This window comes from Salvelinus fontinalis, chromosome 24 (assembly GCF_029448725.1).
Source record: "Salvelinus fontinalis isolate EN_2023a chromosome 24, ASM2944872v1, whole genome shotgun sequence".
Taxonomy (NCBI): Eukaryota; Metazoa; Chordata; class Actinopteri; order Salmoniformes; family Salmonidae; genus Salvelinus; species Salvelinus fontinalis.
Window position 1 is genome coordinate 3,612,563 of NC_074688.1, and position 72,089 is coordinate 3,684,651.

A 72,089-nucleotide genomic window follows, 5' to 3' on the forward strand; every position below is an offset into this window, starting at 1 on the left:
AACCCCCCTGCACAGGTAGGACGTGTGTGTGTGTGTGTGTGTGTGTGTGTGTGTGTGTGTGTGTGTGTGTGTGTGTGTGTGTGTGTGTGTGTGTGTGTGTGTGTGTGTGTGTGTGTGTGTGTGTGTGTGTGTGTGTGTGTGTGTGGAGAGAGAGAGGGAATGTCCCCACAAGAAAAGTAATTTTAGTAACAGTAACATATTGTTAGTCCCCACAAAGTGAAATGCTTATTTCTAGGGGGTTTAAGGTTAAGGTTAGAATTAGTGTTAGAGGCCTTCCAAGTGGCGCAGCGGTGTAAGGCACTGCAGTGCTTGAGGCGTTACTACAGACCGGGTTCGAGAGGGTTCGCCGGGGGGGGGGCTTTATTTGGTTCATCACGCTGTAGAGACTGCTTGTGGCGGGCCAGGCGCCTGCAGGCTGACTTCTGTTGTCAGTTGAATGGTGTTTCGTCCGACACATTGGTGCAGCTGGCTTCCGGGTTTAGCGAGCAGGTGTTAAGAAGCGCGGTTTCGGAGGATGTTTGACTCGACCTTCGCCCCTCCCGAGCCCATTTAGGAGTTTGGGGAGTTGCAGCGATGAAACAAGATCATAACTGGATCGCAACTGGATATCACGAAATTGGGGGGAAAAGGGGCTTAAAAATGTGAATAATATTTTTTTACAAAAATGTGTGTTAGGGTTAGAATGAGGTTTAAGGTTAGGAGCTAAGGTTAGTATTAGGGTTAGGAGCTAGGGTTAGGGTTAGGGTTAGGATTAGGGTTGGGGTAAGGGTAAGGGTTAGGTTTAGGGTTAGGGTTAGGGGTTAGGGAAAATAGGATTTTGAATGGGACTGAATTGTGTGTCCCCACAAGGTTAGTTACAAGACTGTGTGTGTGTGTGTGTGTGTGTGTGTGTGTGTGTGTGTGTGTGTGTGTGTGTGTGTGTGTGTGTGTGTGTGTGTGTGTGTGTGTGTGTGTGTGTGTGTGTGTGTGTGTGTGTGTGTGTGTGTAACAGTTTTTCTTCCGTCCCTCTCCTCGCTCCTACCTGGGCTCAAACCAAGGACCCTCTGCACACATCAACAACTGACAGCCTCAAAGCATCGTTACCTATCGCTCCACAAAAGCTGAGGCCCTGACAGAGCAAGGGAACAACTACTTCAAGGTCTCAGAGCAAGTGACGTCACCGATTGAATTACCCCACTAACTAGCTAGCTGTTTTGGACTCTCTCGCTACCGCACCTGCTGTCTCTAACTCTGAATGATCGGCTATGGAAAGTCAACTGATATTTACTCCTTAGGTGCTGACCCGTGGCACCCTCTACAACCACTGTGATTATTATTATCTGACCCTGCTGGTCATCTATGAACGTTTGAACATCTTGGCCATGTTCTGTTATAATCTCCACCAGGCACAGCCAGAAGAGGACTGGCACCCCTCAGAGCCTGGTTCCTCTCTAGGTTTCTTCCTAGGTTCTGGCGTTTCTAGGGAGTTTTTCCAAGTCACTGTGCTTCTACACCTGCATTGCTTGCTGTTTGGGGCTTTAGGCTGGGTTTCTGTACAGCACTTTGTGACATTGGCTGATGTAAAAAGGGCTTTATAAATGAATCTGATTGATTGATTGATTGATTGATTTCACACCGGTTACATGTGCGCGCATGTGTGTGTGAGCCTTGCGGTATAATTCATTCTCAACCTCTCTAATCAGCAGTGCAGAGCCGGGACTGGTCTTGCCTCAGATGGTTCAGATTGCTCAATCCAAGTGTGCTCCAACCACTGTTATGTGGAATAAAGACAGACGAGGGCAGAGTGATGTTTCCAAACATCATCATTTCTCCCCTCCTCCGTGTGTAATGGCGCCGAGGAAACGAAACGCTTTTGAAAGATTGAGATGTCAAACAGTCAAAGCTCAGTACGCTTTATCAGGCTGTTAACTATCTGATCATATTCTTCACCATTATTCAAATCCAATATGCATACAATTACTGAGACTGAGATGCTCTTAAAGGGGACTGTCAACAGCATCCACAGGCTGAGAGAGGGAAGTCAGAGGAATTTGTAATGGGACGTTTGCTGTCTACGTTTGACAAAATTATCCAATATCTACATTTCAGATTGCATTTGTAGCAGCAGTATTTCCATGCTCATCTGTTTTCCAAAATAATAAATTAGTTTGCCTGTAAAGACGTTTTCAGCAGGAAGAGATCCTTTTGAGCCAATCAGACGGGGTATGACGGGTAGGCTATGCACCTCACACAAGGGGTCACATTGGGAAAGGGTGGAGTTCTATCACCTTAGATTGAGAGACATAGAACGGAAGTTGAGTAGAATCCTTAAAAATATGTCTATATCATGCAAAAGAAATAGGCCTACATCTTAGAGACAGTTTCTCCACCTACAAGATCCCAATTCTAGGACCGTGTCCCTTTTAAAACCTACTTTCTCTGAATGACACTTTTTTGTTTTTCTTTTCCATGTTTTAGCTAGCAGGTCATTCATCAGTAGGGCTAGGAGTTTTCCCAAGCACCTGACCCAACCAGGATAAACTCCTGGCCCTAGTCATCGCTGGGTAATGCTCTGATGTCCTTGTATCTCAGCAGCTGTTGTCTGCTGCCGTGACTGCGGTCTCTCTTTTCTGTTGTAACTGTACGAGAGTATTTATGAGGCCTATTCACAACACACCCAGAGGCCATGTGTACCAGACAGGGACGAGAGCCTTAAGAGGGAAACAGACATCCTCTATTGGCTTTAAAGGTTACTGCTTTTCCAGTTGGTCCCAGTCTGGCAGCGTCACTTGCATTATGACTTCATCACCCCGGAGAGGAGGAAGAAAGGAAAGAAAAACAGTTTGCAGCCAATCTGTCAATGTCCGTCTCAAATTACCGCTCAACCAATCACGGACCGGGATCAATAGGGACCGGCCGGCCGGGAGGGGAGGAGAGCTGGAGGTGGCCACTGAAAGACGGAAGAATAACTGATCAATAACTAAGGATAGATTTTGTCATTTTGAAAACCGCTGTCATTGGCCGCCGACCCCTACATGCGCAGAGCTATATCCGAACCCCTCCCGGAGCGGACGTGTCAGTCGATCGGAGTTCTGCCTTCTTTCCCTTTGTCAGCCCGTCCGTCAGTCTGTCCATCCGTCCGTCCGCCAGTCAGTCAGTGAGTCCTCGCTACTCAAGACCCCAGCTCAGATCATAAGGGCTTGTCACACCACTGAGCCGAACTAGAACCGAGCTGTACTGAGCTGGCCTGGTGACGCATTCGCCTAGTTGCTGCAGCCGTGCTGAGAAGGACAAAGTGACAAAGTGAAAAGAAAATATTAGAGCAAGTACAGTTTGTCTGCACGGTGCATTTTAAACAAGGACTGTGTCCCAATTATCTCTCCTTCCTCCCAAAGTGTGGACTTGTTCTCTTCCCTTCACTGATTTGAAAGGAAATGACTGGTAAAAAGAAACATGGTGGAAACTCCCACTAGCCCATGCCTCCACCAACGCAATGCTTTTAGATTTGTGGGAAGTAGTGAGCGAGTGTACACTTCAGGAGAACGTAGATATTATTGGGACGCACTATGGAGCCTGTCCTGAACTAGTCCCCCACAGTGAAGACCATGACAATCCCGATGTGAAAGGGGTGCCGCCCTGATTAACTCAATAAGATACAAAGATCTAGTTTATCGAGATGCTCTTCACTCTAATGGCGATTTGATTGGAGCCAGTGGATTTATTGACATGTGAAGTGGACTGATTAATGAGGCTTTAAGTCAGTAAGGATAATAGTCGTTCACAAGGCTTATTTAAGGCTCAAACAGTGACTGGTGCTGAAGCACGCAGAAGTCTTTTAAATCACACTTTGCACCTCCCTCGATGGGCATCTATTGGTACATTTCTACTATCAAGTTTAGCTCTAGCGCTTGGCCCAGGCACCAGTGCTCCTATGGAAAAACACAATATAGGGTTGGTTAAGGTGGCAATGCAACTATAGGCCAATAGGTGGGCAGTAGGCCCTATTGATTTCAATAGTGACTGCTGGCTGTGTCTATAAACACATTTTTAATTTAAAGCTAATTATAATTTGATAGTGAAATCTCCGGGAGGGTTTAAATGTAACGTTGAGAAAACGTTAGGGTCAACGCCAGTGGTGGTGTTTGATTCTGATGCGTGATGATGCGTCAATGGAAATGCCTGACTGCCAGTTCCGGTTGTGAACACAAATATGCTTTGAGCAAACAGCTTGTAATTACTTGATGGTGCCAACTAAGAATCTTAATGGGAATCCTGAGGTCAAGCATTGATTGTTTTTGAAAATGTACCGTTCAGACCATTGGCCCTCACATTGTCCAGGTCGCAGTTGTAAATGAGAACTTGTTCTCAACTGGCCTACCTGGTTAAATAAAGGTGAAATAAAAATGAGAAGAAATGAACTATAACTCCTCATACACCATGTACGCGAATTTTGTTATTTGAGATGATAACTGATTTTATATCTTATTATAGGTTTACTGTAATATCCAGAGTTCTAAACTGGCATGGAAATGTACTGTACATCTATCTGTATGTAATGTAAAAACTCTGAGAATTAATTTGATACATCTAGAATATATATCACAAAAATTTTCTAAAATGGAGAAATATGTTTTTTCATTGCAAGGATTCAGAGCGGTAACAGTATCTACTGTACAATAGCAAACTGAAGAGATGCTAACATACTGTCTATCATACTTAGATTGCAGAGTGTTATGTTAATGACTGAAGAGGAAGATCTTGTACAGTGGGTAAGTAAGGTTGCAAGTTGCACCAAATGGGAAAGGCCTCATCGCGGTGGTTCTAGACAGAACAATGTCAACATCAAAAGGAACAAACTCCATCCTATAGTTCAGTAGTGTATCTGTCAGTGGGGGTTAAAGGTGACTTGGTAAGGCCATGGTTGTAGCTCAAGTCTCAAATCATCGGATCAGAATTGCTCAAATTGACAGCGAGACCTGTATGCCCACTGAATTAATCTCCATTTAGTTTTCATTTTGTGGTTGTTTCTTTATTAGCTTCCTCCATTTATTTATTCATTCGGTTTGCTTTTAAAGGGGAAGAAGTGACATGTCCCGGGGCGTATTTTATTTTTTTAAATCCAATGATTTAAAGTGTAACATTTTCAGACTCGAGGGTCACCGCTGTGTTTTTTTACACGCTCCCCCTGAAATCGATCGTTTGTGAAGAACTCAAACGGAGAGGGTGGACTCAGGGGTGCTCTAGCAACACGGGCGGAATGAAAGCGCTGCTGGGGACGCAAGCTTGCGGGTGGAGAGAGAAAAACTCCCTGCTCCTCTCCCCATCAGAGCATCAGCGGGGTGACCTTGGAGTCAGAGAGAGCGGGCGGAACGGCCCCGGTTCCGGTGTAGGCTCTGTTCCATTCACAGGCGGAGGAATTTGGCAGTCGGAGCCGAGTTGCAGTGCAAGCTCTTGCCCTGGCTTAAGTGAGTGCAAATTGTCTGAAATAAAACTTTTAAAGGTCGATGTTAATTGGATTGGGTTCATGCATACTAAGTCCCAATTACTTGAGTTCCTCTGTCTTTAAAAGGCTTGTTATGTTTTGTTAATGTGGTGGAATGTTGAGTTTGTACATCCAGAAACAGGTAAGGGACGTGCTGTGTGTATGTGGCCCGGTGGTTAATAAAAAGTGCAACACGGACAAACAAACACAGACGATGCTAGACAGTGGCTATCAAACAAACAACATATAAAGGATGTCTGCTGAGAAACTGCCTCCGGTGAGAAAACGAGAATGAAAAAGGTGACGGATGGATAGATAGATAGAGAGAATGACAGAATGAGACACGGGGGAGGGCAGCGGTCTTTGTGTGTCTGTGTGTGTGTGCGTATGTGTGTGTGTGCGTCCGTAGGTCTATAGGTGATTGCGTGTGTGCATGGAAGCGTGTGTGCGTGTGTGTGTGGACGTACATAGCCTACATAAATCTGTGCGTGTGTAGGTGCCTATGTGTATGCCACTGTATCTGTTTTCTCAGTCAAGGTGCGATTCATCTCTCCCTCTTGTGGTGTAGCTTAGCGGCGGCGACGGCCCTTGTGCTGCAGCCCCACGGGGGTCAACCGTGTAAGGAACATAAAAGGCCAATTTAATTTAGCGCGTCCGCGGTTACAAAGTATTTTAATTCAGACAGCTGTGACTGAGGAGTTAATATTTTACTTGTCAGAAGTGGGGCCGAGGCCAGTGAATCATTGTAATTCTCATTAAGAGGCTCTCCCCTAGCAGCGGCCTAATGCAGAATAATGAAAGTCAAGACTGAGTGAGATTCTAATGCCAGTTGAGCCCTATCTTTTAATATTCCCCCCTTGATGGATTAGGGAAGCAGGAAATTCATCTTGGATCATAGGGCCTAATTTAATAAGGGGATCATTCCAGGAGTATTGCATTTTATAATAATGTCATTTAAAGTGTCGTCTTCCATTTTTACCTTCCCATATGTATGCTTATATAATGGCACCGGAGGGATCAATTTTTACAGTAGGGGAATCTCCTTGTGGCTCCTGTCCGCTCCTCTTTTTGACCACACCGTCTATCTCTCTCAGGTCTACAGGTTGTGCGACAGTTTAAATTTCACATTTTGGTGATGAAGGCAATTGGGTGGTTATATAGGACAATAAGTCCCTCTGGAGTTAATCTAGCATGTTGATATTAAATATTTTCTCCAATTATATTCTAATGAATAGTATTTAGGAAAATCACTGTGTATGAAAAGTGTTAGCAGCGTCACCCGAAGAAAGCAGATATGATGATTACATTTGCGACATTGCGTACCGCGTCTGTTTAATAAATTACAGTGCTATATTTACCCGTAGGATTTTTTTCATCTGGGGAATAAAAATGGTTGTTCTTCAAATATATTAGGAACTGTCATTGTTTGCTGCAGCACAGAGGTGAACACACACGTACTGCACCATACAGCCGTGAGTACATAGGCTCCTCTGTGTGGAATTGTTTCATGTTAATGTAATTCCATGAAACTGTATGTGTATCAGTAACACTTGAGGCCAACAGGTATAATGCTTGTCATAACCATATATGAGACATGAATATGTTGAAAATCCCTAATTGTTTGCATAGTCAATTTACACACAGCACTGTCACACACACTTACCCCACCAGACATGCCACCAGGGGTCTTTTCACAGTCCCCAAATCCAGAACAAATTCAAGAAAGCGTATAGTATTATATAGAGAGTTCTTATTGCATGAAACTCTGTTCCATCTCATATTGCTCAAATAAACAGTTTCTGGTTTCAAAAAACGTATAAAGCAACATCTCACAGCACAACGCTTCTCCCCTATTTAGCCTAGATAGTCTGTGTGTGTGTATTGATATGTAGGTTATGTGTGCCTTAATATATATATATGTAGTTCTGTCCTTGAACTGTTCTTGTCTATTAATGTTCTGTATTATGTCATGTTTCATGTTCTGTGTGGACCTCAGGAAGAATAGAGTTTTGAAACAGCTAGTGGAGATCATAATAAAATACGAAATATGAACTTCTTTAATAAAATACGAAATATGAACCTCTTTAATAAAATACGAAATATGAACCTCTTTAATATCTTACTGTCACCTCAAAATGATCCTGATCTGGGATGGAACTTACAGGGAAACTTCACAAATGTTCAACTTCATAATTCATCATCTCCAGCACCACCTCAACATCAACATATGTGAAAATGGTGTGTTTCTATGTTTTGTAGTAAAAAAAAAGATAGAGAAAGACAAGTGTTTCCAACAACATCGTCGGTGTGCATCGTGCGGTTTTGACCAATTGTGAGTAGGCATTGCCTACTAGACGCCTTCTAATTGTCTACTAATCACTTATCTTTTTCACTTATCTTTTTTACTACAAAACAGAAACGCGGCATTTTCACATGTGTGGATGTTGGGTTGGTGCTGGAGATGATGAATATGAAGTAGAATTGTTGTCATTTTTTTCCTTTTAAGCATTTTGGGTTAGAGAGTGTATATATAGAAAGGTATAAGATATTATAAGGCTTCTAATAAGACTTTAGAAAGGCTCATACTGTAACGGCTGTCGTCGGGAGAAGGAGAAGAGGACCAAGGTGCAGCGTGGTAAGTGTTCATATTAGTTTGAATAAAATACGAAAAACACTTGACGAAACAATAAAACGCCAAACGAACAGTCATATAAGGTGAACAAACAAAACAGAAAATAACCAGCCACAAACACAGGTGGGAACAGGCTACCTAAGTATGATTCTCAATCAGAGACAACAATAGACAGCTGCCTCTGATTGGGAACCATACCAGGCCAAACACATAGAAATACAAAACAAGGACAACGTAGAACACCAGACATAGAATGCCCACCCAAACTCACGCCCTGACCAACCAAAATAGAGACATAAAAAGGATCTCTACGGTCAGGGCGTGACACATACACGCTTATAACAAGCAATAAAGCATTATGCCAGCTTTAAAAGTAAAATGTTACCACATTGTGTGTGTATGAAGTCGTGCTTTAAAGGGGAGTTCTGGGATTGATAAAAAAAAATACTTTCAAATTCATTATATATGGTCTGTTGTTGCTAGCGATATTAATAAAAACACTGGGGGGGAAAAAACGATTTTATACATTTTCACGGGCCCGTGCAGTACATCTATGGACCCCTCGGTTGAATATTCCTGATATTGCCTTTGATTCTTGAGGAATATAACTTATATTTTCTCATGAGCTTAGTTTAACTGTCTTTCTTCATCACAACCCAACATAAAAGCTTGTTTTATAAACTTGTTCTCCCAGATTGTTTTACTCCCAGATTGCAGTATATAGCCTCTCTAAGATGGTCCGGCCAGCATTGCAAAGAGATGTGCTACGTGTGACCTTTTAAAGGGGTCGCGGTACTCATTAAGAAAACAAGCTGTCTTTAAACACTTTCTTCAAAATGACAAAGTGCTTCCTCTTTGCCCCTCTCATGTCTTTGGCACCTATATCCACCTACTCTATTTCTCCCCTTCTCCCTCCCTCTCTAACTCTCTCCACTATCTTTTCACCTCTTATCACCCTCTTCCTGCTTTAGCTCGTCTCAACCCCCAACATTCTGCTGGCCTTGGCCCTCTTGGTTAAAGAACTTGAGGGTTCAATGTACCGCATTCAGTTCAGTCCATGTCAACCTTTTGGTTAAAATTACACGTAGTTGGGGAATTTGATGCTATCTTTCATTTGGTTACCTTAACCAATGATGCCTTTAGGGACACAGTTTACAGTCAAGACAACGTGTCTGTTATTTTTTTGCATTCTATTGATATTCGTTCCCCAGTCATGTGTCACTTCCTTGAGTTATTTTGATGGAAAAATTTAAGTTGAGAAAAGTGCCACCCAGTGTTCTGGTGGTGAACTAAAAAAAACATTCACTTTCACATACTTTCACAAATGCGTTGGACTGACATTCCCTTCTACCAGACTCAAGTTTTTGTTGATTGTTTTATCAATTTCAAGGGCAAATCTCAAATCCTTTGAATAAACATTGGCCGTGTTCATGATGTTCTTCTTAACATGTAAGCAACATGTGTACAATGGGTTTTATAGTGTTCTGGTAGAAATACTACAGTGTGTGCTTAGCTGAGACAGAGACAATTGTGTGTGTGCGTGTGTGCGTGCGTAAGTAGATGCTTGCGTGCATGCATGTCTGTGTGTGTGTGTGTGTTTGGTTTTACTATCCTTGTGGGGACCGAAAGTCCTCACAAGGATAGTAAAACAAGGAAATGTGTAGACAAGAAAAAAGGTTTAGGGGTTAGGCTTAGGGTTAGAAGGTTTAGGTTTAGGGGTTTGGTGTTAAGGTTATGGGTTAAGGATAAGGTTAGAGTTAGGTTAAGAGTTAGAGTTAGGGTTAATGCGTTAACATGCTTCAGTTTGGCTGGCACCTAGCCGATCTCAGCTAGGCAAACGTAATGAGTGTGCTTGCGTACTTCCTTAAAACTTCTTATGGCTGGGGGCAGCATTGAGTAGCTTGGATGAATAAGGTGCCCAGAGTAAACTGCCTGGTACTCAGGCCCAGAAGCTAAGATATGCATATTATTAGTAGATTTGGATAGAAAACACTCTGACGTTTCTAAAACTGTTTGAATGATGTCTGTGAGTATAACAGAACTCATATGGCAGGCAAAAACCTGAGAAAAAATCCAACCAGGAAGTGGGAAATCTGAGGTTTGTAGGTTTTCAAGTCTTTGTCTGTCCAATATACAGTGTCTATGGGGTCATATTACACTTCCTAGGGCTTCCACTAGATGTCAACAGTCTTTATAACCTTGTTTCAGGCTTCTACTGTGAAGGGGGAGAGAATAAGAGCTGTTTGACTAAGGGGTCTGGCAGAAGGCCATGAGCTCAGTCAGGCGTGCGCCCATAAGAGGTAGCTGCGTTCCTTTTCATTTCTAAAGACAAAGGAATTGTTATTGAATATTATTGAAGATTTATGATAAAAACATCCTAAAGATTGATTCTATATATCGTTTGACATGTTTCTACGAACTGTAATGGAACCTTTTGACTTTTCGTCTGGCCTGCGCCTCGTGAATTTGGATTTGTGAACTAAATGTGCGAACAAAAAGGAGGTATTTGGACATAAATTATGGACTTTATCAAACAAAACAAACATTTATTGGGGAACTGGGATTCCTGGGAGTGCATTCTGATGAAGATCGTCAAAGGTAAGTGAATATTAATAAATGCTATTTCTGACTTCTGTTGACTCAACATGGCGGGTATCTGTATGGCTTGTTTTGGTCTCTGAGCGCTGTACTCAGATTATTGCATGGTGTGTTTTTTACGTAAAGGTTTTTTTGAAATCAGACACAGCGGTTGCATTAAGGAGAAGTTTTTCTATGATTCCATGCATAACATTTATATCTTTTATCAATGTTTATTATGAGTATTTCTGTAAATTGATGTGGCTCTCTGCAAAATCACTGGATGTTTGGGAAGCAAAACATTACTGAACATAACACGCCAATGTAAACTTAGATTTTTTTATATAAATATGAACTTTATCGAACAAAATATACATGTATTGTGTAACATGAAGTCCTATGAGTGTCATCTGATGAAGATCATCAAAGGTTAGTGATTAATTTTATCTCTATTTCTGGTTTTTGTGACTCCTCTCTTTGGCTGGAAAAATGGCTGTTGTTTTTCTGTGACTAGGTGCTGACCTAACATAATTGCATGGTATGCTTTCGTCGTAAAGCCTTTTTGAAATCGGACACTGTGGTGGGATTAACAACAAGTTTATCTTTAAAATGGTGTATAATACTTTTAATTATGAGATTTCAGTTGTTTGAATTTGGGGCTCTGCACTTTCACTGGGTGTTGTCATATCGATCTCGTTAACGGGATTTTAGCTGTAAGAAGTTTTAAAAGACCTTCGCTTGAAAAGCGAGAAAAAAGCGGCAAAAGTACTATTTGTTCATTTTGAGACACCGTAGCCAGCATACACTTCCTCAAAATAGTCAGAATTAATCTAAGATAACTCAAGAAATCAGTCATTCATTTTGACATTTTTGCCAAGGAAATCTTAGTCGCACAATTTTTCATCGAAGATGTTTTGTGCTGTATTTCTCAATGAAGAAATGTGCATGAAAATGAGCCATCTCTCATTGAATGACAAATATGATTCCAAGAACACAGGATGATATCTTACTATCCTTTGTGCAAGTACTTCCAAGAGTTCATGAACAGTGAGACTGGCGAAATTTGGGGAGCGCATCGTCAGTAGTGTACCTTTGGTTCCTAGGGTGTTTCGGCCTTTCACACTATACACCCTCCCCAAAGGCGGCCAGGGACAGGGTGATCAATCCTACGCTTGCGTCCCATTCCCAATTAGTCATAGGAGTTGCCTTGTTGTTGATAGCCAACATCCCATGGGACTATGCATGGCAGGGGCGTCTTCCTCCCTGAGTCAAGCATTGTTGACCGCATACCTCCTGGCCCTCTCACTTCGGGGCCCAGCTGGTGTCTTTCCTCTTCATCCAGAGCCATTGACTGCTGCCTTCTGCCGCCTCTGATACAGCTTTGATTGCCGAACGCTGGCTCTGGCCCTTAATTCCCAGGTCTCTAAGCAGTCTGGTTGTAGATGTTGCCACAAAACCTCTGCAGCCCACCTCCACTGGTCGGACTTCTGTGTTCCAGCCATGATGCCGTGCTTCGGCAGCTAGATCGGCATAGCGCAGATGTTTTCGCTCATAAGCCTCATCTACTGAGTCCTCCCAGGGTACTGTGAGCTCAATGATGAAGACCTTCTTGAGCGAACGGGACCAGAGCACCATGTCAGGTCTTAGGGTGGTGGTTGCGATCTCCAGGGGAAACACAAGTTTCCGGCCAATGTCAGCTAGTATTTTCCAGTCGCGGACCAAGTTCAGCTGGTCTCGCTCTAATGGTGTAGAGCCGCTCTTCGGTGGTTTAGCCTCTTCGCGGACAAAGGTCGTCCGTAAGGGGTGTGATGCTGCTGGGGGTGGTAGGGAGTTGGTGGCAGCTCGCTTGTCCTCTAGGGCGGACGCAAGGTTTTTAAGGACTTGGTTGTGACGCCAAGTGTAGCGTCCTTGGGTGAGGCTTGTTTTACACCCTGTGAGAATGTGCCTGAGGTTGGCTGGCATGGAACAGAGTGCACAGTCCGGATCTTCACCATACCATTGGTGAAGATTAACTGGTGTTGGAAGGACGTCATATGTTGCTCTGATGGAAAAGCTCAACCGCCTCGCTTCCATGGCCCACAGATCCTTCCAGCTGATCTTCCTCTTCTCCACACTGTCCCATCGAGTCCACTGTCTCTGTTTGGCAAGAGAGACTGCCTTGGCCCACCTTGCAGCCTCCTCCTGATGGCGTACTTCCTGCACTACAATCTTCCGCTGCTCTGGTGCAGTGGCCTTACTCCAAGCAGTATGGCTAGTTAGCCCAAGGCCTCCTCTCCCTTGCTGAACATGACCCACAATGTCAGCATGTCTGAGGGCTGCTGTTGCCTCCTGGACTGCTTTTCCTGGCCTCCATTTGCGCCCAGTTGCCAAGGTCGATGCGTTGTTGCTCACCACTGGGTCTCGAGATTCATTCAGTGTCATCTGGAGCCTGGTTTTTGCACACTTGAATTCCACTTTTAGACTGGTGAGGGGCAGCTTGAGGACACCATCTCCATAGAGGCCTATGGTGGTAAGGCATCGTGGAACTCCGAGCCACTTCTTTAAGTAGCCTGTGACTCCTCTTTCCATCTTCTCCACTGTTGAGATTGGAACCTCATACACTGCTAGGGGCCACAACACCCGGGGTAGGAGACCAAACTGCAGACACCAGGCCTTTAACTTTCCAGGTAGCTGGGTGTTGTCGATGGACTGTAGGCTACTACTGATGTCTTTGCGCAGCTGTTGCACCTGGTCTGGCTGCTCTGACACTGTTGGGATTTGGTCATCTCCGATGAAGAATTTCAGGTCAGAGAGTACTCCCTTCACAATCGAGATGCTGCGTGACTTGGATGGTTTAATCTTCATACGGGCCCAGCTGATGTTCTCCTCAAGTTTTCTGAGCAGTCTCCTTGTGCATGGGACAGTGGTGGTCAATGTTGTAATGTTGTCCATGTAGGCTCTGAGTGGAGGAAGGCGGAAACCAGAGTCGACTCGCTGTCCACCAGCAACCCATTTTGAGGATCTGATGATAACCTCCATTGCCATTATGAATGCCAACGGAGAAATGGTACATCCCGCCATTATACCTACATTCAGGCACTGCCATGAGGTGGTGAACTCTGAGGTGGTGAAGCAGAACTGCAGATCCTGGAAGTACGACTTCACCAGGGTTGTGATGGTGTCCGGTATGTGGAAAAATCTGAAGGCAGACCACAGGAGTTCATGGGGCACAGAGCCAAATGCATTGGCAAGGTTGAGGAAGACTACATGGAGGTCCCTTTTCTCCACCTTGGCCATTTGGATCTGGTGCCAGATCATGCTGGAATGTTCCAAGCAGCCAGAGAACCCTGATATTCCTGCGTTCTGTACAGATTTATCGACGTACGCATTCCTTTGCAGGTACTCGGCCATCCTCTGGGCAATGACCCTAAAGAAGATTTTACCCTCGACATTCAGTAAGGAAATTGGGCGGAATTGGCTGATATTCACTGCATCCTTCTCCTTAGGGATCAGGACCCCGCCTGCCCTACGCCACACTTTGGGTATTATCTTAGTTTGCCAAGCTGTTCTCATAAACCTCCAGAGGACCCTCAGGACATCTGGTGCGTTCTTATACACTTTGTACGGGACTCCATTTGGCCCCGGAGCTGATGCTGTTCTTGCCCGTCGAACTGTGTTTTCCACCTCTTTCCATGTCGGAGCGCTGGTCTCAATATGATGTTCCGGGGGTTCAATGGGTGGGATATCTGATGGGATGGCCAGATGTTCATGTCGCTTTGAGTCAAAGTTTGTTGTTATCAGGTGCTCCTCTAGGTCTTTCTTTGTTGTTTTTAGAGCTCCACTTTTTTCCTTCGTGAAGAGACTTTTAAGGAACTTGAAGGGCTCTTTATAGAATCGAGTTCTAGTTTGTTCTTTCTTCCTTCTGCGTTTCCGTAGGTTCTCTGCTCTACGGAGGGATGCCAACCGGGTTTTAATGTCAGCCTGAAGTGCCTCTATGCCCTCCTTTTCCACTTCCGAGGCCTTCTTACACTGTTTCTTAAGCTGTCTCCTTTCTTGAACGAGGCGCTTGATTTCTTGTTGCCTCCTGGAAACTGGTGGGGTTGGAACCTTTCTCCAGCCTTTTGCCTCTTGCACTCCAAAGCTTTCTGCCCCGTACTCATAGATGATGTTCCCCATCCTCTCCAACTTCTTCTCCACTGTGCCTCGAAGTTTCTCGAGGGTCAAGGTAAGGTCAGTATTCACTGCTTCCCACAACTTCTTGTCACTGGCGACAGGCCACTTCACATACGGTCTGTGCCCTGGTAGTCTCCTCTCGACTGCAGGTCTGGGAGGCTGGGTGAGTTCCACTCCTGTTGTTGGTTCCACCTCAGTTGTTACTTCGGTGCTTGAGTTTACGTCCTCCATGACAGTGGTACTGATGCACTGCAAACTATGGTTTGCGTCCAGTTGCTGTGCTTCATTCGACTGATTTGATCGCTTTCGCAGAAAGTGATCAATGCGAGGCCTCTGTCTCTCTTTACCCAAACACCCCTTCTTCCCCTGGTGGATCCTCAACCCATGGTGTGATGTAACTTTCCTCCAACCACAGACACATACCTGCATCTGTTTGTGGCCCGCTGTTGCAGCGGAACTTGTGACAGTTGCTGTGGTGTTCTCTTGTGCTGTGCTCTCATTACTCGTAGTCGTTTCCGGTCCAGTCGTTACCATGTTGTCAGCCGATGAGTCAACTTCCGCCCCCGCTCTCGCAGACTCTAGGGCTTTTCTCGTATGTTGACTTTCTGTAGCTAAAAGCGGGTGTTTCCAACATACAGCAAAGCATGGGAAACTACAGAAATGGGAAGCTACCCCATGACTGTCCCAGTGGGGTCTATTCCCTCCTGTCTCTGTGCTGCCACAAGGACTTTCGCCTGTTGTCAGCTGATCTTTCTCAGCAGTCACTGGACTAGTCCAGATATTCAGATTCCAAGAACACAGGATGAGATGTTACTATCCTTTGTGGACGCACTTCCAAGAGTTCATGAACAGTGAGACTGGTGAAATTTGGGGAGCGCATCGTCAGTAGTGTACCTTTACTGACAACAAAGACTTTACTGAATAATCCCTAGTGCTTGTGTGCCCAAAACTTGTGTGCCCAATCAGACCCAAAAAATGTAACCGAAGTCCAAAACGAACAGAAATGTCACAAAATTGTGTCATAATAAAACTCTTCCAAACTGTCTGGGGTGGGAAGCATGTGGACGTCTTTAGGGTTAGCGATTAGGAAAAGTAGGACTTTGAATGGGAATCAATTGTTTGGTTCGCAAAGGGATAGCAAAACAAACATGTGTGTGTGCGTGTCGGTGTGTGTGTGTGCGTGTACGAGAGAGAGTGTGTGTGTGTGTGAGAGAGAGAGAGAGAGAGAGAGAGAGAGAGAGAGAGAGAGAGAGAGAGAGAGAGAGAGTGTGTGTGTGTGTGTGTGTGTGTGTGTGTGTGTGTGTGTGTGTGTGTGTGTGTGTGTGTGTGCGTGCGCGTGTGTGTGTGTGTACGAGGCAGGGGGGAGAAAGAGAGGGAGCGTGAGTATGGGCTAACTCGCAAAGATCTATTTTTACATCCATTTCAGAATGAGATAGTGTCCCTCTCTCACACTCCCCACTGTGGTGGAAGCTAATGCTGGGCTATTTAATTAGACATTGCCAGATTGTTGAGCCAACATTGTAATCCAATAGAGCCACGGTAGCCCCCGTTAAATCCTGTCTCCTCAAAGAGCCGTTTGGCCCCTGTAATGCATTTCCAAGCAGCTCTTCTCTTTTTCTGTCCTTCCTAAACTCGGGACATCAATTTACATTACATTGCATTAAAACACGTTACATTCTCTTCTCTCTCTTCTCCAGTGACACCCCCTCAGGGTCTCCCTCAACCCAATGCTCCCTGTTGAACTTGACACGGACCCTTACCATAATACATTACCTACCACACTCATCATATTATCCCATAACAAGTGGGTGTGTGTCTGTCTGTCTTTTATGAATTCATCCAAGAGAACGGGCCGTGGGGGTGGGGTGAATTACCATAGCGACACACCTGTCAATACTAGTGGGAGGATGAGGAGATGGGGGTGGCAGGATCAATAAATACATATATCGGATGAAATAGCTGCATGACAAATGCCCCTGGTGGCTCTAAATCCTATTTGTTAAAAAGTGTCACCTCACCGCTGCTATCCATTCAACTGTCCCCTCTCTCTCCTCAGCATAGGCAGAAAAAAAGAAACGGAAGGAACTACAATAGAATGTCTTCAGAAGGAGACTTGGCCTCCATCTTTTTCTATACAAACACCACATTATTTATTTGGCCACTCATGTGGAGGAAACATAGAGAGGAAGTTGTGTGTGCTGTAGCCTAGTTAAATGGAGCTGATAGACGCAGTGACATTAATTGTCACACTCCACTAACAGCTCCTCTGGACAATATTTTGGTGTTGTCATGAGATTTAACCGTATGAATGAAAGCTGTGGTGATTTCCCATCATTAAAAGATCCTTTAGCATGTGGACACAAATATAGAGTCATTTACAGGTAGTATTTTGTAATTTCTTACATTAAAAAACTTCATAGGACACACGCCAAATTTCCCCCTTTGTGGAATTACATTCTGAAGCAGGGCTACAATCAACCCGTGCTGTTCTAAAAAAAGTACCTGTAATTCAAAACAAATATCAGATGATTGAAAAGCAGAAATGCAATAATACATAGTTCATTTACTTTGAACACTTGGTTGGGTACAGGGGAAGGGTATTTGTCAATCACTTACGAGGGAGCATTGCTCTAAGTCTTCACCCCCTTAGTACAGTGTGTGTGTGACCCGGGTGTGTGACCCGCTGCTTTTGTCTCTCTCAGAGGCCGAACCACATGTTATGTGCACCCATCGCCTCACCAGCTGCAACTGGAAATGAATTCATAACAAATAAATGCAATGAGTACATAAAAATGTGCAAATTGGCCTGGGGGTACATCAACAGGACGCGGAGTAACAATCTGACTTCTTGTTTTGCGATGCCCTGTTTTGTTTCGTATCCACATGGTTACCTGAATGGAATGAGTTGGGAGACTGTTGTTTTCTTCAACAAACCTTTTTTCTTCCATGCAGGGTTCAAATCTGTGTGAAGCAACACCCCGTATTCATCCAAATGAAGTCATATTCTGGGTAAATGCTGTGTTTGTCTTATGAGCGCAACAAACACCAAGCTCTGCGGTTTAGCCACCCGGGCCTACGGTCCACATGTGTGATAACAGAGTAATATGAAGGCCTAATTGCTGGTCTGTGTGCTGTTGGAGGGAGTTTTCGGGCAGGTTTCTTTTTCACTTTCACTCCATTTGATGCCTTTGAAGTCCTTCTTTCATCTTGTGATGCTCCTGATGTCTGTTGTCTTTTGTCTGGCCGTGTGTGCACATTGCTCTTTGAACGCACTTAATATATAACAAAGGCAAACCTTTAGAGAGCCCTATTTTATCTTTTCTTTTTCTTCTAGCTTTGTTTTTTGGGTGAAGGACTACTGGTTTCGCTCGAGCGTTTTCGACTCTGACACAAGCACACACACACAAGGGCACATACACACAGACAGCGACACACACACACAAGCACACACACACACACACACACACACAGCAACTTCACACACAGCAACTCCTTTCAGTTTTACACAAACACAGACGGGATGAACGTAATCCCACAACTCTGGATCAGAAGGTTGCGTGTTCAATCCCCAACAAGGTCTCACAGTCTCACATCAGAATTAGACGTTCATCCATGTTTCTCAAACGTCACATTTCAAAGTGTGAAGATTAAGTTTAGGTACTAACTCTGAATTTTTATGGTTGGGGTTTTGTTCAGGCATTAACTCCGAAATCTTAAGGTTAGGCAATAATTCTCGAAAGTTAAGGTAATGGTTTGGGATAGGCTTGAATCAGAAATATAAAAAACGACTTTCTAACGCTGAATTCGAACATGCAAACCTTTTGCACCGGAGGCAAATGCTTAGTGATGAACTCTTTATGGTTAAGGTAAGGTTTGAGGTTTTGGGATAGGATTAAAACATCCCTGGATTCAAACATGTGACCTTTGGCACCAGAGGCAAATGCTTACACCCATTCCGGTCTACAATGCCCAAGCAAAACCAAAACCTACTTGAAGGTAACAGCGCTGACTGTTGCCCCTAGTGGCCGGTTTCCACGTCATCTCCCGACGTCCTCAGACATGGATGAACGTCTAATACTGACTTGTATCACGGGTGATCTGGCTGCTATCTCAGTGGTGAAAACTCATTTTTAATATTGTTTGGTATTAACCCTATCCCAAACCTTAACCCTTTCCTTAACTAGCATGCCAGTAGATACCCATAGACTTCCAGTCATTACACTAACAATATAGTTAGCATTCCCATGCAAAACGACCTCTTAGCTTCCTTCATACTGGACACAGAGACATAAACATCGTATCCACATATTCATAAAGGGCCTCATTACCAAAATCCCGAAGTATGCCTTTAATGTTTTAACCCTATCCAAAACCTTAACCCTTATCCTTGTAAATTTGACATTTGTAACAACTTTGACATTTGACTTTTGGAGAAAAGGCATAATACTGAGCATGAGGGGGAAACCCAGGTGTCAAAAACAATTTGAAATGTAATGTTTGGAGCAACTTCAAAATTTGACGTTTGTAGAAACGTGGCTAAACGTCTAATTCTGCAGTGAGACTGTCAGAGCTTGTTGATATCTGACACACCCACTACCATTCACTACATACCCACTACCCAATACCATTAGGGGTGGCAGGTAACCGAGCGGTTAGAGCGTTAGGCCAGTAACTCACAGGTTGCTGGTTTGAAAACCTGAGCTGACAAGGTGGGTAATCTGTAGATGTGTCCTTGAGCAAGACACTTTATCCTAATTTGCTCAGGGGTGCCGTACTACTATGGCTGACCCTGTAAAACAACACATTCCACTGCACCTATCTGGTGTCTGTGACAATAAAACTACTTTTGTTTTCGTACCAAAATAAACAAGCTTCTGATTAAACAAACTGACACCACTGTGAGCAAAGAAAATGTTACACGAGGGCTCATTTGATAAAGTACCCAAGTGCCTTTGCACAGGAAATGATACTGCAATGTAATTGTCTGCAGCATGATTATAGAGAGGTAAATTTAGCAACAGGTCACGAACAGTTGATATGAAGGATTCTTTGCTAAGGAACCAACCGGGTGGTATGGGCGTCGTCACAAATAGCACCCTATTCCCTATATAGTGCACTACTTTTGACCAGATCCCCTTGGCACCCTATTCCCTAGTGCACTACTTTTAACCAAAGCCCTGGAGCTATAGTAGTGCACAATATAAGGAATAGGGTGCCATTTGAGATGTAAGCATGGCGTGACTAATATGGGCTGGGGTTGTGTCTTTGCCGGGGGGGGGGGGGGGGGGGGGGGGGGGGGGGCTTATTAGATGTCTGGTGTTGGTGCTGTGTTTTCTGGTGTCTTTTCATGCTCCAAGGACTCTTGAGTCTTGATTACACTGCTGCTGCTGTACTAAAGAGAGAGCCTGAGAAGTATAGGAGGGAGGGAGGGGTAAAAAAGAGGAAGACAGACAGCGGGGAGGGGTGTCTGGCTCCCCGGTGGCGGTGTGGGACCTGTGTCTTGAGAGTGTGTGGAAAGGAGGGTGAGAGTCGTTGTTTGCCCCATGGCTAATCTAGAAAAGCACTTGTGTGTCCCCGTCTCGTTGTCTCCTCGGACCCTCTCAGGCCCTCCACCTCAAAACTGATATGGATGCCTGGAGAGAGGGAGCAACAGGCTGCATGCAAACCATGGTGACCCCCAACATAGCAGTAATAACAGAAATAGCCTCTAGAAACATAGAAATATCAACTAAAAACAGCTTCACTCTTATAAGACCCGTTTCTATCCCAGCACATGCAAGTCATTAGAATGGTCATGTCTAACTGACTTAAAAACGGCCTAAAGTAGCAGGAACCTGGAATGGCCCCTACTTATTTACATGAGTGCAAGTGCGCGCGCCTCCATTAGCAGGCCCGGTTTCATTCTCTCCTCCACTACTGGTAAGGGGAGTGATCAATAATTCAATAGTTTTGGCGTCTGAATCCAACCCAAACGGCAAGATACACAAGCACTCTGGAGTCTAGTGCATCTGTGAGAGCGGTATTAATTAATAGCAAAAGACATTGTGTTTTGTATGGAAATATCGGCTGGTAATGTGATCCGCATTGCTCTAAAATCGGCTCTCGTGTCAGGTGTTTATTAAATCCTCAGTAATGGCCGGTTAAGATGTCCGGAAACAAGTCAGGCCAATTTGCTCTGGAAGTCAAGGGGTGCATGACGCGCAGTCTCAATGAACCATATTAAACTGTGTAGAAATGTCCAATCTGTCTGTACAAGTGTTTGGAATTAAAAACCAAACGAATTCATCTGAGCGTCATGCCAAACAGTGGCCCAATAGACAATAATGATTTTGGTCACCATAAAACAATTCTAACATGGATATTTCAATGGTAGCCTAATTCACGAACAAGGAATCTATTTCAAATGTAGCCTATGGTATATTTTTGAAAGCATCTGGAATAAAGCAATTATTGGAAATGTAAAGATGTGTGTAAAAACGAGCTGGCCTACACAAGAGACAACTGTAAGGCTAGACCAGTGAAACGTTCCTCAAACATCATAACAGCTAAATGACCGCACACCGGCATTACACACCATCAAACAGTCTTCGTGTCTTTTCGGGATTTTTCCGTATATTCAATGGACTTTTAATATTCTATAAGCCTTTACTATCGTCTTCAATGCGATATTTGACACCTTTTCCACAGAGCTCTGAAATATAACAAAAACATTTTGAATAATGTACTGGTTTGGAAAGGTTAGGGACTATGATAAAGATGTCCATGATCCTGAGAAAAAAATAACACGTGGCTAAACGGGCCTGACACAACTGGATCAAATATATCTAAACATGAATCATGTATGTAGCCTTCCATAAGTCTGTATAGGCAAGGCCTACAACCTGAATTCAATCAATGGTAGTAGCAGAAGCTGTATAAGTAGTAGACTAAATAATAATAATGCATCTTAGCCCATTATAATAATTGTAATAATACCCCTAGTGCAAAAATAATATGGAATAATAATACAGCAATAATAATATGAAATTAATATATTTTTTAACAAGTTCATCCATCGAAACTAGGCTACACCCCACACAAGAGACACATTTGAATGAAAAAGGAATGTAAACAGAGGCTATCATAAAAAGAAACTTCAGTTGATTTATTCTATGAACCGAAAACATGTTGTTCGGGTGAGTTCACGTTTCACATAAGTGATGAAAAAAGTATAAGAATTTCTATTATATTTTTTGAAATCCGTGCCCCAGGTAGGGGTACGTTCACTTTCACTGTTATAAAAACATCAACATTACATAGCCTACAGAATGCACATGATTTTTACACACGGAAGGACAGTAAAATAGAAAACAAAAATGCTCTCACAATGCACTCATAAGCCACAAAATAACCCAAAATAAAGCATGTTTCTTGTGTATTAACATATTTTACATGTGCCCCGTACCGTCTCACATATAGCCTACTGCAATTATTGTCCAAATATTTGTTGTTCTTAAAATGTGACATTATATATTGCGCTTTCAGTAGGTCGAATCACTCGCAAATGCACTATATTGCATTGTATAAAACTTCATAGACTAACGGAAGTTCACCATTCACAAAATAATGTAACATTTTCGGGCAAATGTCTGAATTCCACACATCCCGACATGTCTAGAAGCCACGAGGTCCAAATACTGTGACATTGAAGTGAGAGCTTCATCAGGTCCTTGGAGTGTCTGTCTGTCTGTCTGTCTGCTGTCCACGGAGGGAGAGCACGAGAGTGAAATGGAACCGACTCAAATTACGTCATCTGTGAGGAAAGAAATGCATGCAGCACGGCAAAGGAGTTTTCATTTGGACAAGAAAAAGAACAGAAAAAACCTGTCACATAAGTGTCCTTTTTTGTTGTTGTCTCTATTCGTTCACGCACATCCTGTTTCCTTTACAGAGAACATGTCTTGAAATATAACGAGGCCAGCCTCTATACTTTCAAAAAGGAAATAGCATAGCCTAATAATGAAAAACAACGCAGAATAGTTCTCCTTGTTTCACAAAGAATCGAAAGTCCCAGCGGCATCGTTCCCCTTGGAAATCTTGCTCGTTGACACCTCCACCCTAGTTTCACCTTGGTGCAGTTACCACGTGGCATTTGTGAAGACTTAGCCTACATCAATTCCCGCCCTTTATTATCGATTTCACAGTCTGTCTTTGTTTTATCTCATAAATAGCCTATTTTCTATAGTTATACATGATGCCCTTCATTAAAAAAAAAAAAAAACATATATGTCCTTGCTTTCACTTTGTAAGCATTTTTTGTTTTGATGCCTCTGCGTTGTTGATGACTCTCAGTCAATAATGTAGGCCTTTCAGACGCCATATACGCCTTGTTGCACGCCTAGTCACAGTCCCAGAGCTGCCGCGTGTTTTTTGGCCTTGAGTCTCAGATCTGCAATACTAGAGTTTTTGTTGGTGTTTTTGGCGGCAGCAGCTGCGGCCACAACCGAGGCAGCAGAGGCGGATTCAGCCGCGAGCGTTGCCAAGGGCAAACCAAATGGCGGGCCCGGAAACATCATGTAAGGAGCGTGCGCTGCCAGGTGAGAGTGCAGGTGATGGTGCGCGTGGGCCACCGCGCTGTCCAACTGCAGTTGCGCCTGGACCTGAAAGGAGAAGGGCGGCACGTTGCAATGACTATCCTACGGACGCACGGATGGGGAAGAGAGGGGAGAAACATATTAGCTAACTTGTGGAAGGTTGTCTTGTATTAATTTCATAAAGTATTCATTGGGTCCAATTCCATTTCAATTACACGATCCAATGATATGAATATGAAAATGGCATTTTCAATTCATTTTTCAAGTCCTTTTCAGATGGAATTGAGATGGAATTGAATCCAAACGATATAAAATGGATATAAAAAGCCGATATAAAACACATTATATCAATTGAATCAAAAGTCTGTATCACAACTTGAGAACACAATTTAAGAATCTCTAAGGACTGGGGGATTTTCTATTAATATGTGGTATAGGCTACAATGGGTATTCACTTGAGGGTCTGATAACAAGCCTAAAGGCCTCATAGGATTATCTGAATAAGATTTTTGTAACCCCCTATTATTGGAACACTGTTGTCCCATACCACTTGGACAAGGCCTGTGCCAAGACAGCAGTCTGGTGATTGGTTTAGTCAAAGACTGCACGCTTCAAAGTAACTTGCCTGTTGGAATGGCATCCGTAAGGCCCCCACGTTGACATATGGCGCTACGCGACAACCTTCAAACTGACTCGCGGCTCCAATGAGAACTCCTGGAAGAAAAGATAGGACATCTGTATGGGAAATAGTCTCCAGATTATAATTGAGGCAAATATTTATACTCTGGAAACAACAAACAATTCCATTATCCAAAATAATGGAGTGCAAATAGCACATCAGGATACAGATTCAGGGAGCCTACTGCCATTCAAACGCTATCGATTTTTTGCATATATAGCCTATAGCAAGACTCTCCAACCCTGTTCCACCTGGAGAGCTACCTGATTCAGTTGATCAACCAGATAAGTATTAGAATCATGTGCGCTAGATTAGGGTTGGAGTGAAAACCTACAGGACGGTAGCTCTCCAGGAAAAGCGTTGGAAAGCGTTTGTTGTTGTGCATTTGATGCATTTCAAATTGTAGGCACCCTTGATGCTTATGGTTTTATTGTATCCCTTTCCAAATGTAAACCATTATTATCATGACGCGTAAAATAGGATATTGCAGATGGACAAAGAATAAAAACGCACCTTTGTGTAACTGATTCTCCTGCTTTCTGCATTTGGCCCTCCGGTTCTGAAACCAAACCTGCGGGGAGAGAAATTAATTAGTGACCGTGATTGGCAGCTGCTTGTGAGGGCATGTGTAATTCCGCTCAAAATGACAACAACCGCAGAAAAACAATATCCCAAAGGAGCCCTGAAATATTAATGCGCGCGCTTAACACCAGATTTTAATTATTACATTTACAAGGGGGCTGGCTAAATACAACGTAAGAATGTAGACCACAACGAAAAGGGGGGATGTTATTATCATATTATAGCTGTGTAAACACACTTGTTTGACATTTGCAGGCTATATTTGATCATAATAAGTTACCTTCTCAGCGCTGGTTTCATCTTTCTATAGATTAGCGTCCCAGAAGAACCGAATTGCTTCTCTGATATCGGATAGCATTAAGTGATTACGGCTTTGGACATCTGAGCAACGTGATCTGAGAAAAGCTCTCTCTCATTAATGGCTGGTGAAATTAATTACCTTAATCTGCAGGAAAATCTATGCTACTGAAGCATTTAAATTTTTTACAGTTTCGTTTAATTACTGCCATAACACGCCCTACACAAAGCTCTTTCTGAGGATAGCTATTTTCTTTTATGTCTGTTCCTTAAAAGCATAATGTTCCGAGGAGTAGGCTATCTTGGAACGGAGATAACGCGTCTCATTACTATGATAATCTACTTTGAAACCTCTACAAAGCTGTGGATAAATTAGCCCACAACACAGTTTACCAATTCTCCTGCACAGAGCGCATTATGGACAGAATGGAAATTATATTGATAAGTCTATCAATATGTCGTAAGCGCCAACCTCATATTTTGACCACGTAGCCGTGTCAACAATGCAATGTAACACACATCTCGTGTCTTATTTATTTTATTATAAATCTTTACGTAGACTGAAAACAGAAGCAAATAGCCCACCACGAAGTAAGCAAAGACGTTGCTACTTTAAAACAAAAATAAATTGGCCTTTGTGCTGGAAATGGTCCTTTCATCCCTGCATGCAACTGTGGCTAGAAAAGGGCCCCATAAATCGCATGGTCGTTTACATCATGTACTGAAAATAGAAAGAGCAGCAGATCTTGATTTGGGAAGAAAATAATACATAATTTATGTAAATCCTCGAGCTGTGCTCCTTGCACTCGCCTTGCTTGTGACACAATACGCCTTGGTAAAATTCCAACTCTCACCGGGAGACGTTGCAAAAAGCGCTTGCTTTAACTTTTTTGGGGGGAGGAGGTCCTTTTGGCTCGTTTTATGATATTTTAGAAAGAACCGACATATTCAGCGAATAAATACTCGCTCCGTCGTCTCCCTGGGCCGAGGCATAAGGGATGAAAGAGGCTGAAATAAGATATTATGGGGTTTGATAAATCAGATCAGAACCGATGTCTATGTTCATTGTCATTGCTCGGCTCAGTCACTCTTCTCCAGTTACACAGAGACTGAAGTCCCCCCCTCTCCGAAACGGCTTATTGGGTTTCAGTAGTACAGATGGTCTTTCCCGGTGGAAAAAATACAAGACAGATGTATCTCATGCGAGCAACATATAGGTTACTAATAAAGTGAAGACAAATATTGTGTTTGTTTTCTACAGGATTTTGAATGTCTGATTTAAAATTAATCGTATAATAATATTTTTAACAAAATTGTAATCTGAAACTTGGCACAATGTGGAGTGCACAATAGGCTTATCTATATGACAAGATTCTAGGCCTTAATTGAGATACACTGTACTGCGTTATTATTTTTGACATGGAATAATTCTCTTTCTTTCTGTATTCTCACTCTTTATTTCTTTATTCTTTCTCGCTCACACACACACGCACACGCGCACACACACACACACACACACACACCTAATACATCAATGATAAAATGTTGATCAATTGCGTATCGTGTCACTTTTTAGAATGGTGCTCTGCCCCCCCCCCCCCCCCCCAAAAAAAGCCACAAGAAGCATGTAAATAAACCCCATTCTCTAGAGACCGGTAGTGGTACATGGTTTTCCCTCTGTGCGTAAAAGTAGTCGAGAACATGAGGACAACTGTTCCTCTCTAGACGTAAGACAGGCAGCATACATAACATCATCGGGTTCTCTTTTGTCAAATACTCCCAATATGAGCAACGCACGACATCTTTACACATAGACAACAAACCTAAAGAAGATAGAGAGCCCCTTACTTGTACTCGAGCCTCGGACAGCCCTAGCCGCTGGCTCAGCTCCTCGCGCATGAAGGCATCTGGATAGTGGGTCTCATCGAATAGCCGCTCGAGCTCGTTCAATTGCTCCAGTGTAAAGTTAGTCCGACTTCTCCTCTGCTTGATTTTAGTCTGTGCCTCGTCCTCCATTTGCTTTGTGTCCTCTTTTCTCTCTTTCATGTGCGTGGTACCTACAGAGAAGGGTAGTAGCAAATGAATGAGGGTGAGTAAAAAGGCCTCAGCTATACAAGGGTAGAGGAGGAGGCATCACACAACGACCTTCCTAAAGCGAACATGTGGATCCATCTTCCCATGCATTACACCAATACCAGCTTCGGATGTTCTGTAGTCCTACAGAAAGCTCTTCAATTGTTAACTCCTTATAAATATGCATTGAGGTGCTCACTGTTGGATGTCCTATCGCTTATCACTTTATCATAGCTCGTGTTTTCCTGTTTAGGATATAGGACCAGCAGCTCGGTTAATATTTTTCATGATGTCACTACAATTGTATTGTAATGGCTATGATATGATTTTTACTAAGGTATAGGCCTACCCGTTGTGCAAGTGTGGGATTTATCTAATTGTATCTGCCCAACGTCATTCTCCACGGTGGTATAAAGTGAAACGACTGATTAACATTTGAAGACGTAAAAGATGACCATCCCAGCTAACGCAACATTAGGCTATTTGTTTGATTTAGGCCAATGCAATTAGTGATCAATATAATAGTCAATATAGCGAAAATATCTATTCAAATTATTATTATTATGATTAGGATGTATAATTACTGATGACATAATCAAATTAAATTATAAGAGAACATGTATGAAAAACATAAACACAGATTAATATGAATCATTTCTGCTAGGCCTGTTGATTTTTGTGTTATTGGCTCATTTTAAATAGCCATCTTTTCCCCCAGCCTTTATGTCTTTATGCGTTTGATGAATATCTCAACACAACACATTGTTTCTTGTTACTGAAATTGCATCGCGCTTCAAATGGGGTTACACAGTGACCAGCCATGATAATTATTACATTCCAAAATAAATGCGTTGATCTTTTAAAAGCATGCTATACCATTTCTCTTCAGACAGAAAAGCACTTAACCGGATAGGCCTACCCAATTCAATTGTGGGCCTGCTATTACACTCAACATTGCATCACACAGCCACTACACATTATGACAACAACTATAAACGTAAGCTTACTTTTAGTGTCCATCACAGTCACATGAAGGTAAACGTGTAATTGGGAACAATTCAAAATACAAAAGAGTGCTAAACCATGCACGTAGGCATATAAACGTATACCAACTTATAGAAGAAGTAACACCTTCATTCGTTTTTTCCCCAGCGATATACACAAAAGCATGCAAGGTTATTTTCTTTGACTAGGCCGGTGACATGTTTGTCAAAGTTATTATTGTTTAAGCGCACGGGGTATTCCCAAAGTATGAATGTTAGAGCATAATTCAAAAACATTTTACTTTGTCTAACCTCAAAGCAGTTACATTATAGTACATCGCATAAGAAAACCGTATGAACGCATAGGAGTAGGCTAGTTTACCATCGATCAGTTTCGGGCTTCCCACATCCCTGGTTCTCTCTGGCCCCAGCATGTCCGGTTCCCTGCCTGGCGATCGCGCGTCTACCCGAGCGATATCGTTCATTTCCTCGCGATTCGGTTCGCTGGCGAGACCCTCCCTGGCTCGCGCGGATCCGGTCTCCAGCACCTCCCTGTACGTGATCACCTCCTTCTTTTCCTTCACTTTCTGATCAAAAGACTTAGACACAAAGGCGGTAAGTTCTTCCATCACTGCTCCAAAAAATCTCCCCGTCTTGGTCTCTCGCTCTCTCGTTCTCTCTCTCGCTCAGTTCCACAACAGTTTAAGACATCAAGAGTGTTTATTTCAGTCGACCTAAATGCAGGGTGATGTTGTTGCCAACTCGTGTATCTCGTGCTGCAGCTAAATGTATACGATCTCGGCCAATTCTTCTTGCTGCGAAGTTCCAACCTGCTGGTGATCCGCTATTGAAGTCACAGTATTTATACTTTGCAACGCCTGCCCCTTGATCTGTGCAAATTACCTCCCCTCAGGATGCCGGGATGAGCCCCTTCCCTTCGCCTGTACTGACAGCATCGAAAAACAGATTAGCAGCCCTTCAGATTTCACATCATTCTTACGAGGTTGCTATTGGCCATTAATCCAAGATTGACAAGAAGGACTAATTAATTTAATTAAGCGTGGATTCGTTGCTATTGTCCTGCATTAGTTTTTTAAACACCAGGGAGATGGGCAGGATTTCTGCAGGGGTGTGGCTAAAACTGAAAATGACAAGCTCGTGCGGGGAGCACATAACGGAGCTTCCTCCAAATCTCTGTGATCTGGGAAAAAAAGAGACAGCGACAGTGGTACGGAGAGAGGAAGGTAAAGAGAGGACCAACTGGGGTGCTTGGTGGTGCTGGAGGCTCACCGTAGCCAGACACTCACCTTGACTCACATGCAACGATAACGCGTTTGAACAATGTTTTCTGCTCCAATAACAGCAAATAAACACATAGTTGAAGCAATAACAGATAAACTGTTCTGCATGTTGATAGTTTGTATATGTTACTTGTTAGTCATTTTTAGTGTGCAATTTGCCATGATAAGAAAAATCATTTGATAAGGAGCTATGCTATAAATAATAATCACAATAATAATAACAATAGTAATAATAATAATGATAATAATAATGCAAATGATAAAAGTAATACATATTTCTCCCATGATTTGGAAGATAGCATAATTCATCATTCGATTTTGATTTTGTTTTTTACAAGCCTGTTTGTAATTGAGGCTAAGAAAGGCCAGATAATTATGATCAATAGATTTTGTTCTTCAAATGTCTTCAGATGACAACTGAAATGATAAAACTGATCTCACATTTTTTGTCTTAATTTATTAGATAATATATTTACATTTTAAATCAGCAATTATATTAATCTGAAGTCATTAGGGAAACTATATTGGTTAATATCAAATCTCGATAGACTTTCTCACGCCATTAGAATGTTAAACAGCAACTAAACGTTTAATTAAAGCTTTTCATGTGATGCGTTGCCATTGGGCGTGTTAATTATGGTTTCTTAAGTTGACTGCCTATTGAAATTATTGCATATTTGCAAAATAAATAAACAATGGTTCATTTACGGTGAAGGTTACTGGATGCCGTGGGGACAAAGCAATTAAGTGAACTGAAAAAGGCTAAATATAAGCCGGAATGGGATGGGATACAGCTGTATGATAGGCTATCACTTGTAAATTTGATGCAAAATTAAGCGCGTTTATTGATAATCTATATAAAATATTTTTTCCACACACAGGCTCGAACAATTCCCCTTATTAAAAATTAATGATGTCTCCGCTCTTGAACCTTAGGCATTAATTATTATTCTGCGGCCTCTGAAAGCAGCACAAATTATAGGCTGCTATTAGGCTAGAGAATGTAAGTTAATCTGCAACCTGCTATTTATATCAAAATAAGTACAAAGACCTACACACTTTAGTAGATTAAGTTCAATCAATTGCAAAGAGAAACATGTTCGATCCATTTCAACGTGGGATGTCGTAAAGGTTAGGCTACTAATACAACACCATTTCCAAGAGGTGAATAAAAAGTTAGCATTCCGCATAGGTAAGCTATCATTGAAACATCTCAGAGTTAAAGTTTTAACATAGGAAAACCGAGAGACAAGACAACTATTGGCTATCGGACATTTATTTAGACTAGGCCTATGGTATTTTAGGAGTTTATATGCTATATAAACCTGTATTCACTCTAATAGGCCTAAATGGATAATCAACCCCCAAAAATGATATGCTCCCTTTGTGTGGGTATGTGGGTATGTGTGCCTTTGTGTGTGTGTGTTGCGCGCGTGAAGACAAAACCTGTGGACCAAAGAGCAACAGTTCTAGTCAATTCATTCTAGCACAATACATGTTAGGCTTAAATTATTCCTTAACCTATCAAATTATTATTATTAATTCAAAGTAGAGCAAATGCATGGGGTGCACAAACGAATGTTCTTCAAGCAACCCCAAATGCTTTCTTTCACTCGTTTATTTAAGAGGTAGTCTATTTGGGAAGAATCCTTTATTAAAGTAGGTTATAAGACGAAACTTGGAATAGTCGGACATCATTGACATGGCTTTCATATCGTACAATTGTAATGCAATGCGACAATCTTAACCATAAAGCAAGACAAAAAAACTAAGAAATGGTACTTTGCTTTAGCCTATCTGCTCTATAATGGACTTCAAGTCCTAATGCGTCAAGTTGCGTGGAATCAGATTAGCCTAGAAATACTTCAGTGCCGAGTCAGAGTGCGAGTGTGGGCGATATTCCTTTGAAATATGCCTAATGATCATTTATATTCTATGTGAGACGCTAAATATGTGATTGGACTGTGATATGTCGTTGTCCCACCAAACTATCTTAAAATGAATGCACTAACTGTAATTCGCTATGGATAAGAGCGTCTGCTAAATGATTAAAATGTAGACTAAATGTAAAAACGTAATCTTGATTGCAGGTCTAATAGGTCTACAAGTCTACATTTTCCTCAAATTACATGAGCAGTAAGATTTGTAATTATAACCAATTAGGAGATTATTCAGCATTCACAGTTTATTTTACGCTGATAATATCTCAAAATAAAAAATGCCCGTTTTATTATAGGCCTACAACGTCAGGCTACTGTTTCCAATAGCCTAGGCTATAGACGATATAACGTAACAAAAGTTATGCAAGTTCACGAAATGTAGGCTAACATACACAACTGTAAAATATGACAAGAGTAGCAGAGATCATTGATTGAGAGATACAAACGATAGCTCTGTTGTAGATTATCTTGCCTGCACGTTTCATCTGAACGTTCTTCAATCGATGTGCTCTTGATCCACTAGTGTAGTCTTTTGAGCAGTGCATGGTGGTGTATTTCGAGTGGTTTTCAAAGGAAGGAGGAATATTTGTCGCATGAAACCTGGTATGAATTGTTGTTTTTCCCCCCAATTTACAGTCACTGTATAAGTAATGTTTGAAATACATCAATGCTGGTAATAACGATGTAGCTATTTCCCGAGCACCAGAATAAGGATGCGCGTAACACAAAAATGCCTATAGTCAGCTGTGCTTCGCTGCAAACTAAAGCTAACACGTTAGCTAGCATGCCAGCAGTCTTGAAATTGCAAATTCTGTCTGCATGCTATAACCTGAAAATTAAAACTTCACAGTATATTTTAAACACAGGCATAAACGGTAGCTATTTGAACAATTATTTGAGAATGCATAGCTATCCATTATGCTTGATAGCGTAAACTGTCGCTAGTTAGCGCTATGATAATGTAAGTTCATTGTTTACATTCTGTTCACGCGCTCTTAAGGCAGGTGGAGCCGAGTTGAAGTTAGCTAACTAGCTCCCTGACATACTGACTGCACAAGTATTTTCAGAATAGAAAAGTTATTTTGCCAGCTATTTGTCAGTCTTGGAGGAAGGAAGGAATGGGGACATTAAACAATGTAGCCTCTCGCCACAGTACAGATACTCATTGCAGGATTTACGCTGTCTCAACTCCACGATTTACGATGGAGTTGAGCAGCGACTAGTGTTGGCGGACTGGAACTTTTAAAACGACTGATTTGAGCACCCAAATAATAGCCTGCAATTACACAGAACAATGTCATGTGTAATTGCAGGCTATTCTTTGGGTGCTGAAATCAGTAGTTTATATAAAAAACTATTGAATGTGACATCGCAGCTCCAGTCAGCCCGCACTAGTCGCCGCTCAACTCCATCGTAAATCGTTGAGTTTAATCGGCTAGATGTAGGCCTACTGTTTCGTCTGAGTAACTAATGAATAACTATTTGATTAAATTAAATAAGACATGTCCTTTTTCCTGCTGTTATGATTTCTCCCTTCCGCCCTACAGACCCAGTGAAGTGAGGGATTATGCGACACCACTCCTCTGACAGCTAGGAGGACAGCCGTAGCAGGAGGAAGAAGAAGGAAAATCACAGAAGGCGCTCCTCTTCCTCCAGCTCCTCCGGCAGCCGGGTGACCAGCCGCAGAAAGAGGTCCAGCAGACGCTCCAGAGACAAAGACCGAGACAGGCGGTAGGTTTATATAGAAATACTACAATATACAGAGACTTGTAGATGAGTTAACTACTATACTACACTGGCAAAGATAGGAGGAGGCAGGCCTACAACGCAACGTCAGACAGAAAGGACAGACCTGCATGGTAGGTGTACTGTGTACAATACTAGAGGAACAGATATACTGTCTCCGTCTAACAGAGGTGCATGAATAAAGGAGCAAACTGAATATGTAATGGATCATCAGCTGTAACGGGGGCTGGTCTAGTGGTAGTGCCACCATCTCCGCACCACATATGCCTGTGGAGGCGGCGGTTGAATCCCCCGTCCTGCCACTCACTTTGTCTCCTGTATCCCTCTCCTCTATCTCTCCATCTACATATCTAGCTAGCTATCCTGAATATGTTTACAAACGTGCCTTAAAATATATATTTTAAAATGTTTTTTATTGAAAGACGGTGTCAATTAAATAGCATAATACTACTTTATAGAGCTACTACTTAGGGTGTCCAATCAAAAATGCATATTTTGACCAATGGGTAACTCTGCAGTGCGTTAAAGAATATAGAGGGAAGATTGATATTGATTTTGACATGTAGTGTTTTCACATTTTAGTATACACTTTTCATATTCATTCGAAATTAAGGCAAGCGTATCTCTGTGAAATGTCGACGGACAGAGCCTAAAATTAACACCCGCCACCTGCCAAATGCGGGTACATTTTGGTATTGGCGGGTAAGATGTCTATTTCACCAGCCACGTTGACGGGTGGTCAGGGCTCCACTTAAATTTGTGAATAAAAAAAGTATGATCACATTTATAGTAAAATGAATGCAGCAGTAGCTGTTTTCAAAGTGTTTCTGCCGTTTCGTTTCTTTGCTTGTAAATTAATCGTACAAGTCAAGAACTACGAATCCTATATAGCCTATTCCACCTCGTGCTGCAACACTGCCTGGCAGAAGCGCTGCGCACAGGCATAAAAGAAGTGAGACCATGTCCTTGTGTTTCTAGAATATTTACATTGTTTGTTCACAAGCTAGGTTGTTGTTCTATGTTTGAGTTTCATCTGCTAGAGAAGAGAAGACAACGCTGCTACTAGTCAGACTCAATCTCACAGGCACAAACATGACTCCAGTCGCGCTACCATGGTAACCTCCCGTCCTTAAGGGGGCAGGTGACATTTTTTGGTTATTTTGGTTAAAGGCCACCAAAAATGTCTTACTAGCCTATGCTAGGCCCATCTCCCGGCTAGCTGAAGAGGTCCATCAGCCACTCCTTGGGCTACGATACCTATTTTTCCAATTGGCCTGGACCCCTTTTATTGCCGATACGGAGCCCTGCCAATCCATCACGACTGGACAACTGACGTAATCCGCCCGAGGGGGTTTTTCAACAGGCTCCTCCGTCGCGACGTCCTCTGAATGCCCATCTGCTAGCTTTCTAGCCGCGGCCTGCTACCTGCTAGAGCATACCGGACTGTTAGCTGAAGAGTTCCATCAGACAATTTTTTGGGCTACTATACCTATTTTGCCAATTGGCCTGGACCCTTCTACTACACGGACCTCTGCTGATCCATCACAACTGGTCTGCCGACGTAACCGCATGAAGGGGCTACAACAGACTTCTTCCGTTGCGATGTCCCTCTAAGGCCCTGCTGCTAGCCTGCTTTCCCCGGCCCGCTAGCTGTCTGAATCGCCGTGTTTCCAGCCCACCCAGCTACTCACTGGACCCAAAGATCACTCGGCTACCCATTCCTCTCCCTAATGTCAATATGCCTTGTCCATTGCTGTTTTGGTTAGTGATTATTGTCTTATTTCACTGTAGAGCCTCCAACCCTACTCATTATGCCTCAGTTAACCCTCTTGTCCCACCTCCCACACACGCGGTGACCTCACCTGGTTTAATTTATGTTTTTGGAGACAATACCTCTCTCATCATCACTCAATGCCTAGGTTTACCTCCACTGTACTCACATCCTACCACACCTTTGTCTGTATATTATGCATTGAATCTATTCTACCGCGCCCAGAAACCTGCTCCCTTTACTCTCTGTTCTGAACGCACTAGACGACCAGTTCTTATAGCCTTTAGCCGTACCCTTATCCTACTCCTCCTCTGCACCTCTGGGGATGTAGAGGTTAATCCAGGCAATGTAGTGCCTAGCTCCACTCCCATTCCCCAGGCGCTCTCATTGGTGGACTTCTGTAACCGTAAAAGCCTTGGATTCATGCATGTTAACATTGGAAGCCTCCTCCCTAAGTTTGTTTTATTCACTGCTTTAACACACTCTGCCAACCTGGATGTTCTAGTCGTGTCTGAATCCTGGCTTAGGAAGGCCACCAAAAACCATGAAATTTCCATCCCTAACTATAACATTTTCCAGCAAGATAGAACTGCCAAAGGGGGCAGAGTTGCAATCTACTGCAGAGATAGCCTGCAGAGTTCTGTCTTACTATCCAGGTCTGTTCACAAACAATTTGAGGTTCTACTTTTAAAATTCCACCTTTCCAGAAATAAGTCTCTCACTGTTGCCTCCTGCTATAGACCACCACCTGCCCGCAGCTGTGCCCTAGACACCATATGTGAATTGATTGCCCCCCGTCTATCTTCAGAGCTCATGCTCTTAGGTGACCTGAACTGGGACATGCTTAACACCCCGGCCATCCTACAATCTAAGCTTGATGCCCTCAATCTCACACAAACTATCATTGAACCTACCAGGTACAACCCCAAATCCGTAAACACAGGCACCCTCATAGATATCATCCTAACCTACCTGCCCTCCAAATACACCTCTGCTGTCTTCAACCAGGATCTCAGCGATCGCTGCCTCATTGCTTGCGTCCGTAATGGGTCTGCGGTTAAACGGCCACCCCTCATCACTGTCAAACACTCCCTAAAACACTTCAGCGAGCAGGCCTTTCTAATCGACCTGGCCCGGGTATCCTGGAAGGATATTGACCTCATTCCGTCAGTAGAAGATGCCGGGTTATTCTTTAAAAGTGCTTTCCTCACCATCCTAAATAAGCATGCTCTATTCAAAAATTGTGGAACCAGGAACAGATATAGCCCGTGGTTTACTCCAGACCTGACTTCCCTTGACCAGCACAAAAACATCCTGTGGCGTACTGCATTAGCATCGAATAGCACCCGCGATATGCAACTTTTCAGGGAAGTTAGGAACCAATTTACACAGGCAGTTAGGAAAGCTAAGGCTAGCTTTTTCAAACATAAATTTGCATCCTACAGCACAAACTCCAAAAAGTTCTGGGACACTGTAAAGTCCATGGAGAATAAGAGCACCTCCTCACAGCTGCCCACTGCACTGAGGGTAGGAAACACTGTCACCACCGATAAATCCACGATAATTGAGAATTTCAATAAGCATTTTTCTATGGCTGGCCATGCTTTCCACCTGGCCACCCCTACTCTGGTAGCAGCCCTGCACCCCCCACAGCAACTTGCCCAAGCCTCCCTACAAATCAGCAGTACCAGACAATCTGGACCCTCTCTTTCTAAAATTATCAGCCAAAATTGTTGCAACCCCTATTACTAGCCTGTTCAACCTCTCTTTCGTATCGTCTGAGATCCCCAAAGATTGGAAAGCTGTCGCAGTCATCCCCCTCTTCAAAGGGGGAGACACTCTAGACCCAAACTGCTACAGACCTATATCTATCCTACCCTGCCTTTCTAAGGTCTTCTAAAGTCAATTTAACAAACAGTTCACCGACCATTTCGAATCCCACCGTACCTTCTCCGCTCTACAGTCTGGTTTCCGAGCTGGTCATCGGTGCACCTCAGCCACGCTCTCCTAAACGATATCATAACCTCCATCAGTAAGAGACTATACTGTGCAGGTGTATTCATAGACCTGGCCAAGGCTTTCGACTCTCTCAATCACCACATGCCTCGACCAAGATCTCTTTTGGTCGAGGCATGGTTCACATCAGGAAATGCTTCTTGTGAATAGTAGACTCAAATTTTGTGAGTGTTTTTTATAGGGCAAGGCAGCTCTAACCAACATCTCCAATCTCGTCTCATTGATTGGACTCCAGGTTAGCCGACCCCTGACTCCAATAAGCTTTTGGAGAAGTCATTAGCCTAGGGGTTCACATACTTTTCCCAACCTACACTGTGAATGTTTAAATTATGTATTCAATATAGACAATAAAAATACAATAATTTGTGTGTTATTAGTTTAAGCACACCAGTTTATGTAGAAATCAAGGTACTTCCAAAGGGTTCACATACTTTTCCTTGCCACTGTATGTCAACAGAGCTTGGTGCTTATTATCGGATGTATTAGGTTATGAAATCCGACTGTTTGGATATAATGTTAATATGTTAGAGAAATACCCCACTGAACGATTCAGAACATGAATAATCATATTTGTCCTGATAAAATATATTTTATAACATAAGGAATTAATATTTCATCACCAAAGCCCATTTTCACCCACTGGGCAAAGTGGGTGGGCACCCTATAGTACTTCATTCATCAGTCTACTTCCACTGTCCTCCATCACTACACAGACAGCTAAAGGGAAGGGGAGGGAGATTCATAGAGGGGATGGTGGAGTAGAGGGATAGGGTTTTATGCTATTGTTGCTATAGAGCAGGGCCGCCCAAATTGGGGTTTGCAGGCCAAACTTGGCCCTCAACAACATTCGGTTTGGTCTGCCAGGTACTGTATGTAATAAGCTGTTTGTGTGGTCAACCAGCCTTCTACGCTTCGTCATCAAGCCTATTAGTGGTGTAATTGAATGTAACAAGTAGTGGATGTTGTGTTGGTGAGTACAAAAGGAAAAGGAAGTACTCACAGTGGTCTGCTAGTGGGGGGATTCTCAATTGGGCAAAAGTCTGTCCTCACCGTGACTCCTCCGTCCTACTCTCCTCCGTGACCTAGAAACCGATAAGTGGTTGAGTGGTCAAGGAGAGTGTAAAATTCGCTAGTAGGCGAGCGGGGGATTATGCTCACCTTCTCGATGACCTACTTCAGCAGAGGATGCACAAGAGGATCGTCCCGGCGGCTAGCGCGGAAGTGTTTTCAAATCCGCCCCACCCCTTTGAATCAGCTGTTGTTTTCTCGAAGGATAAAAGCATGCACACATTTAAAAACAATATGCTACTTATCCTTTTATCTATAGAAAGTCTTGCACAGCTAGCTATACTTGTTTTGATCACTTGACACATTCATTTTGGGATTTCATCCCTATAAACATAATTCCCTTTTGCGGGGGGGGGGGGGGGGGGGTAATTCTCATTTCATACAAGCGTATTTGTTTGTTCTCCTCGACTCCACTCCTTGATTATCTTGGAGCTTTTTCCAAAGCAGACGAGGACTGAGGAGAGGACGCAAGGAGCCAAGCAATACCAATTAAGATTCTCCCAAAGATTGGCTGGAACAGAGGTTAGATGAGCAGCTGATACTAATGATTTGGCCCTCACGTCATAGGACCAGAGGGAGGAACTTTACTAAATGATTTGATATTATGCTTATTCCAATGGGGTGGTTGTTTATATGATTATGGACCTCGCATGACTGTAACTGTCGGGGTCGCTTTCTAGTTATGGAACAGGCTTAAATTTAAACGTGACTGCAAATATTGCGTTATGCACTAACTGCCCCAACACCCCGCTGTCCGTGCGAGTGGCTTGAAGGAGAGTCTTATTCATAGTGCGTTATTGAACATGCCCCCATCCTGCAATGCAACCACCTCTGTCCAAGCAAGACACAAATGAGTCAAAACATCTGACCTTTATGATACACTTTAAGTTGTCGTTACACTTTAATACACTTTAAGGAGTTCGTTAGCTTGGGTTCCTCAGCGTTGAAGACAAACTTGTTGGACATAGGCTATCACAACGAATACATATAATTACCAGTAGTAGATGTTACTGTCGTCATTTAGGCCCACAGGCTTGAACATTTGTTTAACCAGATTGTATGTGTGTGTGTTTGTGAGAGAGAGAAAGTGTCTGTGAGTAAATGACCGCGGATGCTGTCTTTTAACAGAAGATACTGGACATAAACCCCCACCCTGCCTCCTACACACGCGCACGCGCTCCACACTCCCTCTGCAGTCGTTTAGACAAGGCCGGTTGATGGTAATTATTTATGAGCTTTGGTCAGGGTCCATTACGCGTGATGGGAAATCATTGGTGGTCTTGAGAGAATGGCTCGCTGATCTGGGGCCGGCTGGGTGGAGTGGGGAGGGGCTGGTTGTAGCCGTTTAAACCATTAGCCTTCAGTCTTCCCACTCGTTCATTAGCTGCCTAGGAAGTGCTTCTGTCAAATGAAGGAGTTGGATATGGCCAAGGAATGGTTGAAAATAGATACCGGGTCAATGGATTAAGTTAGGCCTTCGTGTAGGAGGCTACGTCTGCCTCTCCCTATGGGCCCTGGTCAAAAGTAGTGCGCTGTATAGGGAACAGGGTGCTATTTGGGACACACCCTACGTGTGTAAAGATACCCGCTACGCGAAGTCTCTAGTGAAGAGCGGCAAGTGTTCACTAGCTGTTCACCAGGCATTAAATAGCCCCCCCCCCCCTACACTTCCCATTGAGTTGACACCGAACACACAGTCAGTGTTAGTGCACATGTCAACCCTGCTCCCAGGATTCACTTGGATGGCTTCCGTCATGCCGGAGCGCACAGGCAGCCTCCCTCTCATGTGGCGTAGCGGCATCTTTCTCTTTGTGCGAACCAGCCGCGTTTTGTGACGTTATCTTCACACGCCTGTGTGTGTGTATATACACTGCAAGTTCAAATAACATGTCTTGTCCTGGACGTTTCTTCTGCCGAACGCGAGTCTGAAGTGCTTCTTCCTGAACCAGGGCTCTTCTGTGATCCAACCAACCCGTCGAATAGTAATACAGTGCTCTGTCTCTCTCAGTAAGTAGTAACACGTTTTGTTTTGATAGTTCAGCGTCTATTATTTGTTCAGTGTTTTTTTTCTCCTCCGCTCTTATCTCGCTGGGCTCCCAATGGAGAGGGCCTGTTTTTTATTTTAGTAGTAAGCATATGTGAGTATTTGGCGAGGGAGAGAAACAAATAGAAAGAGAATAGTTAATCATGAATATTACTCAAACTGTTTCAGAGTCAGACAAGCCCCCCTCAAATGTACACACTCTCCCACCAACGATCGCTGCTTCGCACTATCAATCAGAGCGCCATTTGAGCAACGCCAGTGTTTACAAAACAGAACAGCGTTTGTTCCACACCGCTGTTCGGAAGCCCCAGCTGAGGAGCTCCGTGCCTGCAGCCCCTGCTGACTGCAGCCCCAGCCGAGGAGCTCCGTGGCTGCAGCCCCTGCTGACTGCAGCCCCGCTAAGGCTGCAGCAGCGTGTCTGTCAGCACCACTTTGGTCCAAAACCACCAAGATACGCTGTTAAAACAGCAAGGCTTGATGATTCGATGAACAGCCACTGGCACTTCTTAGGGGCTAGGTATGGAAAGTTAGAAGGGAATTATTTGATTGCTGAAATTAACAACACAACAAATTAGGATTGTGAGGGATATATACGTTATTTATGTATGAGACGGGACTGGGAGACATGTCTTCTCTGTTACTCAGTCTAACGTGTTGTGGAAGACGGGTAAGAACACAGAGAATAAGAGAGGATCTACTGCTTGGGGAGGAAGCACAGGGGAGAGGGTGTGAAGGGCTGAGCCAGGGGTTTGAAATGTGGTGTGTGTGTGTCTGTGTGTGTCAGACGCAGGCGGCGGTCCAACAGCAGCTCGTCCCGCAGGAGGAGGGAGCGGAGAAGTAGACCGAGGCAGGACCAACCGCTCCCATAGGACACGCAGCCGCACCCGCAGGTATGATGGGAACTGAGGTAGTGGGGACGGGGGGGACTTGCTGGGGGCTGGGTAGGGGGAAGAGAAGGTCTCAAGAGGGTTTACAGTGGAATTACTATAGTTTTGTGGGTATGAGGGTGGCCAGTAGCAGGTGCTGGCTATCAATAGGTGCCTGGCTACCACATACACGCATGCACACATGGCACACTCTACTCTCTCCACCGTACGCATACCCTGTGTTTGTCCCTGATTTTTGTCTCAATTTCACAATGATCATGATTGGTTCCAGCAACCACACTCTGTGAATGTTGCCATTTTGCTTGCCGTTTACAGCAAAACAGACTTGGTGTGCATTTGCATGCGTGCATGTGTGTGTGATAGTGTGTGTGTGTGCCAGCCAAGCAGGCAGCAGCAGCTCAGTGTGGTTTGTTTGCTGTGGTGGCAAAGGCCATTATCACGTGGCAGGCTGTCATTAAAGAGACTGTGACTCTCTCACTACTGTGACAGCTAATGACACACACAAACTCTCTGTCTGTCTGTCTGTCTGTCCGTCCGTCCGTCCGTCCGTCCGTCTGTCTGTCTTTGTTTCTGTGTCACTGTCATTGGTTGGCTGGGAGACACAATGGGGGAGGCTCTATGCATGGTTGTCCATGTCATTAACAACTCTGCTGTTTAAATCTGTTTTTATCATTTTTAATTGTGCACAAGTCCCCTTGTTTACTTGTTGTATGGCTACAGGGAAGAATTGACAAACCATTTTAGTCACAAAGGAGCGGTTTCATATCTTCATTAGGTTAGATGAGATGGCGGTGATTAAGGAAACTGGTGACAGAGACATTGGACTGTCGGAGCTAGCAGGGGAGCCTAATTGGGTGGAGGTGCCCTTCTTACATGGAGAATGACATTGTTTATACATATGTACACATGCACACACATGCACACACATGCACACACTGCCAATCCACAGCTGTTCTTTTGCGATGCTCCGCCAACGACAGCGTTGATTAAAACAACACCTCCCCCCCAAATCAAACAGGCATTAACGCCAGTGTCACATGAAAGTAGTAGGGAGATTTGGAATTACAGTCGATGATATCTCTGTGTTAACAAATGAAGCAATGCGATTAAAGAGGGAAGCCTCCTGTAATCGGCTTAAGCAGAGCTGTGAGGGGGGGGCGGGTGGGGGGTGGAGGGGGCACCGCAACCTGAATGTTAAGTGGTGAATACGTTTCATAATGTCTGTCTTGACAATGGCCAATCTGCAGCGATGCCAGTCCATCGGGGCAAACGCACCGCAGCAAGCTACGGACCGTTTCACCTGTGGTTATTGCTTAGTACACTAGTTGCTATTAGCGCAAACTGCAACAATCCATACATGTTGGGTTCACTGAAGCAAGGGGAAACTCATGAAAGTTACAAGATAATGCCAGGGTTTGCAGTTTATATGGATTCAATTGCAGATCGCCCACCACTGATTGTGGGAAGTATCGCAAAATAGGCCTATAACGTTCCCGATTATTATCAATAGTCTACGCCATCTATCTACTGTATCTGTCTTATCTGTGTGTATGTATCTCATGCAGGTTGAACCCAACCTCTAAACACAGTCAGTGGTGTGGCAGGCTAGACTATATGCATACATTCTGGGGGTGCTGCTGCCTGGGGTGGGGGAGGGTGATTGGGGGTTCGGGGCCACGTGTCAGTCCCACCAAGCCTCCCAGTGTGTGTGAGCTAAGTGGAACAGGTTGCCATGGTCTGGGCTGCTATCGGTCACTGTCGCGTTAAAAGGGTTTGGGTCGAGGCTACCTGATAAATCAGAGGTGGATTGAGTGGACAGGGCCCATGTGATTGATACGCTGACAGGATATGAGGCGCTCGCTCGCAGCAGCAGCCCGGGACGCCCGCGTGGCATGAGATCTAGAATATGAGCGAGGTGGGGAGAAAAAGGATGGGAGGAATGAGGGATATTATTCAGAGGGATGAGAATAATAACAGCTGCATGGAAATATTACAGGGGAGAAGATTAGGACAGTTGGTTGGGTAGGGTGTTATTACCTTCTTTAGAATCCTATATGTATAAATACAAAATCTATATAGGAAATAAGAATAATGCTCTGTGAAGCTCTTACGTGTTTACTATTCCAAAGCGACTCCCTCTTTCTTTTTTTGCAATCAGAAAATGATTTGAAGAGAGGAGATTTCCCCCATCACCCCAGAGGCGGGCCAATCAACCCGCCCCGAAATGTGTAGCAGATTACCCATTAGTCATTAATGTTTATTCCCTTTGATCAGAGGAGTCAGATCCCCCAGCCCAACGTTATACGGAGATGTGTCATGGCTCAGTTCACCGCTCCGTTCACCGCTCCGGCTCCAGTTCACCGGGGATGGCGAGGCACCGAGCACACGTCTATCTGGACTCATCTAAACCCGCTCCAACAAAGACAACACGGTTAAGAATTACGGAGGGATCACAGGAACATTTTAGGGGAAGTTTGTGAAGTTAGGAAGGGGGGGGGGTGAAGGATGGGGTGGTAGGAGAGTCACAGGTTAAAGCCATGGCCGTCTGACAGTCAGTCAGTATTAAGGTTCAGTGGCAGGTTCACAGGAGAGAGATGGAGGCCATCATAGCGTTACTAATCCACCACTTGACCTCAAACACCAGACGTCACTCACTCACGCATGCACCCACCCACCCACCCACCCACCCACCCACCCACACACACACCCACCCACCCACCCACCCACACACCCACACACCCACCCACCCACCCACACACACACCCACCCACCCACACACACACACACACACACACACACACACACACACACACACACACACACACACACACACACACACACACACACACACACACACACACACACACACACACACACACACACACACACACACACACACACACACACACACACAAAGATGCTTACATCTCTCTCATTAATATTTCAGAGGCATGTTCCGTTTGGGGGGCATAGTGCTTGTGAAAGGGTTTAGCCCAGATAACTGCCAAGCGGTTAGATCAGTGTGATTGTCATCTGCATCAAGCGGTGGGCCCCTAATTATCATGCCCTCCTCCCTTAAGGATAATGAACTCATCCAGAAAACACTATCGCTCCAATCAGGCGCTCTGGAGCAACTAGGACTGCACTACTGTGCAGGTTGGGGTAGTGTGTGTGTGTGCCTAGCTCTGTGGTTTCAGAATGGGAAACCCTCTCGTTGGCGGAGTAGTCGTTTGCTTCGGCACGCCGTAGGAAGATCACACAAGGCGTGAGTGATGGCTCAATATTTATTTCGCACAGCAATTTTCTGGTGTAATGAAATGAGGTGCTGGGCGGCCGCAGTACATCTGCTTGATGGCTTTCCCTGACTGCGCCGAGCTAGGGGCCCGTGCAAGGTCACCAAGTGTAAAGAGGAGGAAGGTTGGTGCAGGGGGATGAGAATCAGGCCTTTCTGAGAGAGGAAACCCCCCCCCCCCCTGGTCCTCAACGTTTCCACGGTATCTGGTTCACCCATCAGCCCTCAGGTGGCGTTGGTGTGGGGGGGTTGGGTGTGGGAAGTGTGTCAGGTGGGTCTGGGCCCAGCGGAGTGCTATGGGGATCCGATCCGAGTGTGTGTGTGTCGCGGACATGACAACCCAAATCTGTTTTTCTACCCCAAAGCGCAAAGAGCTTGACAATAGAATGTAGAAGAAGAAAGCTTGTGGATTCTTATAGTGTTGAAGAAAGTAAAACAAGACGAGTACCTGTAAGAGCATAAGATAACAACACGCAAGTGTTATTTTGTTATGTCACAGTTTTTCTACTGTCAGCGGTGAGTGTGTACCCTATAACCCGTATAGTGTGTGTGTGTGTGTGTTTGAATGCTGCTTACAGGACAACCTGCTCCTCTATTGATGTATTTTATACCTCCGGCCTTTCTCCTCTCATACGCCTCCTACAGGTGGTGAGGGATATTTGCTTCTCTTCCAGTCCTGGCATTATACCCGACTTATACAAAATGTTGGTTTAAACTGAAAGATGACCTGGTATGGTTGTGGTGCGTGCTCTTTACTTCATAAAAATCAACATGCTTCCAGTTTGGAAGATCTGATGTGCTTTTTCAGAGGTTTTCCTCCTCTGCATCCAGTCTTTTTTTATTTATCCCCTTTAAAGGCCAGTCAAGCGCTGCTCGCTGCTTTGTTGTCGGAAACCTTTATTTACCAAAGAGAGGAGTAAGTGACTGACACGGACGGAGCCTTTCATCCCTGGCTCGCCGCGAGGCACTGTTGCCCTCTCCTGCCAAGCCTGCCGTCCAGCCACCCTCCTCCAGGCACACATACAGTACCAGCCCCCAGCCACACTCCCCTGGGTGGGAACCTAGCCGAGTCTGTCCTGCCGCTAAATAAACACACACACAAGCGCATGTACACACATGAGCACTTGTATACAGACAGAGAGACACTCACGCACAAGGCTTTATGATAGCCCCAATGCAATAATCCGATATGCCAACGTTTTGGAGACGACAGATTTAATGGTTCATTCGTTTTTAGATTTTTCTAATAAAAAATAGATCTGTTTAAAAAAATATTTATTTCAGTTCAGATAACAGGAAACATTACGTGGGTTTTGTTTACACCGACCCTATTGTGTGTTGTTCAAGTTAAAAACAACCTTGCCACAGGAAACTCAGTCGGTGTTTGAGCATCTTATAGGAACCACCGGAGATTAACGAGCTCTTCTGAATTCATCCCGTGTCAGAAACGATGACCGATTGGTCCGTCAAACAGCAATGGCACCTGAATGCGAATGGTGAAGAAAACCATGACGCCAATGTCTCCTAATCACCCATCATTACCCGTCAGATTGCTTGATCTCTGTAAATATTAGGGGCCGTTGTTCTGCCTTGACCTCGCTCGCACCGCTCTCGTCTAATGTATTTATTGTCCAGAGGCTTTCGCTTTGACTGGGCCTTTCAGTTCTCTCTCAGTTCTTCTGCCACCACGGTGTGGTACTAGCAGCTATCTGCCTCTTTTAAGGATTCCACAAAATGTCTTTAACCCGTCAGTCCACATTTGGACCGGTTTGGAGAAAGATGGCGGAGGCTCCTAATACACAATGAGCTGTATGTTAATTTCATCACGTCGAAAAAGCTCGCCCGTTTGTCCAGAGTGTGATAGAGAGGAGAGCGAGAGAGACAGAAAGTGAAAGAGAGAGAGAGAGAGACTCTTTGCCCTGGTATGGGAAATCTGAATACAAAATGAATCTCCCTTTCCTACTTTTCTCCTCCATTTAAGCTTCTTGAAGTTCTTCCAAATTGGGTTTTAAATGCCAATTAGGAGGTTGAATGTAGTAAAATAAAAGAAAATGCAACCAGAATGGCCTCACCTTCTGGCTGGTTAGGCTTCTGAGAGAGACGCTGAACCTTTGGCTCCGAGCGTGGCTTTGAGAAAAATATCCTGCCTAATGAACACATTAATTAGAACCATAACTATTTATAAGATGATAATTAGAAACGAAGGGAGGTAAACTGGGCTTTTCCTGCAATTAATGGAGGATTAATTACTGGAGGTAATGAAGTGGATTTTTTGAAACGCATTAAGGTGAAGTACAGAGATGTGCAGACGCTTTGTGATCAGTGGCATAATTATTTAGGCGGCTGTTTGAGTCTCGGCTCACTGCATCGTTATATATGCACTTAAAAAAACTTGCCACCAAAATGACTGCCTAATTATTTCTAATTGGCAGGCCTGTGTGTTGTCATTGAGCTGTTTGGAGCGAGTGGCGGCAGAACCCTGGGTTTAATGACGCTGTGTGGGGAAAGTGAAGGGGTAAAGGGGCCACCTTGCGCCACAGCCCAGCCCAGCCTGGCCTCGCCCTCCCCCCGTGCCTCTCACTCCCGACGGGGTCTCACCGATGCGCCTCTGTCTGACTCGGGAGGTTACCCATCAAGTAGCCGACCGGCAAAGTAAAATAAATAAATAATATTATTCAGCACTTTTCAGGTTCATCTTTTTTCCTTAATGAACGGCCATGGCTTCCTCTCAATTAAGCAGAGATGAACGGCCACCGGGGTCTACCCTCCTCCTCCGCCTCCCCCAGCACCTCCACACGTTTCTGCCGCCGTATGGTACGCTACACACGCTGCTCCATTCAATAGCCATTTTCTGTGACTTAACGTACATTCCCAAGGTCCCCAATGGAAACCTAGGCCCAGAGCCACAGCCACAGATTGGGCTCTTTACCAGGTACCAGCATCCTACTTATGACTCACTGACAGCTTTGTTTGAGTACTTAGCAGAACACGTCTCCTCTAGGCTAGGCCTAACCGTAGACGACAATTGATGCTAGTTGTTATAATTGATACAAATTCATATGCTTATATTTCCAATTTGTCTCTTTGTGTGTGTCTGCATGCCTGTGTGTGCATGCCTGTATGTTAGTGCATACATTTATGGGTGTGTGCGTGCTAAGCAGAGCCATGTGCACTGGCCTGTCAGATGAACCACTGTCACCCCCTCCTCCACCCTCCCCAGAACAGAACAGCCGGCAAGCAAATTGTGGACTAATGGAATCTCCCAGGCAGGCAGCACTTGTCTTCTACCCCTGCACAGGCAGGGGGAAATGTGGTTTCATTTATCCATCTAATAATTGAACTGTAAAAAAAAAAAGGATGGCAAAATGAAAAAATTAAATTGGGATCATGTGCTTCTTGACTGAAGTCCGGACACTCTTTGAAAAGTAATGAAACACTTTTTCCACGAGCTTGAGTTTCGAAGAGTGTATTTCTTTCTTTCTTTTCCTTCGCTCTGTCCGTCCGGCTGGGGGCGTCCCGTGATGGAGCTCCCCGGCCAAGTCGGAAACACAAAGAGGAAGTGGGGAAATGTATCACCTGTCACGTGGCCCACCCTGCCTCTCTGTGATTGGTTGGAGGAGTGCGTTGGAGTACCTCAGCGCTTCTTCTCAGGAGCAGTAGATTCCTCAGGAGACTGGGCTATCGCTCTCTGGTGGGTGGCTCTCGCTCGCTCTCTCTCTCTCTCTCTCTCTCTCTCTCTCTCTCCCCCCTCCCTTCCTTCCCGGCCCAGGGAAAGATTAGAGTAGGGTTTCCCAAACTCGGTCCTCGTTGACCCCACGGGTTGCACATTTCATTTTTTCCCCCTAGCACCACACAGCTGATTCAACTAATCATCAAGCTTTGATCATTTGAATCAGCTGTGTGGTGTTAAGGCCAAAAACAAAATGTGCAACCCCTTGGGGTTACGAGGACTGAGTTTGGGAAACGCTGGAGTAGAGTGTTCTGCCCTTCTGCCCATGTCTGCACTGTTTACTCACTGTTAACCTGTCAAGTGGGTCCTCATTTTCACTGCCCATGCCTTTCGCTGCAGGATTGGGGTCAATTCAGTGTGAGGTCAATTCAGTATCGATTCATTCAGTCAATTCAAGAGGTTGATTTGAAAGTCCATCAGTTTTCAATGAGGATCTGAAATTTTGTTCAAATCTTGTATTTTTTCCCTTCCCATTCTTGAATTGGAATTTAATTCATTTTCCCAAATCCCTGAATTGATACAGAATTGAGCCCATCATCCCTGCAGCACTATTAGCCCACCATTAGCCCTGTCCCCTATCAGGTCTTTCCCAGTAGAACTTCCCCTGCAGATAACACGCAGGATGTTGTGTATGCTATTGCAGCGATAGTGGCGTGTTACAATGGTCAAGCTCACAACGAGGTTATCATCGGCAGTGAATCCCAGCATTAGAATTACTGGACCATCAGGGCAAATCAAACGTAGTTTAAAACATGTTTCACAGTTGTCTTGTAATATGATATTCATCATATTGATTTCTAGTGCATTTTCTGGTTATTTTACCCAGTTGAACACTGAGAAGTGAAGGAGGCAGCCAAAGCTTTGTCAGTGAATAGTGTGTGCGCGCGTGCGTGTGGATTTAAGGGACCTGATATAGAGTAATGCGGCCCTCTTTGTAGCGAGCCCCGTAGTTATTGGGCTGTCAGCAATCGGCTGCACTGTGTCGTACGGCCTGATGAAAACCCATCAGTTAGAGGGCTGTCTCATAAGAAGCCCCAGATTGATCAGTCATAAAATGTGATATCTGTGTGCATCTGTTTTTTACATTTTTTATTTGGCACCAGACAATTTTATGTTGCGCAGCGACAGATGTCACAGAGGAGAAGTTTTGTCGCAACATATTTTTTTGTTGTTGAGAGGGAGACACTTTGTTCTCAACGTCAGCTCGGAATGTATTTCTGAAAAAATACAATTGAAATCCTCTCTCGTTCTCTCTCGCTCACATCAGACTTTCGTTTTACTCCGACAAATAGTTTGGTTTTACGAGGCGATATTTCAGATGCACTTATTTGTTTAATTAAGTGTAGTTTCCCCCCTCCGGGGTGGAATGCGTGTCTGCTTTGCGTCGCCCGTTCTTTTCCCTCCCTTTTACAGTGAGCCCACATGTTTCGTCTCAGCGTTTATGATTTTTCTTATACCGCAGTTGTGAGGTTCCCTAAATCACTTAAGCGCACACGGCATAACCGTCTACATTTAAGCAGTAAAACACTGTTATGGTAAGGGCCTCAGATCTTCCACCACTTCATAAATACACATTTATAAAAAAAAAGGACGGGGAAAAACCTCCCCATCATCTTGCCCCAAGAGCACACCTGCTAATTAGGAACACGTTGTGTCTAAAGTGCGGCTGTCTGAGTAGTCCGCCTCTCCCCTTCTCCCCTTCTCTCCTTCTCTCTCTCCACCCGGCACAGATGGAGCCACATTCAACTACGTGTTGCAATGAAACAACAAAATGACTCTGCTCTCACATACAAAACTCAATATGACTAATTGTCAAACCCACATTAAATACACACAGTTAAAGAAGGTTTGACACTGAAACGTCTGTGTGTCCGACCATTCCTCTGTCTGCTGCAACCAAGATAAAAGAGGAAACCACATCGAAAATCAAAAACGTTTGTCCCTAGGCCTGCTGCGGTGACCGTATTACCGCCACACCGACGGTCACGAGTCGATGGCGGCAGTCAAATTTCACGTGACCGTTTAGTGTTAATTAGGCTTCTCCAAGCTCTGATGCTGCTGATGGTCATTAGTAGTCTACCAAACTTGCTAACTGCCTGGTACTCAGCACTCTATTGTCCCTCTAATGACTCTGGCAAATGTAATGGAAAATCAAACACTTCATGCGAGCCCATGAGCTCATGTTGCATAACATTTCTATAGGCTACAGTGCCTTGCAAAAGTATTCATCCCCCTTGGCGTTTGTCCTGTTTTGTTGCGTTACGACCTTCATGTAATGGACATACACAAAATAAAATAGTCCAAATTGGTGAAGTGAATGAAAAAAAATGACTTGTTTAAAAAAATATTAACAAATGAATAACTGAAAAATGGTGTGTGCGTATGTATTCACCCCCCTTTGCTATGAAGCCCCTAAATAAGATCTGGTGCAACCAATTACCTTCAGAAGTCACATAATTAGTTAAATAAAGTCCACCTGTGTGCAATTTAAGTGTCACATGATCTGTCACATGATCTCAGTATACATACACCTGTTCTGAAAGGCCCCAGAGTCTGCAACACAACTAAGTAAGCGGCACCATGAAGACCAAGGAGCTCTCCAAACAGGTCAGGGATAAAGTTGTGGAGAAGTACAGATCAGGGTTGGGTTATAAAAAAATATCAGAAACTTTGAACATCCCACGGAGCACCATTAAATCCATTATAAAAAAAATTGAAAGAATATGGCACCACAACAAACCTGCCAAGATAGGGTCGCCCAACAAAACTCACGGACAAGGCAAGGAGGGCATTAATCAGAGAGGCAACAAAGAGACCAAAGATAACCCTGAACGAGCTGCAAAGCTCCACAGCTGAGATTGGAGTGTCTGTCCATAGGACCACTTTAAGCCGTACACTCGTCAGAGCTAGGCTTTACAGAAGAGTGGCCAGAAAAAAAGCCATTGCTTAAAGACTAAAACAAGCAAACACTTTTGGTGATTGCCAAAAGGTATGTGGGAGACTCCCCAAACATATGGAAGAAGGTACTCTGGTCAGATGAGACGAAAATGTAGGTTTTTGGCCATCAAGGAAAGCGCTATGTCTGGCGCAAACCCAACACCTCTCATCACACCGAGAACACCACCCCCACAGTGAAGCATGGTGGTGGCAGCATCATGCTGTGGGGATGTTTTTCATCGGCAGGGACTAGGAAACTGGTCAGAATCGAAGGAATGATGGATGGTGCTAAATACAGGGAAATTCTTGAGGGAAACCTTTTTCAGTCTTCCAGAGATTTGAGACTGGGACGGAGGTTCACCTTTCAGCAGGACAATGACCCTAAGCATACTGCTAAAGCAACACATAAGCAAGCAAGTAAGTTTCAAGTTTGGGGAAGATAATTCTCACCATAAAAATGCACCTTTATATAAAAGCATTACATGCATAATCGCATTTGCGGCCACTTTTGATAATGGTGTTTTCCACTAATGGAACATTCACGCTTGTAGCCTACTGCCATGTGCGCATTGCTGCGCTTGTAATGTGAAGAAATAGCCCGATAGTTTATCAACATTTTAAGCTCAACATTCTGATCTATTGCGTCAGCCACATTGCATAAAAAAAGTAATTTTTGATGCGAGTGGTTGTATTCATTTGGGATCGATTGCACCCCACAGCTGTCCCAGACATTGTTTTGGATATGTATTTCTCGCACAGAATAGAATTGGTTGACTTTTGTGCTATGGGGGATAGCAGATTGACGTAGGCTAGTGTTTTTGCTGTTCGTTAGGCCTACTCATCTGGTTGGCTGACTAAAAGTAAATGTGGACAGTTCTTCCAATATCTTCAATATGCACCTCGGAATTGGATCAGGACGGGCACAGATGGCTCACCGATGTGTCCGTCTTCATTGTAGCCTGTGAGAAAGACCCGATCATGCGAGTGAGAGGCGCTTCAGATGGCTCAGTACAGGGAGAAGGGCATGGATTTTTTGTGTGTGCATTACGGCCAAAAAGTGGATGCTACCGTGAAATTCAAGGCATTATCAAGTGCTTGTCAAATTGTGAATGAGAGACTGATAAAGTGTGTACAACCTGCACAAAAAACAAAGAGGAGCTCATGCCTTTTCAAACAACATTTTTCAAATCATCATTAGAGTCGAATCATGCAGCCTTACAATGCATTAATAATCAACACACATAGCCCAGCGTCTGTAGAACAACTAAAGTTACATGAATAACTCTAAATGAAGCATATAGGTGTCCCTATTTCTTTGTTAACCACTCAACACAGAATAGCCGCGTGTGCGCACTTCCTCAAATCGTTTTGAGAAAATATTTATATTTAATTTAGCTTTGTGCAATTATATTCTTCATACTATAAAATAATATCAAATAATGCCACAGAATTCTAAGCAAATCTTGTCGGCTAAATTAACTATTGTAGCCCACAGCCATTTGGCATAGCCAGATCAGGACCCAACATAAGGACAACTCAGAGTATGCTATTCTGTTCTTCTGAAATAGACTACAATTTCTTCATATCGTGTTTCTTTAGACTTGTCTAAAATAAATTATGGATTTATTGTGAAGGTGTAGGTTATATTACATGGATTTTTTTATTTTTATGTAGATGTTCTAAAGGTCTGCATCAGTGGCTTGTAGGCTATGTGTGGAAGCCAGGCGATGCTAAGTGTGTTTGTTAATTAACGGTCAATTACTGTGAGACCGACAGTTATTTGCTTGACAAGCACCGGCTGACTAAATTTTGTGACCGCAACAGCCCCATTTGTCCCCCCCAAAAATGTGACTATTTTTTGGAGTAAACCCAAAGGTAAGTTAAATAAGAAAAGAAATGAGTTGTTGAATGACTAGTTCTGGCGAAAGTAGTTGAGTTAGCGAGTTAGCACCTCGTCTCGGGGTTTGACCTCCACTTGACCCTGTGTTTGGGTTCAGTGACTGAACAGTCGCTCCATCACGCCTTTCGCTCCAGCTGCTGAAGGGCGTCGTGGTGGGCCGCAGTGCCAGGGGTCACCAGACAGGCCAGTTTAGGATTACGGGGTCGTCGGTGAGTGACAGTGGGCACATGGTGCCAGCAGGGCTAGCTCGGAGGTGAACCACGCTGATGAAGATTTCATTCAATTTTGTTACTCTCGTAGAAGTACATTTTTCTCATTTGTATTTAAAAAAAAAAAACGTTAGCCACGTGGGTTCATGTAGATCTAAGCAGCCTTTGAAGGCCTTTGAACTTGGCTAAATTACTTGACCTATGGCTGTGCGGGTGGGCTTAAATTGGTGCCGATTTCTTTTCCTCAAGCCCAGCAGACTGTTGGACAGTTGTCAGCTGTGAGCTAATTTAAAGTAAACTGACGATTATGGCAGATTATGGTTTTGAGGGGGAAGGAGGAAGATGCACTTAATGGGGAATCATTCATGGTTGCTCTTTGCTGTGTTAATTGTGCTAGCAATCAGCTACTTTACATCGCTTGTAATTTGATGTGCTTTTTTTGTGTGTGTGTGTATGTGCTTACGTGTGTGTGACTGAACTGAGAGTACAGATGATATGGCTGCTTGGAAGAGGGAAACAGCTTGGGAAATGAGTTCAACAGCTATCGTAATTAGGAGAATATCATAAATTAAACTTGTGTCTGACACAGCGTTTGAAGAGCACTCAAAAGTAATACATTCTGAATGGTTAACATATTTGCCTTGCGTTCGGCGGGCAGCGCCGGAGAGGAACAGCTGTTTTGCATGTCTTTTGGCAGCAGGAAATGCAGCTATTGCTCATTTAAGGTGCTTTGCTTTTCGAACAGTATCATGAAAATCACTTTTAACTTCAAACAGCTGCTGTGTGTGTGTGCGTCTGTCTGTGCGTGCGCGTGTGTTCGTGTGTGCACGTGCACGTGTGTTTTCTCTCTCTGCAGGAACTCGGCGGGGGTAGACGCTTTAATGAAGTTCCTGAAATATGTCTTTTTTTTTATGTCAGATGTGGTTTCTATGTCTTGCATATTTGGAGGTTTGGTTAAAGTACCAGACCCTGTTTGGTGTAGAAAGAGTCCTAGTCAAGACATGGGGCCAAAGCACTAACTTGCGTGTGACTTTTGACTTTCTCTTTTAATTGTGTATTGATATTAAACAGGACATATTTGAGTTGCCTGCGCAGATCCCAAGTAAGGATTTGGTATAGTGTTCACCCTAGTCTCTCACAGGTCCAGTCCTAGTACAGCAGCCCCATCAGAATCCATCAGTCAGGTGCTTAGAAAGAGCCACTTATCGAAGCAGAGTGACGACATGACAATCACCAGTGGAATCGGAGACTTCTCTTTCACATAGGCATAGCCCGTTAATCAAAGATTGACCACGCTGACAACGGAAATCTCCCTTTAATGTCAAGATATAGGCTAACCATTACCGCGGTCCTGTGTTGCTCAGGTGTTAAGAGCGTGGCACTAGCGGTGCCAGGGTCAAGGTTTCGACACACACACAGATCACATATACAAAAATATATATGCACTCACTGTACTCTAAGTCACTTTGGATAAAGGTGCACTGCTAAACGGCTTATGTAATATACCCACTTAGCACTGTGGATGTAGCGTTTATGCCTATGTTTGTACCTTTGTCTACCGTACATAGAGAGTATGGATCGTTAGTAGTGGTAGTGGTCGTAGTCCCCTGGGAGGAGAGGGCCACAGTCCCCAGCTGAGACTATAGAGAGGATGGATGGATGGATGAATGAGAGTGCCAGGCTGTCGTCACTGCTGGGATGGGGAGGGAGGTGGAGAGGGGAGGCAGGGGGGCATGGAGGAGGGGGCATGAATAATGATTTGACCAGGGTCGGATTCCAGTCGAGACTCTAGCCTGTTTTCCAGGACTAGTGGTATCATGTGGCTGCCATTAATGTCCAATTTTCAATGAAAAACATGTTTAGCCTCCGAAATATAATACTGACAGATAACGCGGGGCGACGACGCCGCCATCCAGGCTTCACACCCCCGACGATATAATTACCCAAATGGGTTGTGGTTAGGGATCATATCCAGGGTGAGCGCGGGGGGTCACCCAGCGATAAGCTCCCCAACCTCGCTCCAACACACTGGTAATTACTTTATTGATAATTCACTGAGAAAATTGCCCTAGCCAATAGCGGCAGCCCGGTTTTAATGGATTGGCTAGGCGAATAGGAGGGGGAGAGAGGGAGAAAACAGCAAGGCCCTGTTAATAGAAATGAGAATATGTTTAGGCCATAGGGGAACTATTTTCTCCCGAGATGATGATAATAACCCAAATAAAATGTAAAATAGGCAGGGCCTTGGCATGGGGAGTAGGGGTTGATGCTGTTTATCTGTGTCTCTTGCATTAACACATTTACCCCTGGCCTTAAACGAGCTAATCATTCTCCAAGGGGAAGGGCTTGGTAATGAAATTGACATTTAACAGCATAGCCTCACTCTATTAACTACAGTAAATGTAATTTGGTACAGACCCCCAGAAGTGTGCAGCCCCCCCCCCCCCCCCCCCCCCCCCCTTCTCGTTCAGAAAAGCAGCCACAGATTTAGTGTTTATTGCATCTGCTTGCCACGGGATGCTTGGCTGATAAAATGAGACTGCGCTTGTGTTTCTCCATATGTAGCAATTGGACGTGCACACACACACAATCAACCCCCCCCCCGCCACCCACACACACACATACACACACACAGACCAAAACAGAAAATGGACAGTGTCCAATTCCTCGTCTCACATACGTGGTCGTACCACACACACACCGTTTCCCACACCACAGCCTGTGGGTCGGCCTGGGGATCCTCCAGGCGGGAGGCTGATTAGAGTAATAAACCTATACGTATTCCCCCAGGACGTTAAGGCTGGGTGGTTTGCCAGTCCTCTGGTGATATAACCACCTTACACAGAACTCTGATGTATTGCATTAATGTCGCTCTAATTCCGACAAGGCTTTGCAAACCACAGGTGATTTTCTCCCTCTTGCACGTGTGCGGTCTTGACACGTAGAATATTGATATTTACTTGCTTGCTGGCGGCGGCAGGTAGCTTAGTGGTTAGAGCGTTGGGCCTGTAACCGAATGGTTGCTGGATCGAATCCCCGAGCTGACATGGTACAAATCTGTCGTTCTGCCCCTGAACAAGGCAGTTAAGGCAATTAGGCCGTCATTGCAAATAAGAATTTGTTCTTAACTGACTTGCCTAGTTAAATAAAGGTTAAATCAAATCTCAAATAAAAATGACTCAAACGGAATTGTTCCGCTGCTCTATGTTCGCTACAAACCCCAGTCTGAGACTGCCATCATTGAAGTCGTTTGTGGCGACGTCAAAATGAGGGGTGGTGTACAAAACAAAGTCATCAGCGATTGGATCATTTCTAACCAATTAGAGTACAAGAGTATCAGAGCCAATGACACATTTTCTAAATGCTGCTTTACCCACGTGTTCTGGCTCTGGCCCAACCCATTGGTTTTGGGGACCAATCAGAAGTGTGTTTGCTTTCTTGAAATTGTCAGGGAAGTACTCAGGTCCAGACTCATTGCGGTGAAGAAACTAACATCTGTGGGTGTGGTATAGCGTTTGGCTAGAGAAAGGAGTTTGGCTAGCCAGACAAATGATTGACCACCATTACTAGTTATGACAGTGCAGCGTTGTATGACATTAAAATCGGATATTTCTCTTACGAAGGATGCATTAATGTGATACTTATTAAGACCTGTGTCCTTGCAAATGGCTGTGTCATTGTGCAAGCACGGTATTAGGCAGATATTTTGAATGTCATTTGTATTGTATAAAGAGCTAGTTTTATTTTTTTGCAGTATTCGATGTGTCACCTACTCATCGTTGACACCCAGCTTTGTTCGACACTAGAACCCTTTGTAGAACTAGTGTATGTGTAAAGTAACTCACAGTAGGAGTGCTGATCCAGAATCAGTTTAGTGTTTTAGATCATAATGATGATAAGGTTATATTAACAGGGAGGACCTGTTTTCAACAGTTGTCCACAGACTTTTGTGACAGGACTTGGGAAAAAATCGGATTAGTTTCATGTCAAAAGAGGGATCGCTTTGGATATTTCAAATGGCAAACTAATAAAGAGGAAAGAAAGCAATAAAGATTCTCGAACAGCAGGTTGGACTGTTTTTATAGACAAATCAATAAAATGATAGATGATAGAATATAACACCTTAGCGTCCTCCTCTTCTTTTTTTACAGGCTTCTTTTCACGTTGTCACTGTCAGACACACACACACACACACACACACACACACACACACACACACACACACACACACACACACACACACACACACACCCATCAGCCGCCGACTGACGGCGTATTGAAAAGGACTTATCTCAATCAATAGAGGTGTGCATGCGTAAACAGACACTGTAGTCTCTCCACTCCACGGAGGTGTGTGTGAGAGAGGCAGTGACAGGCTGCGCTGACTGCCAGTGTGTCAATGGGCTCTGAAGGCTGGCCCAGCCAGCCTGTCTCTGTAAGTAGCCCACTAAATCTCTCCAACTAGTCCCAGTGTGAGTGTGTGTATTCAGGGGTCCATCCCATTGACTGTCAGGATCGATAAGGCCGCCATCTAAAGCCCTACCTAATTGTCTCCATTTCCAACCGGTCCCCCATCTCCAGCCGGTCCCCCATCTCCAGCCGGTCCCCCATCTCCAGCCGGTGCCCCATCTCCAACCGGTCCCCCATCTCCAACCGGTCCCCCATCTCCAACCGGTCCCCCATCTCCAACCGGTCCCCCATCTCCAACCGGTCCCCCATCTCCAACCGGTCCCCCATCTCCAACCGGTCCCCCATCTCCAACCGGTCCCCCATCTCCAGCCGGTCCCCCATCTCCAGCCGGTCCCCCATCTCCAGCCGGTCCCCCATCTCCAGCCGGTCCCCCATCTCCAGCCGGTCCCCCATCTCCAGCCGGTCCCCCATCTCCAACCGGTCCCCCATCTCCAACCGGTCCCCCATCTCCAACCGGTCCCCCATCTCCAACCGGTCCCCCATCTCCAACCGGTCCATCTCCAACCGGTCCCCCATCTCCAGCCGGTCCCCCATCTCCAGCCGGTCCCCCAGGCCCCCATCTCCAACCGGTCCCCCATCTCCAGCCGGTCCCCCATCTCCAACTGGTCCCCCATCTCCAACTGGTCCCCCATCTCCAACCGGTCCCCCATCTCCAGCCGGTCCCCCATCTCCAGCCGGTCCCCCATCTCAAACTGGTCCCCCATCTCCAACTGGTCCCCCATCTCCAACTGGTCCCCCATCTCCAGCCGGTCCCCCATCTCCAACTGGTCCCCCATCTCCAACTGGTCCCCCATCTCCAACTGGTCCCCCATCTCCAACTGGTCCCCCATCTCCAACTGGTCCCCCATCTCCAACTGGTCCCCCATCTCCAACTGGTCCCCCATCTCCAGCCGGTCCCCCATCTCCAGCCGGTCCCCCATCTCCAGCCGGTCCCCCATCTCCAGCCGGTCCCCCATCTCCAGCCGGTCCCCCATCTCCAGCCGGTCCCCCATCTCCAGCCGGTCCCCCAGGCCCCCATCTCCAACCGGTCCCCCATCTCCAGCTGGTCCTACATCTCCAACTGGTCCCCCATCTCCAACTGGTCCCCCATCTCCAACTGGTCCCCCATCTCCAACTGGTCCCCCATCTCCAGCTGGTCCCCCATCTCCAGCCGGTCCCCCAGGCCCCCATCTCCAACCGGTCCCCCATCTCCAGCCGGTCCCCCATCTCCAACTGGTCCCCCATCTCCAACTGGTCCCCCATCTCCAGCCGGTCCCCCATCTCCAACCGGTCCCCCATCTCCAACTGGTCCCCCATCTCCAACTGGTCCCCCATCTCCAACTGGTCCCCCATCTCCAACCGGTCCCCCATCTCCAACCGGTCCCCCATCTCCAACCGGTCCCCCATCTCCAACCGGTCCCCCATCTCCAACCGGTCCCACATCTCCAACCGGTCCCCCATCTCCAGCCTGTCCCCCATCTCCAGCCGGTCCCCCATCTCCAACTGGTCCCCCATCTCCAGCCGGTCCCCCATCTCCAACCGGTCCCCCATCTCCAACCGGTCCCCCATCTCCAACTGGTCCCCCATCTCCAACTGGTCCCCCATCTCCAACCGGTCCCCCATCTCCAACTGGTCCCCCATCTCCAACCGGTCCCCCATCTCCAACCGGTCCCCCATCTCCAACCGGTCCCCCATCTCCAACCGGTCCCCCATCTCCAACCGGTCCCCCATCTCCAACCGGTCCCCCATCTCCAGCCGGTCCCCCATCTCCAGCCGGTCCCCCATCTCCAGCCGGTCCCCCATCTCCAACCGGTCCCCCATCTCCAACCGGTCCCCCATCTCCAGCCGGTCCCCCATCTCCAACCGGTCCTACATCTCCAACCGGTCCTACATCTCCAACTGGTCCCCCATCTCCAACTGGTCCCCCATCTCCAACTGGTCCCCCATCTCCAACTGGTCCTACATCTCCAACTGGTCCCCCATCTCCAACTGGTCCTACATCTCCAACTGGTCCTACATCTCCAACTGGTCCCCCATCTCCAACCGGTCCCCCATCTCCAACCGGTCCTACATCTCCAACTGGTCCCCCATCTCCAACTGGTCCTACATCTCCAACTGGTCCCCCATCTCCAACTGGTCCCCCATCTCCAACTGGTCCCCCATCTCCAACTGGTCCCCCATCTCCAACTGGTCCCCCATCTCCAACTGGTCCCCCATCTCCAACTGGTCCCCCATCTCCAGCCGGTCCCCCATCTCCAGCCGGTCCCCCATCTCCAACTGGTCCCCCATCTCCAGCCGGTCCCCCATCTCCAACCGGTCCCCCATCTCCAGCCGGTCCCCCATCTCCAGCCGGTCCCCCATCTCCAGCCGGTCCCCCATCTCCAGCCGGTCCCCCATCTCCAACCGGTCCCCCATCTCCAGCCGGTCCCCCATCTCCAGCCGGTCCCCCATCTCCAGCCGGTCCCCCATCTCCAGCCGGTTCCCCATCTCCAGCCGGTCCCCCAGGCCCCCATCTCCAACCGGTCCCCCATCTCCAGCTTGTCCTACATCTCCAACTGGTCCCCCATCTCCAACTGGTCCCCCAGGCCCCCATCTCCAACCGGTCCCCCATCTCCAACCGGTCCCCCATCTCCAGCCGGTCCCCCATCTCCAACCGGTCCCCCATCTCCAGCTTGTCCTACATCTCCAGCCGGGGGCCCCATCTCCAGCCGGTCCCCCAGTCCCACATCTCCAGCCGGTCCCCCATCTCCAACTGGACCCCATCTCCAGCCGGTCCCCCAGTCCCCCATCTCCAGCCGGTCCCCCAGGTCCCCATCTCCAGCCGGTCCCCCATCTCCAACCCGTCCCCCATCTCCACCCAGTCTCCCATCTCCACCCGTCCCCCATCTCCAACCGGTCCCCCATCTCCAGCCGGTCCCCCAGGCCCCCATCTCCAGCTGGTCCCCCATCTCCACCCAGTCCACCATCTCCAGCTGGTCGCCCATCTCCAACCATCAGTTTCTGATCACAGCGCCAACTCGGGTTTTCCAATAGGCTGCTGCCCATACCAGAAGCTGTAAATTAATCGCCGGCAACTAGTATATCTCTCTCTCTCTCTCTCTCACTCACTCGCACTCTCGTTCTCGCTCTCTCTCTCGTACTCTCTCTCTCGCTCTCTCTCTTCCCCACACATTCTTATTCTCTCTCCCTCTCTTTTACACACTTTCATATGCTCTCTCTCTCTCTCTCTCTCTCTCGCACTCTCTCACACTCTCTCTCGCACTCTCTCTCTCGCACTCTCGCTCTCACTCTCTCTCTCTTCCCCACACATTCTTATTCTCTCTCCCTCTCTTTTACACACTTTCATATACTCTCTCACTCTCTCTCTCATTTTAATTCGCTTTATTGGCATGACGTAAACATGTACATATTGCCAAAGCTTATTTTGGATATTTACAATATAAATAAAAATGAGAATAAAAAATGTCAACGGGACAACTCACTCACTCACTCACTCACTCACTCACTCACTCACTCACTCACTCACACAAACACACACACACACACACACACACACACACACACACACACACACACACACACACACACACACACACACACACACACACACACACACACACACACACACACACACACAGATTTAGTCTTTTCAACATTTAAACAATGAATAACGTGACACAAGGCATTACAAATTACAGAGGCCCTACAGTACATAAAGCCCTCTCTAACAGTCTGACTGACCCAAGGCCTTGGGAGTCAAAACATATGGGACCTGGATTACCCTGCTGGGGTGGTTTTGGTTGCATCTGAGAATCATGCTGAATAGTGTTAGCTCAAATGCTAACTGGGGCAGCAGGTTACTGTGCCTCTTCGGCCATTGTTAGTGCTAACTGTTACAGTATATTTCAAATCAAACATACTTTACATACCTTTTATCAATATTGTTTTGTGATTCTGATCGTGTGTTGTGTTGTCTCTCCAGGTCTCGTGAGCGGCGGCCGGTCCAGCCGCAAGAAGAGCCACAGCCGAGACCGCGGCCGGCTGAAGGGCCGCGACAAAGACAAGGAGAAGGAGAAGGAGAAGGACAGGGACAAAGACAAGGGCAGAGCCAAAGCCAAGCGGTCCGACAAACAAGGGTGAGTGAAAAGTTCCTTTGTGAGTCCATGGCATACTCACACTGACATACGCACATACCCGTTATGAGAGTATCCAGCAGAGACACCGCGGCTGGGCCTCATCCCAGCCGCATCCATCCATCACTCCTTCTCGGAATGCGTTACATTCTCTCTTGTAATGTTGCATCCTTAAGTGTACCTGCGTCACCTGAACGGAGTTGATCTCTTTATCTCTCTACTGTTGATCTACCTTGGCCCAGTTGCAATATGTTCACACACACACACACCGCGCACACACAGACAACCCGGGTGCAATATGTGGACCTAACTCACTCAGGGGGCCTTACTTTCCATGAGAATAGCACCTTGATTTACCCATATCCCGCCCCCAGGCGCTGTGTCCTAATGTGATTGGAGGGCGGGGTAATGTGATTGGCGGGGAGTCGTTGTCTGTCATATTGAGTGGCGCGTGTCTCGGACTCGTCAGTTATGCGCTAGAGAGCTCGGAGGGACGCGCAGAGAGAGCGCTATGGAGGCCTCAGCGCAACCCCGTCCAAATATAACGTATCCATACGCCCCATTTAGGCAAGGGTCTCTAGACTGTGATCACATATCAACGCATGCGCTCCGGGGCCTCATTTATAACCGTTGTGTACATTTCTAACTAAATATCCGCATGCACCATTTCTGAAAAGAATACATAAGTAAAGAAATATTGCGAATGATTAACTTGGCGCACACCATACATGTTTCCCGTTATAAATCAGACCTGTCGTGAAACTGTGGCCACGTGAACGAGCATTGTAACTCCGTCAGGAAAACGCCATTCACCTTTTTATGGTGAGAATAATTTGCTGTATAATTTGGAACTATTGGGATTAGGCCACGGCAGGTTCTAAACGAAAGAGCGATGGCACATTTGATCACATTTCTGTAGAGGTGCGGGCAGAATGTTTTTAAGGTTCAATGTAGCTGTTTTATCTCAATATCAAATCATTTCTGGGTAACAATGAAGTACTTCATATGATTGTTTTCAATTAAAATTGTCAAAAATGACCAAAAATAGCTTCTTAGCAAAGAGCATTTTATCAAGCGAAATTTTGCTTGGACTGTCTGGGAGTGGTCTGAGTGGGGAGGGGACAACTGAAAACTATCTGTTATTGATAGAGAGGTTTGGAACTCTATTTCTTATTGGTCTATAAACTAATTTACCACCTGGTGATGTCACCAGGCAGGCCAAAACTCCATCCCACCAAAACAGGCGGAAATTTCAAACAGCTTTTACACTAAATGGGCATTATCATAATTTTCACAGTATTATTCCAACCTCAAAGTGTGGAAATATATGTAAGACAGGACTTTTTACCTGGACTTTTTCAAACTAAACATGCATGCCGCCTTTAGCATGTTCCACACACTTGATTGATTGTATGTATATATTGAAAAACAGTTGAAATGCTACAGCCCACACACACTTGTTTGTAAAAGACGAATAGTTCAATATTTTGTTTATCAATAGATTATGGGGTTTTCTATCTCCTGCATGTAGGCTCTGCGGCTATGATGTCGTGCTCCTATTGCACAGAAATACTGTAGCCTATACCGTCAAATGTTTTACATAAGCTACCGGTCTATTTACCGTGTTGGCAGAATTTTTCAGTATTTTGCAGTAACTTGAGCTGTATTTGGCAAAGGACGGTGACATTTTCTAAAAGAGAAAACGATGGCAAATTGTTGTGGACCTAGAGAACATTTCAATTCAGCAATGTTTTGCAATGACCTCCCCACACAACCCTAATGTGCTGGACTGACCGCGAATTTCAAAATATTGTCTAGGCTACTAATTTCAAAAAAAATGATTACAGTAGGCTACAAACAGTAGTAGCATACGTACTTCAAAGTAAAAGATCACTGCCATTTTGACCAACTGTAGGTTATAAACCGGCTGCCTATGGGATCGCATACAGAACAGCTTTAAATAGCCTATTGGTAAATCCATTTGAATTCAATCACTTTTTGACAGCATCCCTTTAAAAAAGAAAAAAGTGATCAGAAAGTGATTTTTTGAGCTTGAATGCCAAAACATTCAGGATATGCTCAAAGTTGACCCATTTCTCATACCCAACCATACCATGAAGAAATACATGTCATCATCACTGGAAAAGATAAACAGTTGAGTTTGACATCATGTAAAAGCTTACAAATAGGGTTGTCAAACAATTTAATATTTACTTCAAAAAAAATTTTCCCATGCAAATTATGACATCTTTTAACGTCAATTATCTAAACACACGTTAGATATTTTTTGTGTTTGCATGTGCAACTATAACAATAATCGGCATTTACGTGTTTTTATATTTATGTTTTTACGTTATGTTTTATGTATCTTAGACCCTACTTTACATCATCTGAGGTTTTTGGGTTGTTCCCGCCATTGGTTGAGACACAACATGCGCGTGGGGAATTTATTCTGCAATGGTTAGGAGAATAAAATAAGCAGAAATAGATTCCTGTGTCTTATTATTCCAAAAATAAAACTGAGATTTTCACTCTTCCCTAACCCCAAATGGCTGCATCTTGTTATTATGTTTTTATGAATAAGTATGTTGTCATTTTCGCCATTTGCACGAATTACTTACTTGCCTGCTTGCAATACAATACTAGGAAATGTGTGTACGCATGGTCTAAGGTTTGCACGGAGGAAAGGACATTCTCACGCCAACTTAGATTAGACATAGGAATAATGTTCCTATTTATTTTATTTTCATAACAATTGCGGAATATATTCCTCACATTTTCTGGCCGTGATGTCATCTTATTCCCAAAGTAGCCATATGCCGACAAGAAATGACCATACACGTCTCTCATTTAATTGGTGGCTAGTAGCCTAGTAAATACATAGGCTATATGTATTTCAAGTGTTGATACAGTATGTTTGATCCCAAAGGCAGTGCGGTTTATTATAGGCTACACAAATTTAATGGGCAGTCCAGCATATTTAGGTTCGGGGAAAAGTAATTGCAAAACATGTTGAATTCAAAACGTTCTGCTGACAGGTCCACAGCAATTTGCCATTGTTTTTTCTTTCAGAAACTGTTCACAGTCCTTTGCCAAATACAGCACAAGTTACTGCGAATGATTGAAACATACAGTTGAAGTTGGAAGTTTACATACACTTAGGTTGGAGTCATTAAACTCGCTTTTCAACCACTCCACAAATTTCTTGTTAACAAACTATAGTTTTGGCAAGTCGATTAGGACATCTACTTTGTGCCTGACAAGTCATTTTTTCAACAATTGTTTACAGACAGATTATTTCACTTATAATTCACTGTATCACAAGTTGACTGTGCCTTTTAAACTGCTTGGAAAATTCCAGAAAATGATGTCATGGCTTTAGTAGCTTTTGATAGGCTAATTGCCATCATTTGAGTCAATTGGATGTGGATGTATTTCAAGGCCTACCTTCAAACTCAGTGCCTCTTTGCTTGACATCATGGGAAAATCAAAAGAAATCAACCAAGACCTCAGAAAAAAACTGTTGTTGAGTTATTTAGAGTTCAAGGAACACTTAAACAGCATGGCTACCACAGCATTCTGCAGCGATATGCCATCCCATTTGGTTTGCGCTTAGTGTGACTATAATTTGTTTTTCAACAGGGCAATGACCCAAAACACATCTCCAGACTGTGTAAGGGCTATTTGACCAAGGAGAGTGATGGAGTGCTGCATCAGATGACCTGTCCTCCACAATCACCCGACTTCAACCCAATTGAGATGGTTTGGGATGAGTTGGTTGACCGCAGAGTGAAGGAAAAGCAGCCAACATGTGCTCAACTCCTTCTAGACTTTTGGAAAAGTATTCCAGGTTAAGCTGGTTGAGAGAATGCCAAGAGTGTGCAAAACTGTCATCAAGGCAAAGAGTGGCTAGTTTGAAGAATCTAAAATCTAAAATATAATTTGATTTATTTGATACTTTTTTGGTTACTACATGATTCCATTTGTGTTATTTCATAGTTTTGATGTCTTCACTATTATTCTACAATGTAGAAAATAGTTAAAATAAAGAAAAACCCTTGAATGAGTAGATGTGTCCAAACCTTTGACTGGCACTGTATACAGTTGAAGTCGGATGTTTACATACACTTAGGTTGGAGTCAATCAAACTTGTTTTTCAACCACTCCACAAATTTCTTGTTAACAAACTATAGTGTTGGCAAGTCGGTTAGAACATCTACTTTGTGCATGACACAAGTAATTTTCCCAACAATTGTTTACAGACAGATTATTTCACTTATAATTCGCTGTATCACAATTCCAGCGGGTCAGAAGTTTACATACACTAAGTTGACTGTGCCTTTAAACAGCTTGGAAAATTCCAGAAAATGTCATGGCTTTAGAAGCTTCTGATAGGCTAAGGCTAATTGACATCATTTGAGTCATTTGGAGGTGTATCTGTGGATGTATTTCAAGGGCTACCTTCAAACTCAGTGCCTCTTTGCTTGACATCATAGAAAAATCCAAAGAAATCAGCCAAGACCTCAGAAAAAAAGTATAAAGAAGTATAAACACCATGAGACCACGCAGTCGTCATACCGCTCAGGAATGAGACGCGTTCTGTCTCCTAGAGATGAACGTACTTTTGTGCGAAAAGTGCAAAACAATCCCAGAACAACAGCAAAGGACCTTGTGAAGATGCTGAAGGGAACGGGTACAAAAGCATCTATATCCACAGTCCTTTATCGACATTACCTGAAAGGCCGCTCAGTAAGGAGGAAGCCACTGCTCCAAAATCGCCATTAAAAAAGCCAGACTACGGTTTGCAACTGCACATGGGGACAAAGATTATACTGTCCTCTGGTCTGATGAAACAAAAATAGAATTGTTTGGCCATTATGACCATCGTTATGTTTGGATGAAAAAGGGGAAGGCTTGCAAGCTGAAGAACACCATCCCAACCGTGAAGCACGGGGGTGACAGCATCATGTTGTGGGGGTGCTTTGCTGCAGGAGGGACTGGTGCACTTCACAAAATAGATTGCATCATGAGGAAGGAACATTATGTGGATATATTGAAGCAACATCTCAAGACATCAGTCAAGAAGTTAAAGCTTGGTCGCAAATGGGTCTTCCAACTGGCCAATGACCCCAAGCATACTTCCAAAGTTGTGGAAAATGGCTTAAGGACAACAAAGTCAAGGTATTGGAGTGGCCATCACAAAGCCCTGACCTCGTCCTATAGAACATTTGTTGGCAGAACTGAAAAAGCGTGTGCGAGCAAGGAGACCTACAATCCTGACTCAGTTACACCAGCTCTGTCAGGAGGAATGGGCCAAAATTCACCCAACTTATTGTGGGAAGCTTGTGGAAGGCTACCCGAAACGTTTGAGCCAAGTTAAACAATTTAAAGGCAATGCTACCAAATACTAATTGAGTGTATGTAAACTTCTGACCCACTGGGAATGTGATGAAAGAAAATAAAAGCTGAAATAAATAATTCTCTCTACTATTATTCATACATTTCACATTCTTAAAATAAAGTGGTGATCCCAACTGACCTAAGACAGGGAATTTTTACTTGGATTAAATGTCAGGAATTGTGATTTAAAAAAAAAAATGTATTTGGCTAAGGTGTATGTTAACTTCCGACTTCAACTGTAGACCGGTAGCTTAGATTTGACAGTATGGGTAAAGGCTACAGTATTGCTGTGCGATAGGAGCGTGATATCGTAGACTTAGAGCCAAGGCAGGAGAAAGAAACACAATAATCTACCGATACCAGATATTGAATTAAAGGTGTCTTTTGCATAGAAGTGTGGCTGTATCATTTACTTTTAAATTGTTTCCAATATACAATCAATCTTGCAGAATGCGTGGACGGTGAATGGTGAATGGTGAATGGTGGGTGTTGTTCAGGCAGAGTTATATTTCTCATTCACGCACGCACAGTTTTAGGACGGGTCGGATCTGTAACGGCAAACATGCGTGTGATTGCCGCCACCAAGTTTATACATTTGGACGTACAGCACGTCTTCTTTTCAGAAATGGAGCACGCAGATATTTGGTGTGGAATTTACGCAGCGGTTATAAATGAGGTCAATGGGGTGTATTGGTATCAATCTTCTCAAGAGTAGGACTTCTGATCTAGGATCCGGTCCTCCCTGTCCATGTAATGATATTAATTGTGATCTAAAAGGTAAAACTGATCCTAAATTAGATATTGTCCCCAGATATTGACTTTGGTCTAAATGGGATGACGTAAGGTGCATTGATGCTGTTTGTAGGGCTGGGAATTGCCAGGGACCTCAATATACAATATTATCACGATACCTAGGTGCTGATACGATCTGTATTGCGATTCTCACGAATCAATACTATGATTTTATTGCAATTTTATGAGTTTTGATCAGTCAGGGAAATTAAAGTGCTGAAAACATGTTTGCTTAATATTTAAAAAGGTGGAAAACAAGGATGAAAAATACTGGAGATTTGGCGCAAGTAAAGCTGACTAACGCAAGCTAATGATACCTACAGTAGCAAAAAAATTGGAGTCAAATATCGATGAAAAAATATTGTCCAAAAATAATATTCCGTTATGTAATTGTATATATTTTTTTCGCCATCACTAGTTGTTTGTTTTGCGCTAATGCTCGGTAATCTTGAATTGAAGGATTTTGTGGCTTATTACAATGGGTTTGACAGGTTGAAATGGGGGGGGTTTGTGTTGGCTTTTAAAGGGGCTATATATATGTATTTATGTGTTTTCTTTATTTAGTTGTATTACACATTTCCTTTTCTTAGATCGATATCAGCCAAACAAATATAGTGAACACACTCAACTAAAAAGGCCAGTGGAATATATCTATATTTTCTTATTAAGGCTTCAATATCCTTTAAAACGCTTGATAAGGATCTCTGCTTTCCTCTGACCCGCTCGGTTCGTGTGTAAGAGTTTGCTGATGGACTGTGTTGGTTTACACGCACGCACACCACACCACACCACACCACACCACACCACACCACACCACACCACACCACACACACACACACACACACACACACACACACACACACACACACACACACACACACACTCTCTCTCTCAAACAACAGCTAACCAGCCCACACGACATCGAACAGAGCCACATCCCTGTTGTAGACCAGAGATCGTCTGACATGCCGCTGTCTCCCCCCCCCCCACACACACACACACTTTGATATTCTCCCGCTCCGTTAAATTTGTTTGCTTCACACTCCAGCAATTTCAAGAAAAAAGGGCCCTTTTCTCTATTCTGTACCGCTTCAAAAGAAAAACCAAGAAGGATTCTAGAGTAGAGCACCTTGTGTAAGAAGGACGGAATTTCCATCCAATTGGTTTCTTATGGTGTTCCCTGTGGTTAGTGGAGATGGGCTGGGCATTTGATGGTGGGTGGCATGAGTCGACGGGTCAGAGAGGGTGGCAGACATACTCTATTGCAGTGCCCTATACCTAGGAACTAGGCCTAGCTATGAGTAAGAGAGATGTGTGCACATTTTCTCTGTGTGTGTTTCATCCCTGCTCATAGTAAATTATTTGCTCTCCTCTCATCAGTTCAACATCTATCAGCTCATTAGTGCTGGTAATACACACAGAGCCAGCAGTGTGTATGTGTTTGGCGTGCGTTTCAGTACAGAGCCCTGCCCTCCAGCCATGGATGGTGTTGTTGTGATTGTGTCTGTAAATGGATCGGTCTGGGGAACCTTTGGCGCTCTCTGTGTGTGTGTGTGTGTGTTAGTTGGGCTGTTTTGCAGGACTCTAGGCTGTGTCTGGGTAGGCCAGGGAGAGAGGACAACTTCAAACGCGGCGCGGAAGGTTCGATTTGAATGAAATCAATGCGTAACTGTAAGTGTGGCGGGGCGGGGGCGGGGGGCACTAAAGCAGTGGGGCCGGCAGCGATATGGACGCAGTGGATTGGAGCGGGCGAGGTGGGAGAAAGGGGGAGGTATGGGGGCTGGGGGTACATCCCGTTCCTCCAGGTGGGCGTGGTTGCTCTCCAATGAGGCTCCTGAGAGGGAGGCGGCCAGAGGAGGCGGGGGAGGAGGAGGGGCAACAGGGGAGGTTTGGAAGTGAACCCTGCCTGCAGAGGGGCATAGCGTTAGACTGTTAAGGAACACACACATACATACTCACATCAAGGGGGGGGGGGGGTGGGTCTCCCTCCAGACTCATACAAAGAAGAGCGAGTGCTGTTCTGTTGCCGACGATGCCCTGTGGCGGTGCTGCTGCTGCTGCTGCTGCTGCTGTAAGTGTAATTTAGCTGCTTTTTTTAACTACAAATAATGAGAAGACTCTCCTGAAAACAGACCCCGAGCTTCACAAACCCACCGCCGCTCACATTTAAATCCGCTGAACAGACAGAAGGAGGAAAATAAAACAAGCTTTGTAGTTCAAACCAAACAGCCCAGTTCTCTGTCTGTTTGGAGAGCTCTGCCCCGACCCTTGCCTGAACACGTTAGCCATCCAACGCAAACAGCTAGCTAACTAGCAGGCTGACTGGTTCACGCAGGATAAATGCACGAGAGAAAGATGGTTGCCTGTAATGTGTGCTGCTACAGGAGAAATGTTGCTACGTGTGTGTATGTGTTTACTCAATAACAACAATTCCATACAGTATCAAATGGAGTTTTCTACGCCTTTTAAGTGACATTCTTCCTGCTTTAGTATTTGATACTAATTCAGCGAACAAGAATAGAGCTTACTTTTCTAAAATATTTCATAACAATCTCGTATCATATACTCTTTTTTTCATAGGAGAAAAGTGGTTTATTTATGGTTATGGTTAATATTTGTTGAGCCAGTATGTAATGAATTGTGTGATGACCTCATTCAATAACAAATGATACACATTTTGTGACATGTATTCTAAGTTTTGAGGGTGTAAGTTAATTTTTGCTAAAGAAATCTTCTCATAAGATGACAATATATTGTTTTGGTATTAGATTTTGTGACACATATTTAAAGTTTTGAAGGTGTACTGCGTTTTGAAAGAGAAATGTGTTGTTTTGGAAAAATCACTTTTAGTTTAGTGGGATGTGTTAAAGCGGTGCTGTGTATACAGGTGTTTCTGTACACCCCTCTTGCAAGAATGCTGTATTATTTCATGGTTTGAATGCAGTTTCCCCAAAACCCCCGCTCTCATAGGTAGTCGGCTGGGAACGACACTGTACATCAACATCCTCTCTGAACAGAGTCTAGGCTGCGATAATACGGACAAGATAGAAAAGAAATACATTTCGAGTTGCAATGTCTTCAGAACAAGGTAAAATGTTATATACTGGGTATATTCTTGAACTAGTGTAGTCCTTAGCTAGCAAGCTACCTAGTTAGACTAGCAAGCAAGCTGATTAGCTAGAATTTGTGAAATTAACAAGCGGCGATGGGCACCAATGTCAAACAAATTGCTATGAGTATTATGTAGCCGAATCATTGACGACGCATTCAATTTTATTTTATATTTTGATATATCTATCTGCATTTTTGTCAAAATAGTTTTTGACATAGCCTTGTTCTGTTCAATGTTCTCTACCTATATAGTATTTTAAATACCCCAGTTCATGTGGTTAAGTTCAAAAGAATACAATATCAAAATTTGCTGACACCATTCAAACCATGAGGGTTCGGGAACTTTAAAGCCAATTATCACGGAATCATATTTTTGCAGATAGAACCTTATAGTCCCAAGCTCAGGATTGATCAAGAACATCGAGCTACTGCATTTGATTTGGTATCAACAAGTGGTTATTTCATTAGCTACATTGGTTATCAAGATGGTGTGTGTTGATTGTAGAAGTGTGATACTCAACCCTTCTGTCTGAAAACCACGATCAGTTATACATTATAGACCATGTACTGAACATTAAAATAGACTCCTAATAGTGTTGTTTACATGTGTTTTTTTCTGTAGGATTCCATTGCAGTCCTCATTCGGGGTAAGCTATCCCAGGGTCTCCAGACATCCCAGACCGAGGACAGCCTCGCTCGTGCACCTGCCTTTTTTTTGCAGTCAAAAGTTTGGACACACCTACTCATTCAAGGGTTTTTGTTTATTTGGACTAATTTCTACGTTGTAGAAAACTATGAAAGAACACACCAGCAAAGCAACATCACACCTCCTCCTCCATGCTTCACGGTGGGAATCACACCTGCGGAGATCATCCGTTCACCTACTCTGCATCTCACAAAGATACAGCGGTTGGAACCAAATATCTCCAATTTGTACTCATCCAGCCCAAAGGACAGATTTTCCACCGGTCTGATATCCATTGCTCATGTTTCTAGGCCCAAGGATGTCTCTTCTTCTTTTTGGTGTCCTTAAGTACTGGTTTCTTTGCAGAAATTCATCCATGAAGGCCTGATTCACACAGTCTCCTCCGAACAGTTGATGTTGAGATGTGTCTGTTACTTGAACTCTGTGAATCATTTATTGGGCTGCAATTTCTGAGGCTGGTAACTCTAATGAACTTATCCTCTGCACCAGAGGTAACTCTGGGTATTCCTTTCCTGTGGCGGTCCTCATGAGAGCCAGTTTCACCATAGCGCTTGATGATTTTTGTGACTGCACTTGAAGAAACTTTCAAAGTTCTTGACATTTTCTGCATTGACTGACCTTCATTTCTTAAAGTAATGATGGTCTGTT

General features: G+C 44.5%; 1 protein-coding gene across 2 annotated transcripts; it reads right to left on the bottom strand.

Annotated features, from left to right (window-relative positions):
* Window positions 1-21,945: 21,945 nt before the first annotated feature.
* LOC129821779 (short stature homeobox protein 2-like) lies at window positions 21,946-29,157 on the bottom strand. 2 transcript variants are annotated; one of them, XM_055879417.1, is made up of 5 exons: window positions 28,392-29,157; window positions 26,802-27,010; window positions 24,588-24,645; window positions 24,021-24,109; window positions 21,946-23,461 (listed from the first exon to the last, which is right to left on the bottom strand). In XM_055879417.1, the coding sequence occupies exons 1-5, from the start codon at window positions 28,636-28,638 to the stop codon at window positions 23,204-23,206; spliced, it is 861 nt and encodes a 286-aa protein (XP_055735392.1). In that variant the 5' UTR covers window positions 28,639-29,157; the 3' UTR covers window positions 21,946-23,203. The 2 variants fall into 2 exon arrangements, with proteins under 2 accessions (XP_055735392.1, XP_055735391.1); XM_055879416.1 differs by having other exon boundaries at window positions 21,946-23,497; window positions 28,392-29,154.
* Window positions 29,158-72,089: the final 42,932 nt, after the last annotated feature.

Coding starts and splice junctions, on each gene's coding strand:
- LOC129821779 (XM_055879416.1), bottom strand. CDS start 28,638: ATGGAAGAACTTACCGCCTTTGTGTCTAAGTCTTTTGATCAGAAAGTG. Junction 27,011..28,391: donor AAGCCCGAAACTGATCGATG/GTAAACTAGCCT, acceptor CCTTCTCTGTAG/GTACCACGCACATGAAAGAG. Junction 24,646..26,801: donor TGTCCGAGGCTCGAGTACAA/GTAAGGGGCTCT, acceptor CTCTCCCCGCAG/GTTTGGTTTCAGAACCGGAG.